General features: G+C 40.9%; 1 protein-coding gene across 3 annotated transcripts; it reads right to left on the bottom strand.

The window, feature by feature from the left end:
- Window positions 1–7,614: 7,614 nt before the first annotated feature.
- Window positions 7,615–40,934, bottom strand: galnt13 (polypeptide N-acetylgalactosaminyltransferase 13; the record flags this gene model as incomplete). Of its 3 annotated transcripts, XM_083996197.1 has the most annotated exons (12): window positions 12,343–12,528; window positions 14,901–14,930; window positions 15,273–15,407; window positions 16,297–16,395; window positions 18,171–18,310; window positions 20,007–20,187; window positions 22,516–22,633; window positions 23,292–23,462; window positions 25,827–26,034; window positions 26,463–26,629; window positions 31,093–31,261; window positions 40,793–40,934. In XM_083996197.1, the coding sequence occupies 12 exons, from the start codon at window positions 40,932–40,934 to the stop codon at window positions 12,343–12,345; spliced, it is 1,746 nt and encodes a 581-aa protein (XP_083852323.1). The 3 variants fall into 3 exon arrangements, with proteins under 3 accessions (XP_083852325.1, XP_083852323.1, XP_083852324.1); XM_083996199.1 differs by lacking the exons at window positions 12,343–12,528; window positions 14,901–14,930 and adding an exon at window positions 7,615–7,755; XM_083996198.1 differs by lacking the exon at window positions 14,901–14,930.
- Between the last annotated feature and the right edge of the window lie 19,767 nt (window positions 40,935–60,701).

The raw sequence follows: 60,701 nt of genomic DNA, 5'->3' as shown, positions 1-60,701 counted from the left end.
TCCCTGCAAATCAATAAAAATTACTCAAGAGATTGCAAGCATACATCAGAAATGTCTCAGTTAAATCCCAAGGCTGGGACGGCACATTTAAAGACTGGTACTGTACATAATTCTGTGTGTTTGTGTGGGGGTTTGCGCCTCCCATGGCAATGGATCTGACCCCAACTGAGATACTGGCCTTAAACCATGTCTAATTAAAGCTGCTTTTCAGTGCAGGCGCTCTGGAACTTGAGGTCCCCTCAACAATTAAGCGCAGGATTTCTTCTGTGGTCTCAGAGGAAAAGAAAAGGCACATCCAAAGGGTTGATTATCCCCTCCCTCTCTCCCCCACTCTGCCTGTGCCCATTATTGGATTCACTTAGTTGATGGAACCCCATATATTGAACAGGGAGAGACAGGCAGACGGGCATACAATCAAACACACGGGAGACACTTGGAGAAATAGGACATAGAAAATGTATAGCATGGTATTTGAAGTCAAGGCACGGAAGCATTGAGAGCTTCTTGTCACAATGGTCTAATGGAAACGGGTTAGAGAGACAATCACATAACCAGGAGGTAAGAGGTTCAATTCCTGCTGTGGCGTCCTTGAAGCTGCCCTGGATAAGAGCATCAGATAGATGCATGAATGAAGTGTTTTTGTTGTGATAAAAAAAGAAACTTTCACAGTTTTCACATAGCATGGGTTTACCCTTTGAATGTACACCTGCGCTCCTAAACCCTCCATAGCTTATACATACTTATGCAACACGGGTTACAACAAATGAAATTAATATACTATTGCTCGTATGATATTAACACTGAATCCCCTAAAATAACATACATCTGGGTTTTTTTTGTTTTCCATTCATTTATCATTGCCAAAAAATGCATTTTCACAGAGTGAACACAGTGCCATGTTCAATGTTTTTGTGTAGTACACATGTATCCAGTTACACATAGGTTATTTCAATTACTGCCAAATGACTATTTACAAATTACTCATCCCAAATTACAGTCAGTGTCTAACAGTCATTGTAACACAGCTGTGTGCTCTGCCCACAATTGTTCAGGAACCTTGAGCAATCACTGTTGTTCAGATGACCCAGATTTGCTTCGTAATAATCACTCAACCATAACATAAGGGTTTACTGTATGTACATTTTCAGTATCACCAAAGAGCTACTCAAATACTATTTTGGCTATATTAACTTGACTTGCTTTTTTGTTATTGTCAATCTCTTCTCTACAGTTCAAAAATAATTAATTTCTTTATCTGACAAGTGTGATTTCTAAAAGAACACATGGAAAGTTTATAATGTACAATAAAAAAGCTCTTATAAAAAGAAGTCTTCACTTGGGGCCCTTGATCAAAGACTTAATATTCAAGATTGGAAAAGTCTCATCATTTGTACTGTAAGTGCAACTTGTAGCTGTCTATGGGCCTGAGCTATTAGGGTTTCCACTAAATTAAGATTTTCTTCAGACTCTTTAAGGTGCAAAGAGTTAGAATTATGTAAATAATTCACAAGAGTAGTGCTTATGAAAATAAATATTGACATTTTTTTATTATTACAGATATTGCATTTGTGTTTTTGTTGGGTCTTGTACCAAACAGGCATAGTCCCTTATACCTGGAGAATAGCCTATGCTTTGTGGGCTGGGGCGTCTCACGAGCACCACAGTGTTTCATTAAGGTATGTTGTGATACAGGACTGTATATGTATACTACCATAGATTCCATTAATCTTAGCAGGGTGTTAAACCTTATAAACTCAGTTATATAACTTTTATATGCACTAAGTTTGGCCTAGCAATAATTATATATGAGGTCAAACAGGAAAATGTTATTACTTAGTATTCCATGCACTGTAAAAGAAGGGCCTATGAACATTTTAAGGCTAAAACACCAGAAAATTGAAAACAAATAGGTTCAAGACTAGGGGGGGCTTAACTGAAGGAAATGGGTGGATTAGACAGGATGTAATATGGTCCCAGGCCTCTAGACAGAGCCAGAGTTTTATATTTCCTCAGATTAAATGAGCCCATTCTTTATGTAGCTGAGAACTGTGCAGCATCCATGGTGAGAAGCTCTGATCTTTCTACCTTTGAGAGCCACAGCAAGCCTCAGATAGCTACAGATAAAGCTTCCATTAGGGCTATTATTTTAAAGCATCTCACCCCTTAATGGATCCCCTGGCCAGGCCACAGACCCACTATCTTATCCTCACAGGCCCAGTTAACCAGCCTGGGTTTGGTTTCCTACAGGTGTGAGGCTGTCTGAAACTGCATTAAGTCCCCATAGGGGCCCCGCTGTTAATGTGGTGAGGTACTTATGTGTTGTCTGCTCTGCAAAAGCAGCTATTAATACCTCTGCAGTGGCTACCATAGATAGGTTTACTAATATTTATTTATTTAAAAAGTGTGTGAAGGAAATTAAAAAATTGGACTTGGAGAGGGAGTTGTTAAAAAGGGATATTATAGGCTAGCTACTGTGTCCTGCTGAATGCAAACAACATTCATTAATATCTGCCATAAAACAACTTCCTCAGCAACTTTGTCAAGAATTAGAAGTCTAAATAACTTAATATTATTCAAGTGTTGAAACAATGTGGGCCGCGGCCCACGGGTTGGGAATGACTGGTCTGGAAGGATTAGAAGTCTAAATAACTTAATCATATTCAAGTGTTGAAACAATTTCATTAAAATGTAAACATTTTCTGAAAATTTGATAATTAGCCAGGAGTTAAAGAAGCTTAACCACCCTCAGAAAAGTCCACTAAGCTAGCAGTGGGCTATCTAGACTCTAGAGTAACGCGTAGCATAAAGACAACATGAGATAAAGGAAAGATACAAATCAATTGGCTCTGTCCACAGAAACATAACCACAACACCAGCATTAGCCTACTATAGCTTGCCATTAAAATTAACCATGCCAACCTTAGGTACTGTACTGTAGTATCCTGTTTCCTGCCTTCGTGCTAAAAGCTAAATGGTTCATGGTTGAGTGAGCCATGAGAGTGGTATTGAGTTCTTCATCTTACTCGTGGAAACTATTGATCAACAGTTTTGATATCCAATGGTTAGCTTAAGTAATTTTGCTAAATGCTAAATACTGTCCTTTATGGATGCTAGTCAGAGCTTTTTTCTCTCTTTTTGACAAAACAAGATAAACACGTTACATGGGGCTTTAAAAAAAGGCAATAGCATTTCTTAGACTCATAATTCATCAGTTGCCACTTCAAAACTAGATATTGATCAGTAATGGAAGTAATCATTGGAAAATAGGTGTATATTCCCAATGCTGAGTGTCAGTTCGATGTTCTCCATCTCTATTGCCCTCCATTGACCCTCTAGACTTTCTTTTTTTCTGTGGCCCATTCAGGGAGAGTAATTTTGCCTCTCAGATTTTAACAAAGCCAGAGTCACCTGAGAGGTCAAGCCCTCCTTGCTGAAATGTCCACAGAATAATGAGCTGTGGCAGAAGTACCTTCTTCAGGTGAGATGCCGTTACACGTAGGCCTACTGGGACAAAAGAGAAAGGTAAAATCCATTGCTCTTATGTTATCTTACTAGTATGTATGTTGTCTCTTAATAGTCACCATGGAAGACAGACTGCAATCTACCACCTTCTAAAAGCCCAAATATTTAATGGAGGCCAGTAATGAGATGTATTGGGATTTTAAAAGCTTCAGGAGTAACGTTGATTAAACAACTGAGTGTGATGCGTGTTCACATTTTCATTAGTTGTTATTAACTAACTAATTAATAATAATTAATGCAACTTCAGTTCAGTCAATGTGTGTGTGTTTTTTTTATTAATTTATTTTTTCTACAAAAGAAGGCAAAATGTACAAACAGGTAACACTATCATATTGCAACTAATACATTGAAACATTACATTCCTATTTTAACACCATGCACTTTAAGATAATGAAAAACAATAAACGTGTGTGCGTAATACGAAAGAGGTGATTGAATTTTAGTCTGAATGCCAAGCAGGCACTTGGCAAGGATTCAGTATTCAAGCAGCATTGATAGTATTTCACCATTAGTTGCTCCCTTGTGTATGCTCGCCTAAGGTCCTTTAGGTAGTGTGAGAATTGGTTTCATGGGGCCAATGATGATTTCCAAAACACACCGCAATTTCAAAACCCAAGGTAAGCACTGGTTTTTATTACCTTGATTCTAAATAACACACTGCAATACCTCATGATCTTTTTACCATTCAATGTCCTTTTTCTCTGAGGAGAGTTCAAGTTTTACAGCATCTTAGAAAAATAATTGGTTCTGTATATACAACAACAATGGTGATAGAAACATGTTAACATCATTACAGTATGTACAAGACCGTCTGCTGCCTGATCCCAGACAACAATGTAGTGAAAATACCTGTCACATTTGTTTGGGTGATGGGTGAATATTATCATACTGAACTTTGACCTGCTTAACTATTAATGGATAACTAAATGTTTGATCAAGCATTAACATGAATGTGATTAGCTCATGACGGATGACAATTATTAACACCAATATGCTGTATACCTTTCCTCAAATGAAAACAGACTTAACGTTCTTCTTCTTTCAATAACAAAATAATTCAATAACCTAAAAACCAATAAACCAAATAAAAAAACAACTTTCTAAAGGCACACGGAACTATTCGGCTCCTAGACATCATGATTTCTCAAGATATTAAAAAGAAGAGGGCATCGTCTTAGTACAAGAGATGGAAAGCTTGCAGAAACTGATAATGGTGATGTGTGTTTTTATTAATGATGCTCTCAGACAGCTGTGGTGACAGCGCAGTTAGAGTACTTCAGTAATACAGACGTTGTCATTTAGGGAAAACTCCTACATTCATTCAAAAATTAATCACTTGATCTACTCAGAACGGAGTCTTTATTATTACTTGCTACTTCCTTTCCCCCAGCCACTTATTTCAGCTGGTTATAAATAAACGTACAGTAGGCCTACAGTAATCTGTCCATCCAGAGATTTGTACCATAGGCTACTGTAATTTGCGCTTCACCATTATGGAACATTATGGAGCTACTCAAGTACTGTAGTTGTTCTAGAAGATGATTTTATAGCTGCACTCCTGTCTTGTCTTCATTTTCTATAGACGATGGTTAGAAACCTTCATTATTATTCATTATTTATTTTAAGAAATCCTCCTTAATAACTTGAGCTTTACCAGTAATCCAGTCAATATCAGGGTGCAGTACAGAAATGCCAACATACATTTGCTGTGATTTAGAAATAATTTCTTCATTAAGTAGTTTTCCACAGTAGTGTGGACAATTCTGTAAGCAGCAAATTTAAAGGATCTTATCCTTAGTAAATCTACATTCATATACAGTAATACTGTTTCGTTATGTTACTGAAATAATAATTCAGTTTTGTTAAGAAATCTTAATAAATCATCCATCACTGATGTTTCTTGTGGCTTTTTACCTATGTATTTAAATCACCAGAAAGAAGAAGAAATTTAAGTTTTATTGTGTGAGATCATCACTACAATTTGTCATCCGGGCAAAATGTTATTGGTGCTGTATCTGTGTGAGTCAACCAGCAGGAGGACCCACATTTGTACCCATTAATCTTCCTCACTGTGATGTGAGCACACATGACATTATTCCATAGTTTAGTCTGAGTGGTGGTTTGTGAGTTTTGACACTGTACTGTAGTCATTTTCTGTCACCATGACTGGACCCTAGAAGCAAAGACAGCTAATGCAGCTATTCCTCCTTCTTTTAAATATGGGATAGGTAGGTGATTGAGTGTGTGAGGCTGATTATAATAACTAAAGGCTAACATGAATGTATCAGTCAGGAATCTGTGCAAACATTAGCAATACAACAATGTTTCCTTCCAAATGTTGAATGGTGTCATTGTCTTAAATTGCAATCAATTGCAAGTAATTGCTACAGTAAATGGGACTATACGGGGCTATGATGTTCTCCACTCTGTAACACACCACTGAAGTTGACAGTGTGTCTCCTAGCAACACAGTCACTCCTCCGTTGCCATGGGAAACGGCCACACAGCAGATTTTTAGTTAATCCTCTTTTAATAGACCGAATCGCCTTGTTGTTTACATTCTACTTCCGGGTAGAAAACCAGCACGTAATTTGAATGAGATCAATAGTAACGAACGAGAGTTTAGCTATATATATCATATTTTTCACGCCGTATCACTGTTTAGACAAATATAAAATGATTGAAGAAACATTACTACTTCTGTGTGAGTGTTTTGTGTTGCTATGTGTTGTATTTATTCAGTTGGGGGGAATCACGGTGTCTAGAAAGCATCAGTGGCTCAGCTGACAGGGACAGCTGACGGCGGTAGCTAAGCTAACGGCGGTAGCTAAGCTAACAGCAGGACGTCAGCTGTTAAAACCCTCCCGTTGTCGGACACGACATGAAACTACTCCAGTTTGCTCAATCATGTTGTAACTAAGATATCCGCTGGAGAAAATATTTTTTCATGGACCGTTTATTGAGTCACTGAGTTATTAAAGTTAAGTTAAACAGGTAGCCTAACCGTTAGCCCGGCTAATCTATGATAACCATGACTAATTACAAAAATGTGCACACGTAAATAGTAACGTTTGTCTAATCATTGGTTTTATAGACTTTACAAACATCAGATTAGTCTAAACGGCGATATAGTGACATGAAAAAGTAGATATATATAGCGAAACTCTCGTCCGTCACTATTGTTCGAATGTTGGTTTTCTACCCGGAAGTAGTTGTAAACAACAAGGCGATTCGTCCTATACATAAATGAGAAAGAACATGCACAACAGCTCCAGCAACATTATAATTTAAAGGTTTGAAGGTTAAAGTGGAGAATTTGGACTTTAGTTCATCTTTGAAAATTAATCTAAGATATGGTTGTCAAGATTTTTTTTAATGTAAAAAAAAATAAAAAATAAAAATAAAAATCAGAATGATACCAAAGTTGTTGGATTGAATATTGGTATCAGCCTGACAAATGCAGAAATGGCCAGACTATATGAACAACATCACTTCCCCATTTCTTCAGTCTAACTCAGACACTGATATGGAAAAAGGATGAGCAGCAGTCGTGACAACAGTTTTATGATTGTACCTACAGTAGACACCGATGCACTGCATGTACACTGCACAAGGAAGGTCATTTACAGTGCACACACCATCACAGAGACGTGCCTTGCAATATTCTCTTAATTGATGCTCTTCTGTTTAATTGTTTGTCCGGCAGCCAAGCAGCAGTCTGAGCAGCCGCAGCAGATGTATTCGTAGCGACTGTCCAACACAGTGTGAGCGCGTTGATATGTTGTCCATGCACAGACCTGACCCGTCGCTCAAGGTTCCCCAAAGCTTCAGCTCGATATGTTTCCATCCTGAATGGCAGGGGGGGAGGCTTCTCTCAAGCACCGTGGTGGTGAGCGGTCAGAGAAGATGCTTCCATTAATGGAGCCACTGCAGCCTGGATATTTGGTGATTGCTGGCCAGGCTGTTACGGGAGTCGGGGGGGGGGGGCATATGATGTGCGAGGTAAGAGCCACCTGGTGAGGGTGCAGTGAGCCAGGAGTGGGCAGCATGAGGACAAGAGTGGTGGAGGGAGAGGGGGGAGAGGTGAAGGGATCAAACGCTCAGGGTCATGTTTCGCAGCAGCCACTGCTGAGAGCGGCTGCCGTTGCAGTCTCTCAAGGTGGGGACCATCTTGTCCTCCTCAGACGGCATGTCCAAACACTGGTTGCTGTTCACATGCAGCAGGGTGAGTCGCTGGGAGACAGAAAGACAGAGACAAAGGAAATTACACAGATGTAATGCAGCACAAATGGCAGAAATACAGTTTTTAATTACAATTCTTCACCAAATCAGCCAAAACATATTTATGAGGTTCATTTACTGTAGTGTTTTCAGTTGTGGAATTTCCCTCCACTTGTGTTACTGACTGACTCAGCTCTCGTCTAGACGAAGCTGGATCCACCACGGTTGCTGACTAAGATGAACCTTCACAGACACACATCAGCTACTGATTTCCCATATTTCAGCCTTTGACCCATTAAATAGCCTGAGCTTGTTACACTCACTAACTCCAGCTGGGGCAGACAAAAAAACAACAATAGGTACATCATGAGAGCAGGATGTTCCAGTGGAGCAAGAGACAAGAGTCCTGCCCCTTATATAACACAGCATACAGAGAGGCAGCCTGGGAGAAGTGGGGCTCCTGATGGTGGTGAGATTGGTTGTCATTGCCACTTTAAATGATTTCTTTGGGAATTTACTCTTGAGCATTAGAGGCATAAAAATGTAAAAACTACTACTTTCTCTGATCAGTGGAACTGAAACCAAGACCTAATGTTCAGGTGCCAGTTCCACTAAAAACCACCACCCATGTCTGCACCTCTTTGTAGCTTTCACTAACTTTCAGCTCAATGCTTTGGCCTGCAAACCCATTTTATGCTACCTGCCCTGCATGAAATGGTCAAGAGACAAAGTGAACGAGTGGTTAATGAAGCCAGAACAAATAAACAGTTTCTCAGGAGTTGGCAGGCTGAACAGGGGGTAGAAATGCCACGGAGGTACAGTCAGGTGGCGGGATGGAAGCCCACAACAGGAAAGTACCTTTTTGATTCTGTTTATGTCAAATCTCCAAGTAGGTTAATGTTTGCTTTGAGAACTTAGACCTCTGCACATATACTCAGAGTTGAACCGGGATGAAGATGACTCAGCACAAACTATGGGGGAATACTCTTGTTTTTCAAATTACATAATTATCATGCAACAAAATTAAAGTTTAAAAGAAGACAACAGTCCCAGTTTATCAACTTATGATATAAATGAATAGCTTTTTTGCTTTTCTTTTTTTTTCTTGTATCAGCATCCATAGAAACACATCATGCATCATGAGCACATCATCAACATACATGGACACATACATGGCTAAAAGCAACTGGATCTGGAGAAGGTTTTTTGTTGTATATGACGAAACTACTTTTGAGTAGAAAAGAGCAGAGACACTATAAGACAAATCGTAGGCCACACATGGTGACTACGTTGATCATAACATGACACGTGCAAGGATCTGTCTCATTCAGCGGAGGTGACCATGACTCACGAATAAGTAGGCCTTCTTATTGGGAGACATTTTGACATGTCACAGCAGGAAAAACACCAGTGTAAAGGATGAAATGAGTGATGGCAGGGACCTGATATTGTGCACAGTGGGTCAGTGTCACACTGTCTTGGAGTACAGGGACACTTGTTCCTGTTCTGCCATCATCATTATTATTGGTTATGTCGAGACTTTGACCACAACAAGTCAAAATGTCGGCTGAGAGAAAGAATCAGTTTGGACTTTTTGACTCAGGGATGATGAATAGTCTGATTCATTTTCAGTTGATTGACACATCAACTCATCCATTCATTCTTTTTGTTATATAATCAATAATTAATAGTTAGGAGCTCAGCTATGTCACATCATGGGAGTAGTTTTTAAGGTTTAAGAGCATATTTATATTTAAACAGCTCTCACATCAAACATCATGTTATTTTTGGAGTTTACTCTGCAGACACAAACCATGTCCTCACCACAACATGAGCTCAAATTTATCTCTTGCTCCTCACACTGTCCCCTCTCTCTCCCCCCTCTCAGTCCTGTCTGTGTACCGTTCTAACACATAAACCAGAGAAGCCGGAAGACCGCACAAGTGCTTTTAAAATGTCCAGCCTGGAAAAATCACACCTGTTGTGATGAGCTGGACTCAAGCACACATGAGGATGTAGCACAGAAATCTGTGGCTATCTGCCACAAGGACTTCACAGATAATACTCCCCCCCCCCCACTAACAACTCCAGAAGAGCTCTCAATGGCCTTGATTAACCGTTTATGTTCTGTCTCACACGAGTTAACATGCTTCCGCAATTTCAGCCCTCACTTTGGTTGCTTTTCTCGTCCTAATGATGACATGCAGTCGTAGAGGACTTGGAGTGGGATGAGGAGGAGGAGCGGTGCTTCAGCAGGGGAAGACAGTGAGAGGAACTGGGAGAATTACATTGGGTGTTACTGTAACAAAGGGTGTAATAATGTATGTAAATGTAGTTTCTGAAATGAGAAAGTTTTCACCCTGTTATCTGGGAGTCACTGTCAAACTAAACAACAGAGCCAACATGAAAGAAAACACAAGAGAACAACTACAAACCACAGTCAGCATGTGGCAAATGAGACGTGTGCATCGGCATGATTACTTTATCCTGTAGCTGAGGTATAATTCTTCATTAAAACAAGATTGTACCTTGACTGTTGACAGAGGATATTCAGACTAATGAGCAAACAGAGACGCTGAGGCCATGTTTGACCTTAAGCTATAAAACACAAGGGTCTGACATTCCCTGCCTGGATACAGACAAGTGCACGTGCATACATGCACACACGCACACACGTACACACACCTTCCCTGAAGTACACATTACAGACTGCCCTGCAGGCCACATTTGTTCAAACAGACCAAGAACAAAGAGAGCAGGTGGCATTCGTCCTTACACACCTGCCAAAAAGCTAAAGAAAAGAACAATAAAGTTGCTCAACTCTGGAGACATTTTTCTTTTCTTGCTTTATTTAAAAATATATTTCTAAAAGACAGCTACAACTTACACTCTGCTGGAGTTCAGCCTACACGTTTAACAGGTAAGTGAAGAAAATCAGTAATGTTCTCCTAATCCAGACTGTTCCCCTTTTGCAGATGACAAGTTGTGAAACCAACAAATGCATTACTGTACAGGCTTGTTCATACACAGAGCTTGGCCAAGCTGCGCTAATCTATAAATCATAAGAACCTGCTGGCTTCGGCAATAATGAGAATAGTATTTATTTTTTTCATTCTAAGTTCCGAACCTACTCTGCTGGCAGAGATGAAAGAAGAGGGGAGGAACATTTCTAGTATGAAAATACTAGAAATGTGGAGGTCCTGTCCTTTGCTCATAATTATTTCATGCCTCCTTTGGGGCAGAGAAAACTCCCATCTCAGCCTCCTAGCAAACCAACCAGTGTCTCCGGAGCAAGTCGCTGAGTGTGTGCACAGCTGAGACGGGCTAATTAAATGAGGATGGTTCCTAACCATAAGTTGCGGTTGAGGAACATTATCCTTTTTGTCACCAGTCAGCACATTGGACCCGCTTAAAGGCACAAGAGTTCCTGTTTGACATGATCTCGCACTGACTGTGGAGGAAAATCTCAAAGGTTGAGCTGATTCTTGTGAGGAATACAAAAACAACAAAGTCCCTTTGTCTTCAGGCAGAGTTGGGCAACAATCTCATTTACTCTAACGCTGCCGGTGCACGAGGACCTCTGAGCGTGAACAGTGAATCAGGCCATCTAACAGCAGGTCACTCTTCTGCCGCAACTCTGACACACATCAATAGCCCCAGGAGCTCCTTACGCAATTTACCCCGCTTGGACACAAAAACTGTGGCATGCTACAGTGAAATTGCACTTTTTGGTTTTTGAGAGATACAACAGTACAGGAGTCTGAGGTGCAAATTCCAGATAACACGGCAGAATGGACATGACGGCGGAGAAAACGACAGAAATGCTGGGGCCAAAAAAATATTCCTCACAAAAGTATGTAAATAAGCAGGCCGGGCAGTGAATAGCACTGATAATTGGGATTCATTGGTTTTACAATATGTACATGGCACACAGTGTACACAGCTGCATCAAGCCAATAGGAGAGTGGCCTGAGAGGCCAGGGCCATGAAAGGTGGGTTCACAATGAAGGATCACTTCAAAAGAACTTGTAAACAATGGCCAGCCCATTTCATTCAGCCCTGCATGTAGATAATCAGCTAAAAATAAACACGTCCTCCTCCATCTCCGGCATCATTCACCACTGAGCGCTAGCAGTCCAAGGGAAAGCCAGTGAATTTTCCCATCAAAATAAAATATTTATGCTGGAAAATAAATGTCAAATGAGATCTAATTTAGCATGAAGATCGGCTAAAGGTCTCACAGACAGCATCTTATACACAGAGCCATCTTGATGGGACATCTGTCATTGCTTGATGTGCCTCTGCCCTTGTCTTCATGCCTTCTCCCTGAAAGGTCACCGGTAAAAGCTACTTAGTGCTTCCTAAAACAATCTGCATGCACATTCTGACAGATCAACAGATCAACAACGAGCTCTGCATTCATCTGTTCACACACAAATCAGAAAATATACCATACTTCACCTACAGAGCACAAAGGAGTCAAACTAATCTACTTCCATTTCTAACAGCTAAACTACATCACTACAGAGCTGCTGAAATGACCACCAGCCTATAATGTACTGACCTGCTCACCTTAGCACCTACAGAGGGGACGGCAGCTTAGAGAAAAAAATCAGTAGGGCTGAAGTAGAGGCGTCTAGCAACCTCCAGACGAGTGTAGTTGTGGAGAATCCAGGCCTGAACGGGACTATTGTTACAGTACTCCACCGTGGGGCCGTAGGTGCCGTCCTCCAGACGGCTGATGGTTAGACATGATTGGGTGATGATGTGGAGGAAGGTGTGTTTCTGCGGCAAGTCGGGAGTGAGAGGGACACATGGTAGTTAAGGTAAATCTGACAGTCATAAATTAAGTCAGAGCCAACCTCTCCAGTTCTTTTTAGAGTAGATCTTTGAGTGACAGTTCACACAAAAAGTGTGTTGTTTATCTAAAGTATTCAAAACCTGCACCTAACAGCTTAGCTTCAGATACAATTGGACATCTCTGCTGTGAGATACTTCAAATGGCTTGTGAAAGAAAAATTGAATTCCTTTATTGGTTTATTAGACACAACGTTTTGATCATGGACCCTCGCTGGGTATTGAATTCACTGTGTGAAAGAACAAGCATCTTTAAAGCTAAAGCCACAGGATGTAACAAGCAAAAATCAAACGGGGTATCAGATCTCAACAGGAGACAATTACCACATCAGCTGTTGATAAAAACATCCTTCAAATGAGCCAAAACATAATCCAATATCTGTGCAGCAGAAATGAAAAACAGTAAAAGAGTATGTTTTTTTGCTTGGGTGGAAAATGCAAAGCAATTGTTATCACTTACAATTGATTATTGTCTGATCTACCTCCTTTCTGAACATTTTTCTTTTTGACATCACCACCTTATCTTTTAGAGAATCAATATTGTCATTGTTTTCTGCTTTTATATATTTGTATCATTTTGATCAAATCAGACTGATGCTGCAATTGCCTCTGGCTTTTGACATTTGGCTAAGGATTTTATTTTCCTTTTTGACTGATCGATGCATTGTTGCAATAACAAGAGTTTGTGTAATTAAGAGTTTCCGACCTTCTGCTTTTTTCGAAAGGTCCAACATGTTAGATGGTGCTCAAGCTGAAATGTCTGAAATACAGATGCTTCATATCAGCCTAAAATCATTGTTCAGTTTAATTTTAATCCTCTGGGATCAAAACTTAGAGGGGAAAAACACTTTCCTCCAATTTTTCCCATCTGTAACATCCTTCTTACAGTATGTCTCTTTGTAGGAGTGTAATTCAACCTTTTCTTTCAGATGACTCTAAATAATCTTACTGAACTACAATTTCTGCTACACTAACACAAAACTCTCCATGTAATCCCAGTGACAGGTTCAGCTGGATAACAAGAATAATGTCTGTAAGTGTGGTATATTGAAAGGGGAGGGTTGGAAACTGTTTCTTTTGGGCTGAAACAGCAGTGCAGGTGGGAAAAAAGGAGATCAGTCAGTTACAGTTGGGATTCAATACATAGGCTATTTAAATATATGGAAAAGTGCTCCTGTGAAAATGAAACTGATGACCAGATGAAATGGTGATGGTACTGTAGTAACCCCGGATGCAGCCCCCAACTGTCACACCTGAGCTAAAAATAACCTCGACCACTGACAGCGGTGAAACCCCAACGCTGTTTACAACAGAGACTGGTCCTCTTAGTTGATGAATTATTCATTTTTCCATATTAAGAATGCACCCGGAGAACAAAGTGTAATAAAAGTGTTTCTCCAAGGGTTTGTTCAGGGTTTGATGGAAAGGCCTGTGGGCTCCCTCACTGTGTCATAACCACATGTCAGTGATAGGACGTCTCAATCACTGAGGAACAACACTATACTGAGTGCAGTCTTTTCTAACCCTCTCCCTGTGGTTGAAAGAAATACATAAATTGTTAACATACAAGATGCTTTTTGAGCTGTAAAATCCATAATCTACTTTTAGTTCTGAGTCAGCACAACTTGAGGAAAGTATTTTGAGTTTCTCTTCGGGATTCAAAATGTCTCTCTGCTCTCCGTTTAGGAGCTTTATTCTCCATTTGATTAAATATTGAAATGATAGGACTAATACAGATTGCATAAGCAGGACTATTAAGTAAAATGAAACTCTGGTGTATGCAGTTTTTTGGCATTGTCGTTTATCTAATTTCAGTTTCCGTTCTTGTGCAACAACACAAGTGAATTAACTGTGGCTCACAGATTGTACATGTGTCGGTTATTAATGGACAACATGAAAATACTTTCTAAGGTATTATGTTAACCTTACTTTACCCTTGACACTAGGTTTCATTTTATAGACTAGCCATCAAGCTCAATATTTGTTCTGTTGCGTGTGTAAATATTCTGTCCACTTCTTACTTGTCTGTGAAGTGAAAGATGCTGTAGACTGAAGTATATAAGATATAAAATTAATACAAATATTTTGTTATTTAGGATCAAAAATTCCACTTGACATTCATCTTCACGTCTAGTTCACATCAGGGTCTAAATGATCTACTTTAATGACAACTGACATTCCACAGTCCACGCACACACACACACACACACACACACACTGGTACAGGATCTCATGATGTACTGGAAGCACAGGCACAAACTACAGGTCAGTATTTAGGAGCGGTGACTTGAACAGCTTACCTCAAAATCATACTCCCACTTGCCAACATACTATGTGAAAGAAGACAACATGTGAGAGACACAGCTGCTGGGTGGAAAAAAACAACTCCTCTTCTGAGGAAAACAACAACAAAAGAACTGGCATACAGCACCATCTGGTGGCTGAAAACAGGTAAAACTCTATTATAAAACTACTTATCACTTATGCACTACCCAAATCCGCAATGTGCACTACTGCAAATGCAATATCATCAGACACAGACAGACACGATCTATCAGCATTTCATCAAAATCATTTTCAGTACATCAGCCATCAGGAGGCAGAGATGGCTGCCTGCAATAACAGCCTCCCGTTACGGATTATTTGCCTACTCAAGGGAACATAGATCCTACCTCGGCATCGTACTCGAACATCTGATTGCCCTTCATGTGGTGACACTTGAGCATGACGACGGGCCCGTTGAGGCGGGAGACGTCCAGACAGAGGTCGTCTGTCCTAATTTCTTTGTCCGCCGTGTATGAGAACACCTGGAAATGAGACGTCTCACTCAGAAGATGAAAAGCACCAGCAGCAACAACATTACCCAGCACCAAAAAATAATGAGGAGTAAACACCAGATTGGATGTATTAATTCTTCATTAAAATGTGAATTAAATTAGATTTCCTCATGATTTTTGTGCTGCCAAACCTGTCTACAGATACAGTATTCAAACTCCACTTTTATGTGTTTTTGTAGAACGACACGATTGCTCCCTCCAACAGACGGAACAAGGATTTGACCAATACAATTGTTGGCACAGACTTTAGAATGCCAAAGATGTCACAGTGACCCACAACATGGAGCTAAATCAACAATAGACTTCTCGAAACCAGAGAGAAAAACTTGGCACAAGCTCAACATGAATTGTGTTGAGAGTCTGTGGATTGATTTAAGAGTTGGCAGTTCACACACACACACACACACACACACACACACACACACACACACACACACACACACACACACACACACACACACACACACACACACACACACACACACACACACACACACACACACACACACACACACACACACACACACACACACACACACACACACACTTTGCATCCAAACTGAATGAGTGTGAGTTTTCTAGCAAAGGCGAAATCCCACAGCTCATGTGTCCAAGATGAAGAAGTATCAAAGGCTCACTGGGTTGAAAGATAGTTTAAGAGATGTTTATATTCTATATTCCATTCACACCACTTCTGAAAGATGTACAAATAGGTGTTTGAACAAATACAAAAAGGATAATGATTGAGCTGGATTAAACCTGAAGGAGCTATATACAGTATATACACTCTATATATACTGCATATGGTATTTAAGAATAAATTATATAATTGTGTTATGGTTAGAAGTGCTTTCCTCACCTGGTTTCCGCCCATGCCATGACAGTTGAAAAAGCCAACTTTCTCATTCTCCTTTCGTCCCATGTTATCCACGCACTGGTTGGTCTCAACGTTTCTGATCTACCAACAGGAAGAGAGTGTTACAGGATTATCTGTGCTCAAATTTCAAATTAACTTCACACGTTTTCAGTCTGTCATTCTGCTCAATATTTCTCATAAAAAATCTATTGTCTTTTTTGCAACATTTTTCATGTCAGCTTATGTTTTTGACTGCTCTCTTCTTTAAAGCAATGGTTTCCATTAAAACAATTCATTTGGGAATGGACTAGTTTATCCACAGACATTTAGTTTGAACCTATTTAGGTAATCAGTTAATAAAGTTTTTTCCATGTGAATATTTTCTTTATCCTGTATGCAGTCAATTCACAGTCAAAGGGTTCTGGTAAATTATAATTTTCTGCCCTTTTGTAGACAACATGATTTTTTAACTACCGTAGCAACTGAGAGTTTCATCAATAATGAAAATTATCAGTAGTTGCAGTCCTTGTTTTACACATGTTTTACCTGGTCTACTGACTTCACTTTATCCAACCCAGTGACAACACCTTAAGTTCACAACATCTGTGTGTTTTCCCCTATGACTAAGTGAACTGCACTATGTGCAGTTTTGCCACCATGTCTTTCTGACTCCCTTAATTCCTTCAGAATTTAAAGGCTTTAGCTAAAACCATATATATGACAGATTTCTCCGTCACCAACTCACTACATATTAATCTTCTACAGTATTTCTCGCCTGCTTCATTTTTCATGCTGAAACAGATAAGTGATTGCCAACATAGTCAAATCAGCTGTCTCATGAGCTCACACATCCGCAGAGCTAAAGCTGACCAGACTCTATATGTTGCCTAAGCAACTAATTACTGTATGCCTCTCATGCAGAAACAGAACAGCGCTCATAATTAAGTGATCTAAAAACCTAATGGTTCCAGCTGTTAAAGAGAGGCCAACTGTGCTGTGGAGGATGAGAATCGCTCAGAGGAAGTGTGGTGGAGCTGAGGTGCTGCAATGGCCAAACAGAGAGCTCTGCTGCATCACAGCCGAGCAGCGCAGATGAAAATATCCACTCATCCTCCGCAGTATGAATGCTGAAGGATTACAAGCTCATTCACCATTAGTTCTTCAACTGACATTGCTTATAAATGGCCTCCATCTATTGTACAGACAGCGCACTGGATGTCAGCTCTGACTTTACCCCGTGCTGCACTGCTGTCAGCTCGGAGCCACAGGCGTCAAGAGGCAAAGTCAGGTCACTCCACAAAAATATTCCTCTTCCTCTGTGAGCGGGAACTCAGTAATATTAAGGAACTTAAACTTCTGGTATCTTGAAGACAATTAACTATGAATTGTCATGCCATAGCTCCAAGTTATCACACAGCTCCCACAATGCCTCTAAAGGCTCTACTTTGTAGTTCCATCTCTGCTCTAATCATCTTATGAAATATTTAAATAATATCACGGAAACTTCATTTTAGCTCAGCATAAACCGCACCATGAGACTGTGTAGAATGTATACACATGCCTAATCTCACCTCCCCACCATGCACACCTCACCTGTGTAAACATGTGATTGGGATCAATACCAACATAATGAACATCCCCTTGTTTTTCTTTATCACGTGTGTTCAATGCGAAACAGCTGCGGATGTTTGTTTTTATCTCATTTTATTCAGCCGTTTGCTGGTTTCTGAGATTTTCAGCTTTATCTCACAGCAATATTGTCTCTTCTGAAAACACGGCCCAGAAGCTACAAGGACATATCTGACTGAATGCAGATGGAGCAGCTCACAGTGTATCTGCTGCATTACGGGAGATCAGAAATACATGAAAGCTCATACTTCACCAAGTGAGTAGTATCTTCTCGGGATCTGGGAGTCTGGGTAAATGTTCTCGAGATACCAGGAAAATGGTTTGCACTTCAAGGCCTCGCGGAGGGCTTTACGGGAGGAGACGTCTCCGTAGTCCACCCGCATCACACCTGCAGACAAAACCCAGAGACTAGGATTTAGACTCTTGTATCACTGCGCACCATCTAGCAGTATTCACCTTTGTGTTTACATTACTATGTCCCAGTTTCCTGCACCACCAAAAATAAACACCAGAGGGACCCTTTCTATAGAGCTACCTTACATCCTCACCTGAAAACATGGGTTGTGTATGTGTTGAAAGACTGTCCATACAAAGTCATACAGTATGTGCTATTCATAAAAATCATATATACTGTAGGTGCAATATCAGTGGTATATATTTGTGCTACTTTACTGTAAATAAATGAAGAGTGCAAGATGCATGAGCCTTAGAGAAACTGAACACAGTGGAAGGACAAGGCGGCGACTGGGCACAGACACTTATAAACACATTAGGCAGATGGTTTCTCCCCAGAGTGCCTCTCGAGGACTCAAAGCTTGCATGTACATTGATAGAGGGGGGTAATTTATCATGAAAGAACATGATTGCAATAAGGAAACATAGTACAGGGTACAATTTTCAAAGACCAGGCAACATATGTGAGACCCGGAAGTACAGCGCTGTGTATTTATCCATCAAACACAGTGTAGTGAATGCAAACAGCACCTTCTATAAAACCAACAGCGTCTTACGCTTTAATCTGGGAAATAGAAATTTCAAGTTGGCAGATAAAAGCAAAGAGCTGAAGGCCATTCTTCCTCCCCTGGCTCTCCATTTCCCCTTTTCTCTCCCTGCAGGGTCTGAGCATCACATGTTGCAGATGATGAATAGCCTCTTTGATCTTGAAATCACCAGTGCAGAGGAGAGATGAGGAGGGAGATGCACTTTTAATAGGATCACTCGGTGCCACTCCCAAACTCCAGCGCGAGCACCATACTGTGTTCTTCTGTGCCAATAAGTGAGGTCTGGCAGCAGCGTGGCCCGGATCATTCTCCCTAATGTCCTGGAGGAACAGACAGTCTTTGCAGGGCCCCGGCAACGCGGTTCAACTCATCCATCACAAACCCGGCTCTGTCTGTACGCTCGCCCCGTGGAGAATCCCGCCTGACTGAGCGGAGGAGAAGGTCGCAATTTGTGCCATAACATCGGCAGATTACAGATGATCCCTTATAGGTTGGCTGGCATCTAAAACACTTAACCAGAGATTTCCGGAGCACTGCCGTCTGCTAAAGGGTAATCACATTACCACGTTGACAGATGGAGGGCTACTCATCCCTCTGTCTGCTTGGTCGTATTGTTCGAGTTAGTCCGTGTGTTTGAGCTCTGCTGGAGAGAGGGCCCGGTTCAGGAAAACACTAAAATGTGTCTGAAATGAGGACCTAATTAATTCCACTTTGCGAATGACAAAAGTGGCATTAAATTCCAATGTAAGACAAAGTTCTTAAATAAGCAAGAGACAGTACATGAAAGACTTGAACAGAATAAAAGAGAGCTGGCGAAGTCTTTCCTTTTCAAACTTTGCTAAATGTAATATCAGACTGCACAGAAGTAGCACAGAGGAGTTTCGTAATGAGGATTGTTCATATCTGCTTTTGAGCAGCGGTGCACAATGAATAAAACATCTATTAAATTCCCGGCTCAACTCTACTGTATATGCCCTGAAACTTTTAAAAACATGAAGAATTTATGCCATTTTAGCGCCGTCCTCACTGTGCGACTCGGCTGCTCCAATGGCAGAGACAGTGCAGCTATAGGTCGCTCTGTACCTGGTGAAATGATATAGAAGAAATCTTTGAAGTCATCCATCCACACTTCGGCCAGACGCCTGTTGTTCTTGTTGATGACTTGGCCCGTTCCTCCGGGGAAGCTGTATGGGGTGGCCTTCCGGAAAACATGGCCCACGTGGGAGCATGTTACGATTTCCAAAGAGCCGCCACACTGCCAGATCTGCAGTTACATAAAGATAAATTACCTTTATATAGTTTGTGGTAAGATAGCACGAACAAATTAAATAGTCTCTAATACATACTTACAAAACATCAGTACATTCCAGTTCATCACTTGTTGATGCTCAAGTGATTCAATCAAGGACATTTTTGCTCATATAAGTTTGAGGACAGTGCAGCTTCCAGGAGGAGCGAGGAAACAAGAGACCGCAGCAGCAGCAGCTTAGAAACAGCATCACAGTTAAACCACATAGTCTGGACAGAGTAAAAGCCAAAACTCGAACCAACCGGGTGTAATATTCAGCTTTTAGATTTCACAGTGCTTTGTCAATTATTCACCCCATTTTTGTTTGTTAGATTAGAACCTGCAATTAAAATTGATTTTTTTGAAGGTGAAGGTGCCAATTGTTTTTTTTTATTGTAACAAAAACAATAATTAAGAGAAAAAACTGAAATCCTAAGTGTGCACAAAGTCAGTACTTGGTGTACATCTCTATTAGCCTAGCACGTCTCGCTACTATGGAATTTGTCCATCCCATTCAAGGCAAAGCATCCCCAGGTCCTTCAAGTGCACTGGGATGAGTTGCACTCTACTAATTCAGGCCACAGATGGATTAATAATTGCTTGGTGTGGAGGGGCTCAGAGTGTGCCAAGAAAACACTCCCCACATCAGGCAGGTTCATGGATTCATGTCGTTGATTACAAATTCTGACTCAACCACCCGCCAACTGCAGAAATCCAGATGCAAACAACAATGGTGTCAAGGTTTTTCCAGACTTTATTTGTTCAGAGGTGGAACCTGACATCATCTTCTGCCACATCTGTAGCTCTATCACCTTAAAGGTACATTGTGTAAGAATTACTCCCATCTAGCGTTGCAGTTGTAGATTGCAAGCAACTCAGTCGTATTTTTCATGCTGCATTCACGTGAAATCGGTTAGATGGCAGATGGACGACAGCCGCTGCAGGTAACAGCTTAAACAAGCCTTTATGTAAACAAGTGGCCCGTCAGCACGAGGCAAAACAATACATGTGACAATATGTTGTCATGGCGATGTCGTATTGTTTACCTGACCCACGTTTTACCGGCTTTCTCTCCACTTCTGTGACTAAAATGACACCTGGTTTGTTACCGACGGCCGTTTTTCCGACTGCACCTGAATGCAGCATTCACGTGCAGTCCTCACAGTCCTCACTGCACCGCGGTGACTTTTCACAGACGCCACCTCCACCTGAGCCGACAGCTCCAGTGTCTCCGGTGAGTTTCCCTGGTTTCCTACTGTCACAGTGCCACTGAACGTAAAAACATGGCGACACGACATGGCAGCCACCACCGAGCTTGCCCGCTCGATGTATATATATGAATGATATGAACGGCAAATTCAGAGCTTACCGGAACACTTCAGTTTGTTGATGGGGGTAATTATTGATGAATGAAAACGTACTTTTGAATGAAATAATCGATTTTCGTGAATAGACAACAGGAGAACTTACACAATGTACCTTTAAAGCAGAAGTAAGCAGATTGTTTGTGTTAATATAAGTCTTAAATAGTTATATCTTCCGACGGCAATCACTTATATAGAGTGTTTGGTCTGAAACACAGGTCTGTCAGTCACTCTGCTCTGCTGTAAGCCGAGGAGAAAACTTTCCTTGTATCCTACAACCTTTATCCAATGAGGAGAGAGAACGGCATAAAGGGGCGGTCCTCTCTGTGTGTGCAGCCAAGGGATGCGCGTGAATGTGGTGACGTAGGGACGAGGGCGGGGACTGCTAACTCCATCGGCTGACAAGAAGTTAGCCAAAACGACCGGATCGCTTACTTCTGCTTTAAGGTAGAACCTGTTGTACAGAGTGATTACCATAGTCTTCCTGTCAGCTTCAACCAGTCTGTCCATTCTCCTTTGACCTCTTTCACGTTTCTCCCTGAGGAACTGCTGCTCACTTATGCTTTTCTCTGTTGTTCTTAGCTCAAATCTCTCATGTGTGGAAATCCAAGGAGATCAGCAGGTTCACAAACACTCATGCATGATTGTTATGCATTGCATTGTTGCCAGATGATCTGCTGATTGGATGATTACATGCATAAGCAGGTACTGTACAAGTGCTTAAGTGTTCAGTCAGTGTCTGAGCAGTGATGACAGTCAGAAGCTGTGGTTTGAGTCATCTGTATATAAACAGAGCTTTGTTGCGCTCATGTGGATACTTGTCAAGTAGCACAGAGGAAAGAGGGATGGATTCACAGATATAAATAGGGGATTGATAAGCACCGACAGACACCAAACAAGTCCTGTAAATCACCCTCCTCTTGGTCAGTCAGTCACTTACCCTGAAAGACATCTCCAGGTTCTCTCCACCCCAGATATCCATCCCTGGATCGTAGCTTCCTATTTCTTCAAAGTAGGTTTTGTCTATGGAGAACAATCCTCCTGCCATGGTGGGAGTCCTGGAAGAGACAAATTAAGACAAAAGCCATTAAAATTCTTTTTGTAATATTACCTCTCCTCCTGCTGCATTTATTAGCATCTTAGTGTAACTCTGAGGAACATTCAGAATATAATAAAAGACCAATTTGTTTTGACAATTCCACACCAAGCCTTAGAGGGGTAATTACTTTTATCTTTTAATTAATTCTATTTTGAAGTCTAAATTAAGGATAATGTTTGTTGCTGGGATTTGCATACAGGCGACAAATAGTATCCAGTTTTGTGAATCCAAAAAGTGCACATGTGAGCAGAGTTTGTCTATTTTGAGCTTGCGCACACTTACAGTGGCTATGTATATGCTACTTATGCAGTTGTTTGCATCAGCGCGATACACAAAGGAAAAAGATCTATTTCTATCTGCAGATAAAAATGGCAATTTTCATAAGAGGAAGAAATTTAAATAACCATGTTTTCTCTGTAGCCTGCTGCCACGACAGATAAATCCATTCTCAGCTCAGATGGAAAAAAAACTAGGAACTAGTATCTGTTTGAAGCTACAAAAGTTTCTATTCTCTTCGTGTGTAATCTTTTCTGTTAATTCTTAATCAAAAGCATAACTTAAGTGGAAAAGCCAGATGCCAGACGCCAGCCAGAGGGAGAGACATTCTCTTTGTGTACCTGACAGGAAGTGTTCTGTCGCCTTTGCGTCTATCCATCTCACGCTGGGGAACAGGGTACCAGCGGAAATTCAGCTTCCAGTTAAATCCGCCATAGGTCATATCCGAGCCTGCCATGTACTCGAACGTCTCATCGCTGATGACATCAATGATGGGGCAAACCACTGCTGTCCTGAAAGACACAAGTAATAGAGTGTAAGATTCGGTGTTCGGATGTGACATTCGTGAAGCCATGTTATGATTTCACAAATGAAGCACAGAATGCGGGACGGAGAGGTGGAAAATTATTATTTTCACTGCGTTTTTAATATCAAAAGCTAAATAATCAACCACATGCCTGTGAGTGTTTCTTCCTCCAGTAACAAATTAACTGCCCAGTGAAACCTCACTAGGCCTCCAACTTGCTACTCTTGTCATTATTGATCATTATGTGTATTTTTAAAATGAATCATTAAAAGTTGCAATCGGCTCTGTCTTCATTTTTTAATTAATCAGTTATGATTTAGTCTAAAAAAATAATGAAGTCAGAATCCACAGATGCCAGGTGTTGCTGCTTTCACCAACCAACTGTTCAAGATGCAAAGATATTCCGTTTGTTATGCAAGCAGTAAATCAACACATGTAAGAATCTGAATACAGCCGACATTTGGTATTTATGGTTGATTTAAATGACTCAAAGAATTCAGCATTTATCAAAATGATGGAAAGAATCAGAATTTGGGGCGGGGGGGGCATCATCATCAAGGCACTTGTTGAATACGCAGCACAGTGTCTATCATGAACAAAGGTATCGTTTGCAAGAAAAATACATCTACCTTCTCATGGGGTGACCACGGGCAAAACAGTATCTTCGTCAAAAAGAATAAGGCAGGATATTGAATTCCCAGATTCCTTAAATTAAAAATAGACTGAAGAAATTGCTCTTCATAAACTATATAATCAATGCAAGGCTCAAACGGCTGTAATAAACACTGTTTCTTGTCTTCATATTAGAGCTGGGAATTATTCAATACTATTGCTTACTGGATTTCAGTGACATTTGTGACAGCAATACAATACCATCTTGCTGTTGCATGCAGTGCTGTTGTACAAATCAATTATTTGAAGCATGTTGTAATTAAAACTAACAACATGTGGATTTGAGGCACGAAGAGAGACAGTTTCTACTGCAGTGGAACACACTTTATCACACTCAGCACTAGATTAGATACCAAATAGAAATATGAAGAACACACACATGTATCATATATACCATACAACTATAAGTATATGGGATAAAATGTTAATATCACAAATCTGATTTCAGTCATATCTGTCAGTCCTTCATTTAGTTTACCAAAGATACCTGTATCATCACTCATGTGAATTTGGAGGGAACATGTGGTGTACTCTCTGCACCATCTCATCAGTTTGTGCACAGAATTATGGACATCAATACATGTGCAGCAGCATTCAGTAAAAGTGTAATGGCTCCTTAATATAATATTCTGAGTCATATGATATCAATTTCTTCCTGAGGGAAAATAAATGTGGCTGACCTCACATAAGAGCTGCATCGCAGGAGAATGAATCATTAGAAATCCATCTATTTGCTCATGTCACTCACACACATATGCACATGCACAGCAGATAACAGCTTCATGTCCTTAATGTTCACCTGGTCCCTTTGAATCAACACATTTAGCTTAATAAACACTCCCAAGCTGAAAAAAAACACAACACATAAAAGGGTAACACTTTATTTTAAGGGGTCCTTGTTCCTGTGTATCTACCTAATTAATTACAGTGTAATTACCTATGTAACCGTATGTAATAACATGTACTTACATTGTAAATACATAGTGTATTTTGGTGTACTTACAGGTCCTTGTTACACTTGTAATAAGAAATGCCAAAGTGGCCTCTCTCTTTGCACAAGCATTTCTTATTACAAGTGTAACAAGGACCTGTAAGTACATGAAAATACACTATGTATTTACAATGTAAGTACACGTTATTACATACGGTTACATAGGTAATTACACTGTAATTAATTAGGTAGATACACAGGAACAAGGACCCCTTAAAATAAAGTGTTACCCATAAAGGAAAGATCACTGACTGAGCCATGTGATATTTGTCCCTAAACGTGTATCTGCTGGAGCAAAAACGTGTCCTTGTCCACTTTCATCTCGACTCTTCTTGCACCTGCAAGCATCATCTGTAGCAGCAGTTAACACAGAGACATCTACAGTAAGTGGAAGAAGGTTTTCCTGTGAGGCAGCAGCAGAAGCAGACGATGCAAAAATGATTATCATCTCCTATCAGCAGAGTCAGGCTCAAACTGTGCATTCATAACCCATGGTTTGCTGTTCCATCAATGTTCAGACAGAGCCTTAGTTCAAGCAGCCACTGATGCAACTTAAGTGAAATGTGATAATACCAGTGTTAATAAAGCAAGTTTCAAACCTGAATAGGCAAAAAAAAGACTGCAGCACTGTTTCCTTCAGCTGAGAATGTGTGTTAAACAAGCTCCTTAAGTATTAGCATCAACTACCTGTCCTCTTTGATGCGGGCCAGCAGGGGCTCCAGCCAGCCAATGGTACACTCACAGTGTGCGTCCAGGAAGGTGATGACCTGACCTTTGGTGGCAGCCGCCCCCCTCAACCTGGCTCTGATCAGACCCGAACGCTGCTCCATCCTCAGGATCCTCACCGGCACCTCCAGAGTCCGCACATAGTTCTCCAGCTTCTTCTTCAGGAATTCTGAAACAGAGCAGCAGATGCTGCAGTGAGTGCTGAAAACAACTGGTCAGACAAAAAACAGACATCAAAATACATTGGCTTCGGCTCCCAGGAATTCTGATTAGCATTTTTTCTATTATGATTATTTTTAGTATTTCAGATGAAACAATAAACTGATCCCGACTAACTTTGAAAGCTGTTAATGAATTAATGAGGAAATAACCTACAGATTAAAACCCAGTTACATAACACTTGTGAGTTGCAGCCATACATGCAGGTTCTGCTCAAAGGAATCAATACTGGTTTTGCTGAGGTAAAGACCTACACGAGTCAATCGGCTCTACTGCTCATCTACGCAGGGCCATGGGGGGCTGGAACCACTGAGCTGACAGCTTCTAGTATTGCGACTTATCCTTGAGAAGAAGTAGACCTGTGTGTATAATACCGACCTCGCTCACTGGCATCGTCCACCAGAACGATCTCCATGAGCAAGTGTCTGGGTGAGCGGTTGATGACGCTGTGAACGGTCCGCAGCAAGGTGCTCCATGCCTCGTTGTGGAACACAATGACGATGCTGGTGTTGGGCAGATCGTCTGAGTACACCTTGGTCTTACATCTGAAGGGCGACAGGGTGGGGGGGTAGGGGTGAGAGGGTGGGATTGAAGGAATTTAGTATTCTTCATGCTTTTTTTCATATCCTCATTACGTTGTGCTGCAGCGGTTCCAAACTAAGTGAAGCAGAAGTTTAAATGACGAGAAATTGTGGAATAGAATGAGTTACAGGTGATGAGAAGTGTTTGACACTTTGACTTTAATGACATTATAAAGGTGTGACTATATGTCACCTGAAAAATGAGTGAGATAAATGAGATGAAACCTTTTCATTTATTATCTATCATGTAATTATTTGCCTCCTACCCCTTTACAGTAAGATTAATCTCAGGATCCTTTGTTTTTTAGATTACACCACTAACATGTTGGTACAAATCAAAATGAACTAATCAATTATATTCTGGTACTTAATTCATCCTTGAATTCAGCAGAATCCCAAACATTGTACTTATTAAGCCCTTTTGTCATTTTATCAACAAAATGGGGAAATGATTCTTGGTCAAATAAATTGACAATAAAAAATAACAATTGGCAGCAGCAAAAATAAACTCATTCCCATTCAATCTGATACCTGGACCCAACAATTTATATTCTTACTTCTAAGTTACCCAGGCTGGTGTAAGAGTGTACTGTAGAGTGCTGGTTTCCAGCTGCAGTCACAGTGGTTGTCTACGCCTGCAGCTCATTATCTTGTATGAAAAGTGTCTGAGAGCAGAATCTATGCAAGTGTATCCGACTGCTATCCAATGCTGCCACCACTGCAAAAACATTGTCATAAGAGATTTACTGACAAATATCTCCAAAGAAAGTAGAAAGAGCAAAACCAGCGTTGACAGCTATGTCAGCATGCCCTTGGCTTGATGGGACGTCTGTGAGAGCCAAAGAGTGACAATGTGGCAAAATTGGGACGGCACTGTTGTGGATGATGTTGAATAAAGAATGAGCTGCAGCTACAGAGGAAGAGGATGGGAGGGGGGGTGGAGGTGGAGGAAGAGGGGGAGGAGGTGGATGGTCGGAGCAGCCAGTGTGGCGTGGGGTAGTAGTGGGAGACGACGCAGGGTGAGAGCAGCCATCGCAGTCGACGGCATCACAAGTTCAGTCCTGTGTATTCAAAGTGACAGCACTGGCTTGCACAACTAGGCCAGGAGGTTGCCTTCAAGACAAAATGTTATCACCCTTCAGAGGCAACGACTAGCAAATTCTGCACGGCTCTGGATAATTTTCACCACACGGCTGGTGAAGTTTTGCATGGCTAAGCTGTCTTCTGTAATAAAGCTGCTGTAATATTTATACTGAGAAGAGGATGGAGCCATAATGGACAAAACTGGAGGAGTTGCAATCAGCTGAATATTCACTTTTTCTTAGTAATATAGGTCTTCTTTTGCACTATGCAGGCAAAAAAAAAGATCTGTATATTTGCATCTCTACACTGCAGAACATCTTGAGTTGGCATTTTCTTGATATAGGCATCCAATGTGAATGTGGAAAAAAACATTCTTGTGGCCTATTCTGCATGTGACTGGCGGAGCCTTTGGTTTCCACTTAATGAAAGTGCTGTGGAGAACTTGGAATATTTAAGCATGAATCACTTGGATAATGTCTCCAGGAGAGGCGGATGTCGGTGCAGAACAGCAGCACAAGATGAATGCGGTCATGTTTTACACAAATAGCTCCTTGGATTTTCATTAAGTGCTCAAGTGGATCTTGAATGACAGTAAACAAAACCCTGCTTCCATTCAAATGTCAGGCCTAATGTACACACTTAAGGGATCTGATGAATTGGATGTTGAAACAGTGCCCATAATTAGAGCTGTTATTAATACCGACGATATCAAATGGACTCAGTTTAGATTTTATTTTAATCATCTGAATAACTTTGATAGTTTAGAGCATTTCATCTGCATAAGCAGCACCTTGTATCACGATCACTGTCACCCATCCCAGACTCCTTTGATAAGATGAAGACACCCTGCTGCCTTGTTCAGCCATCGAATACATTTGTCTGAGCACTAGAGCAGTTTCTACTGAACCTGGCTAACGTGTCTTCATGCATTAAAGGGGATATATTATAGAAATAACACTTTTTGAAGGCCTGTTTAACATATTTGGGTGTGTGGCTTGTCTTCTGGCTCCCAAAATGTGAGAACTGACCCAAAAAAAAGGCTCCCTAGGTTGAAATCCATGTGGTTTTACGAGCTGCATCCAATGATGTCATTAGTTTACAAATTTGCATAATACCACCCCTACCAGTGAGTACCAGTGGTAGAGGGAGTGGTAGAGGGGGCGGGGAGGGGCAGGGCGGCGCGAGAGCGGACCTGTTGTGAGATGAGCAGCAGACAGTGGCGGTGACGGTTGTGCCATCGTCATAAGGACCGAAAACCCAGAAGAAACCATGCTTAATCATAACGTGTATCAAAGATATCACTCACAGACTACAGTCACATGCACTGCAATACTCTGATAGCAACCTCAGTAAGATCATATTACATATAGGACATAATAATCATAAAAAGACATGTGGAGTAATCTGATCTTGGTCACATTATGGGACATGTATACATCTTAAAGGAATAGTTCACCAAAAATGAAATTCAGTCATTATTGACTCACCCTCATGCTGATGAATAAGTAGTTTTTTATTCCTCAAAGTGCATCTGGAGTTAGTAAGGAGTAAGGAGGAATATTACATGGTTATTGTGTAGTTTTATGGACCTTTTTGTGTCGGGCGCTATTGACTGGATTTTGTTGGACTACGAACCCCCCTCCCGGGTCTCCAGATGCACTTTGAGGAATAAAAAACTATAGTAGGCTATTCATCAGCATGAGGGTGAGTCAATAATGAATTTCATTTTTTGGTGAACTATTCCTTTTTCAAGATATATTACTGTTTCTTTTGTTTGTTTTGCTTTGCTATTTGTGCAATTGCTTTTATAGGTGAGGTTTATATATAAGCCCGTAATGGGTTTCTACCTCACCCACACATGTATTTCTTTTCAATTTACTGTTATTGTTTGCTTTTATTGTTGCTTTTATAATCGTGCATACTGCTTCAGCAGTTGCCATTGCCGTTCGTATAGACTGGCTAGTCTGAGCTAGTCTAGCAAGTGTGATCTAACAGAAACATCATCAAATAAGATGTGTAATTGCTACATGAGGGAGAATCATTAGTTATGTTTAAAGCTATGGTATATATGATCTGAAAGAGGATGAGACACACACACCCCTCCCCTCCGAGCTCGTATGGCCCTCCCCTCGGAGCTTCCTCACGACACGCCCCCCTTCAGCACAGCAGAGCAACAAGCCTGCCAGCAGAAACCAAACACGGCACCAGCTTTGAATGTGGAGTAAAATGTCGGATTCACAGTCACAACTTCCACAATAAAACCAAAGATTACCTGTTCAACATAAACTCTGCTGTATCATCACCGCCGCTACAGCCTGCACACAGCCACACCGCGGCTCCGCGCTGTGCTCCAGCCCCCATGTCTTCCTGCTCCTCTCCCCGACACACAGCACCCTGTGCTGGGCTGCGCGGCGAGCAGTCTCCCTCCAGCTCTGGAGCTTTGTTCAGCGCCGCAAATGGTGGCGGCGCCAGTACCTGCGGTGCCAGTTGCCGTCGCCACCGTAATTACCGGTAGCGTAACTGGTGGCGGCAACGGGACCGCGGCGACCGCAGAGCTGGAGGGAGACTGCTCGCCGTGCGGCCCAGCACAGGGCACTGTGTGTCGGGTAGAGGAGCAGGAAGACCAGGGTCTGTAGCTCAGCGGAGCCGCGGTGTGGCTGTGCAGTGTGCAGAGCGACCCCGCTCAGGCTGCAGCTGCGGCTGGAAGCGGCTGTGTGTCGGGGAGAGGATCAGGGAGACTTGACGCGGCACCGGTACCGGTAATAACAGCGGCAACACATTCTTCCGGGACAAATGGATAATATTGGTCAATTTCTATGCAGGCCCACGGCTGATAGACTGAATGGATTTTTTTGGTACTTTTTGCTATTCATATTGTGTAGATCGGACTACAGGACCATAATCGCCGTATAAACGATGTAAATAATAATTAGCCTACCAATCTTCCAAGTGGTAGACCATAGCTTTAATGTTTTGAGTAAAATGAGAAAGCAATATTTCATAAAAGTGTTTAGATGGGAATAAAGTACACACCTACGTCATGATACATCATGATGCTGCTACAACTGGTGGACATTGCTGGTTTAATCAGAATATGCTGATCAACTTGTAAACAAGAACATTCTCTTAACCGCTGCAGATGTAAACACGTTATTTGGAATACTGTCTGAACCAGAATAAGGACCTTACTCTATGTGTGTGTAAATATACTCAGTGTTTACAGGCAGGGTAAGGATTGAGTGTTGTGTTTAGTCTGTTGGAAAGCAGGTCTGAGTGTGTTGGATGTTAAGGGGTCAATAGAGTGAATCACAGCATGCATCTGGAAAACACCCAAGCTTACGCACCCATCCAACCTCACATCTGGCAGACTCCTGTTGAGTGCAATCATGTCACTAGCCATCAGATTGAACTGGTTGATTTTAAAGAGCTCCTTCATCTTCTCCTGGTCGTCCTTGGGGATGTTCACTGCCTTGCCCATCTCCCCTGGACCCTCGTGACTCCGAGATATCACCGCTGCAACAGAAGGGAGGCAAAACACAAGGACATCTGATAAGACAAAGCCATTTTTTTCTTCTTATTCCTCACTAATCGTTGAACTGTATTGTAGAATAAATCACTTACAGACCATTTCTTGCGGGAAAACAATGTGAGAGGAGTGCTGCGTTATAAAAGCGAAATAAATTACAAATTAAATCTCGTCTCTAAATGGAAGTGTGAGTAATGAGGACTTACTGACCCTGCTGACCTCAGTCTGTTGGCTGTTCGCCCTGTTCTTACCAGTGGAGAAGAAAAACGAGTTGTAGTGGTTTTTCAAGAACTCAAAGGCAGAAAAGTGCACAAGTCTAATCAATATATTATAAACATCGTGCTGGATTGACTATAAATAAGTCTTCAGCACAGGAGTGTGAGATGCATAATATAAATGTGAGAAATTTATGTCTTTGATAATTTATAGCAGTATACAATCTTCTCCTCTGAGTGGGAAAGGCAGTCTTTTCTAATTTAAATTAGTCCATGACAAAGGAAACAGCTAGTGATCCCTTTTGTGCTAAAACCATTGAGTCTTGGTTACATGCACAAATACATAGATGTAGGGATTATTAACTTTCTCTTCAGGCTGCAGAGAGTGCAGCAAAGCATGCTAGTTCTATTTCTGCAAAGTGTAATTCTCTCTAATTGTGAAAAGCACACGGCGCAAAACATAATTTTCCAGATCAGTGTGCATGTGCCAAACAGGCATTATAGGGTTTTCCTGGCATTTTATGTGCTAGTGGCTTCTATATGGGATGTGGACATATGAAGAGCATGGTATAATTTCCTTCATAACATTTAATAATATAAAATATATATGGTATTATCACATTTCACTTAAGTTGCATATATAAAAAATATGGAAAATATCATGGCTATCTTAGTTGCAAAATAGAAAGGCAACTTCACACATCAGAGAATGTGAAAAATAGCACAAGACATTGAATACAGACAGTGCAGGGGCTCTACTTAAGCTCTCTCCTGGTTGCTGTGGCTTGAGCTGACTGCGTATTAAGCGCTGTACAGTGTGGCAGCTATATTTAATTTTAATTTAATCTATTAGGGGCTTTTGAATTCAGAGATTTAGGAGAATGTATTAATAGATGAAAAGGTGTATGAAAGCCAAAAATCCTTGCTGCGGTTGCTACGGCCTCTGTTGCTACATGTTCCTACAGTCAAATGCCTGCAAAACATTGGTGCTGTTGCTGCTGCTGCTGCTGCTGCTGTTGTTGTTGTTGTTGTTGCTGCACAGAGCCAGCTCCTTTCACCAAAGGTAAATAATGTCCAATGGATTTATGACTGTGCTCTCTCTCTCTAATAATCTCTCAGAGCAGAGGCAGTGATTTTCATGAAAAGGGGGGCGCACAGTCCCTATCTGCTGCACAGCCCCGAGTTAAGAGGATTCCCTGCGACCCCTCTCAGACTGGTGCCGGCTGGACTGGGAACCTCCTGCTTTTTTCTTTTTTTTTTTGTTCTCTAATGCTTACTGCTGACACTCTCTATTTGGACGCTGGCCTAAAATCTGATGGACACAGTTCGAGAGCTGAGTTGCATGATTGAACAAAGTATCAAACACATGCTCAGCCGGTCCAACCAATCACTCACTCTGTACAGAAAAACCAAGGTCATGAATTTACAGGAAACATCTTGTCTCAGTCACCTTCAATTTAAAAATTCTAGATTATATCTATTCTAATCTGACAGTAAAACAAAGGATTACTACTGAATAAGATGTGGAACAGCGCTGTCAGATGAGAACAATCACAGAGAGCAAAACACTTTGTGAACGTTGTAGGAGACAGTCCTCAGGCATTGAAATAACAAGGCGAACCACAGCACAATATTTCTGGTCTCTTTGTTACGACTTGAAATTTCTTAACTATCTGACAAATTCATACTTTTCAGGCATGGATGAACCCCATGTGATGGACTACACGCAACAGCCGAATGTAGCTGTCAGTGCTGGGTTGGAATAATACGTCTCACATAACATAGTAGCTATAAATGTTGTTTGAAATTAACATGATGTCTTCCACTTCTGCTCAAGTGAATCTCAGACTACCCTCCTGACTGAAACACATGGACTGCCATTCATTGTTAAACACTCCTGGTGCCCAGATGACAAATCCCAATGACTGTGGTTATTCTAACTTTTACTTTAGTGTCACCATGAGGTTTAAATTAGTAGGCCTACTTTTAAAGGGATCTTTAGGATCTTTTGACATGAAGCTGTATGACATTCCTATTAGCAGTGTTGTGCATCAACAGTGACTTTCCCTCTACTGCATCCTGTTAGCAGAGTTCTGGCCTGGCTTTGGTGTTGACGAATGTAGTTCGGCTAGTTGGCTGGGGTCACAAAAGTAAGGGTTTTTTAAATAAAAGAGAGTTAACGTGAAAGCTAACACGGTAAATATCCTATTATTAACCAAGAAAATATAAAACATGGACATTGCTATTAGGCAACTGGCTTCTTGCCATAGGCTTTAATGAAACAATTAAAATGCTCTATTAAACGTCTGTAACAGATGTGCCGATCCGTCTATCAGCGATTGAGAGGGCAATTTTTTTTCTTGCCGTTATAAAACACATAGGCTACACACTAGCCACATACTGTGCTCTGGCTCCGCTGATTGGTGCTCAGATGGCGGTTAGATCTTCACATGTTGAACTCTTTTTATTCAAACAAAGTGCAGCCAAACATCAGGCTGAAGAGAGAGGCTCCTCTGACAGCTGCAGGTGAGCCGCAGGTGAACCGGCTGGAGAGCGCAGCGCCTTCCTTTCTTTTCCTTTTTCTTCTTCTTTTTTTTGAGCAGCATCGTCCTTGCAGGTGAGGCATGCACAGATGTCTGTGTACGTTTGTCGGTCTGATCTTCCATCACCCTGATCACTCAGTCACCCTGTCTCTTACAGCTACAGCTGTGGGTCCAACTTCAGCTTGGACCACTTCTCTGTCCCTCCGCTGTCTCTCTGCCCGTTCTAACTCAATCTCTGAAGTTCGGCGTCTGTAGCTTTTCAGGTTCATAAAGGTATCCCTTCGGCTCTGTGCTGAAAGGGATGTCTTCATCACTTGTGTCATAGTCAGACATGTTTACATTAATTATCCGAGCATGTAAACACCGTGAAACAGGTGATGGAAACGTTCACAGCTGTCAAGTCAAGTCAAGCTTTATTTATATAGCACCTTTAGCCAAGGTGCTTTACAGTTACAACAAGAAAATAGCACCTAGCAATTGTGAGGTCTGACTTTTTCGTGGACAACGGTTTTGTAATGCAAATGTATTACTCTTTTGAATGCATATTGTTTTGAGAAGCGAAACGCTTTATTTTTGTGACCTCAGCCAACTAGCCGAACTACATTCATCAACACCAAAACCAGGCCAGAACTCTGCTCACAGGACGCAGTAGGTGGAAAGTCACTGTTTATGCATGACACTGCTAATAAGGATGTCATACAGCTTCATGTCAAAAGATCCTAAATATCCCTATAAGTGGAAGTAGTTTTGAATAACGACTCTTGGAATGAGTATGGTGGTATGGTATGGTATGGTATGACATTTGTTATGACTGTTCATGCCCCAAGATGATTTATGATCCGACTTTTTCTCTTAGCACAGGTCAAAAATAGCATTTCTTTTCTCCAATACCATGTTTTTTGACTAAATATCCATACAACACTCAGAAACTAAACGATGATGCAGAATATAAAAACTACAGCTGCTAAACCTCAACATTTTAGCAAACTGACAGAGCCATGAGAACCATGAAGCTATGTTTCAGATGTTTGGCAAGTATTTTATGTCACAGTTTTCCAACACGTTGACCATTTGCATTGCAAATGTCACCATATTGTGCTGCTCTGGCCAGATGGATTAGCACAGTGCAGATTAGCAACTGCTTCTTCATAATGGAAGATTAAACATAAAGGCTGGAGACAAAAATCTGATTTTGTCTGGCAACACAGAGATCAGAGAAGCTATAAGACACAAATTCTCTATGGTGTTTTCCAGTCTACTATACAATCTCCTTCTGACACAGACGATTCATTATAAAAGATGACTGCAATCATCTGGGAAGAAAACAGCGACTCTCTCCGTCCTCAGGTCAAATCAATTGAATTCAGTGTCTCTGCCTGCAGCTACAAGCTGTGCAATTACAGTGAAAAGTCCTAACAATTGAATAATAAGCCTTTAGAGACACAATCACCCAGATTTCATGTCTCTTTGTCCAATACGTAACATGTAAGATCATGACTCTGAAAACGCTATAAAAACACATGGTAAACTCAGGCCTAAGCTCTATGTTATGTCACTACTGAAACTTATTTTGGTTTGATTCATGTTTGCATGATTCAAGCCTCCTCTTGTCAATTTGTGTACAAACTGCTCTTTGAGTTCTTCATCTCTTGGCTACAAACATCCTTCACCTGTTTTCATCTGACATTACACAAAAAGCTTTGCTATGACACCTTAAATACACACAATTGATTTTTTGTAAAGGAATTTTTACTTTAGGTTGCCTTTACAGTAAGTGTTGAGGAAGTATTAAGCAGTGTTTCCACAGGTCACTTCAAAGTAATAAAACGACTGCTTAAAAGAAAAACTCCATTGTCCGTCTCAAAGATAGCTGTGAAGACACTGATAGAATCAAGCTGCTCACGTCCCTGATGGCAGCTGTCATAACAACCAAGGTCGTAAAGATATGATGGGCCGAGCCTGCGGCCGACGGAGCAGTCCTAAAACTGGGGCCCTTCTGGGTGATGTGACACACCGGTCTTCCCTAGAGGAGGACAGAGGTATTACAAGAAATGTGCAACTTGACTTGGGTTATTATTAGTTTAGTTTTTTTTTTTTTTTCCCCATTCCTTTTCAAGGATTTGTTGCCCAGTAGTATTAGTATAATACGTTTTGTATGGGGTTAAATCAATTGATAAACTGGATGTTTTGTTACATTTATATTTCAAAATGCAAAGACAACTCTAAACATACTGAGCACACACATCTTTCACCAAACATCACACGTGGCCTTGATAAACTTGAAGAATTGAGTTTAACAGCAGAGAGTTCTTTGTGATCTTTTTCTCCCTACAGCTGACATAACAGTAGATTAACAGTAGCTGTAGCTGTCTGATAATAAATCTCCACAAATCAAAATGTAACAAGAATATTTCTAACAAAAGGATGAGTTGTAATTCCTTCCACAGGCTGGAAATCGATACCTACAGACTTTAAGAAGCATTAATCAGAAAATCTAGCAAGTGGTTTTTCTCAAGGTGTGTTTATATTAAAATGATGTCACAGAATGGTCAGGTCACTCATCATGAGTGCTACTCAGTGTGTCGTATTTCATCTTAAGTGGCTCTTAAGAGAGCCAGATGATGTCATCTGGGTTATATCAGGTTGAGATTGAGAAGAAACTGAACAGAGAGCTTTTTATATAAACTGTCTGTCTGTGGAGCTTGAAACCCATTTAATGAAAACACACTACTGAGCAATGGGAAGTGCAGTGTTTTGAGGACTTGGCCTATACTGTGGATTAAAGTAAGGATATCTCGGACTGCAGTCTCCTGTTTTTTTTGTTTGTTTGTTTTTTTGAAGTACATTTTTGGGGAATTTTTGCCTTTAAAGCAGAAGTAAGCGATCCGGTCGTTTTGGCTAACTTCTTGTCAGCCGATGGAGTTAGCAGTCCCCGCCCTCGTCATGGATCTATTGGTCCTCGTCCCTACGTCACCACATTCACGCGCATCCCTTGGCTGCACACACAGAGAGAACCGCCCCTTTATGCAGTTCTCTCTCCTCATCGGATAAAGGTTGTAGGATACAAGGAAAGTTTTCTCCTCGGCTTACAGCAGAGCAGAGTGACTGACAGACCCGTGTTTCAGACCAAACACTCTATGTAAGTGATTGCTGTCGGAAGATGTAACTATTTAAGACTTATATTAACACAAAAATTCCGCTTACTTCTGCTTTAATTGATAGGTGAGTGGAGAGAGACAGGAAATGGGGAGGCAGAGAGAGGGGGATTGACATGCCACAAAGGGCCGCCTGAGTTGGGATTCGATATGGGGCCGGCTGTGGCGAGGACTATTAGCCTCTGTATATGGGGCGCCTGCTCTACCAACTGAGCTATTAAGCGACCCCCCTTTCTTTAACCCCATTCCCAAATCTACCAGTTTTACAGGGGTGCAATACTAATCTTATGGAGTAGCACTCTAATACAAAACTTCTCTTACAGCTCTGTCCAAAATGAATCAGATTGTGATGCAAGAAAGAGAAACAGAGGAATAGACATGTCTCTGCCTACATAACACAACGGACAGCAGTGACTGGCCATAAAGTTGAGTGAAAGCCTCTGACATCAGTCAAGTACCTGCTCTTATCAGGAATTTATGACAAACATTCTTTAAAGGGTCATTATCGACCTGGTAATGACCAACATGGGATCAGTGACCTCTTGTACAACACACACAAAACACTGAAGAAACTGACCGAAAACTATCAAATCTAATGCAAATTTGGGCTACTAAGCCAAAGTGATTTTGAATTGATTCAAAACGCATCAATCAAAATTATTAACATTAACATTTAATCCAGTTTCAGTTAGACAGCTTCATTTAATCTAATTGCAGAGTTTAACCAACGTTACCATTATACAGCTTTTTAGCTTCTTTAGCTGGTTAATATAAACAGCCCCATATTAGCTCAGTAAGAGTATCCCTAAAAATACCAGTATATGCAGCCATTTCCATTAAAAAAAAGCTCTCCTGAATGATCTAAATGCTTACAGACCCAGCACCAAACAGCAAAGCAGACAAAGGCTCCATGTGGAGTTTTAGCATCTTTCCACTTGCTGTTTTACAGTAATTCAGTCTCACCACTCTCATCAGCAATGGTTCAAAGGACACACAGGCAGCTGTTGTCATCTTTTTTTTTTTTTTTTTTTTAAAGCTCCATTAACACATTATGAACTCTCTTCGCCAGCACCAAACAACATATTGATAGAGTTATGAACTTGCCTGGGAACACAGTGGAGCATTTTGTAGCTAAAGTGTCAGATATTTCTCTCATGAGGCCCAAATACAGAGCTCAATGTAAAGTGAAAATCAAAATTACATCAAGTGAACAGAAATGCAACTCCAAAAGAATGCTAATGAATCTGTTGGATGTGTAAATTGGCAATTATTTACTTTACCCTCTTAATTAACTTAATAAGGCAATGCTATGACAATGTTGTGTTTGTTATGTTTACCACTGGTTTCTGCAGCCTGCAAGGGGCCACAGTCAGATGGCTAGTAACATGACTGCAAATCAATGCTCATGCTAATATGTAAATAGTAAAAGTTTTATTGGGTTTTTGTGTGTGTGTGTGTGTGTGTGTGTGTGTGTGTGTGTGTGTGTGTGTGTGTGTGTGTGTGTGTGTGTGTGTGTGTGTGTGTGTGTGTGTGTGTGTGTGTGTGTTTCCTTACAAAATGCTTCAGAATAATCAAACTGAGTCAATCGATTCCAATCAAAGAATTTGCCTTTTAGCTAACTCGTGTACATTTACATTTGTTTTACAATGTTTTATTAATGTACACTGTCCCTTTTCAAATAAACCAATAAATAAGAGGATTGTGTATAGTTTGTTTTGCTGTTGATGTGGTGAAGGGATTAGAGCGTCAAGTTAATGGCTTCATTAATTAGGAACATACAAATAAGATTACACCTGACAAGGTAGAAACACCTGCAGTGTCCTGTGGCAAACCCAGGAAAATAAAGAGAGAATTCCCAACACTCAGATCATACATTGAGCAAATCATCTACTTTGTAAGCAGTGTAACGTTAGACTTTTGCATGGTAATCAGTCTCAGTAGCTGGCAGCTCTGCCTCATTCTAACCTTAAAAGCAGCTTAGCAAGCCTCTTAGAAACCAGCTTACTTGAGGGCATGTGAGGAAATGAACTCTGCTAAAGCAGTATTGTGGTTCAGGTTGATCTCAGCTACACACACACACACGCACACATAGAGACATCATTTGTTTAAACTTATAGAGTTTCAGAGGTAAATGAATCACTCTTAATGAAATCAAATTAGAGACAGGGGTTCATTACACCAAGAAATTTCATGACTCATAAAAGTGCTTTGCAATTTTTTTAGATTAATAACTACAAATGAAGATTTTCTTTTGCATTAGTCATCATCATTGCATTAACAGTAATGGAGACACATGATGAACTTTATAAGACTACAGCTTATATTCACATGCATGTGAGTGAACATTAATAACAAGGGTCGAGCCTACAAGATCAAAACTAGAGATCAAAACTAACTACAAATGGTAACTGTAGGGTTATCACATTCAGTAATCCTGCAATGTGGGAAATCACAAAGGTCTTCTCTCTTTAATCTACAAAATAGGTTGGTACATGCAGTTTGCTGTCAGAAGAAAAAACACTACTGCACGTTCTCGGATTTGATAAAATGGCAAAACTCTGTTCTTTTGTAAATTCAAGGGCACAAAAGGCTAAATCAAGACTTCAATGCCTCTTAGATCTAATACTGTATACAGTCTGTAAAGTTGTATGAGGAGATACATCTTACGTCACCCACTGCAAAACCCACACCACACTGATTCCTTGGCAATTACACAATGATCCTGTATATACTTAGATAAGGTTGTCGTTATGTCATGAGAGTAATTAGAACTTAAAAGCTAAACATGCCCAGCCCACTTACAGTATGCCCACGAGCAATGGCCACTGTGCCTCCTCACTTCCAGGACAATATTACAATCTCTTCGCCTAGTCTGTATTTGTTTTTGTCAGAATTACTTTTTCATCATGTGCTTCAAATCACAATGCTCTTACAGCTGCATACCACAATGTAATATTGTTACCTTGGCAGGAAAATATATAGACATGTCGCAAAAACAGTACTATAGCAGGAGTTTAAGAGGATGTGCAGGGATTCTCTGGGCAGCATTCGCAGAAACATTGAGTGGTTTATATTGCCATTACCAGAAACATGCAAAACCTTGTAATGGTCCTTGAGCATAATTTCAGGTCCTCAATGTCTCTCTGTAGTGCACACATGCAAAATGTGTTTAATTAAGATGTTATTTTAATTTGAGAAATTTAATTTAAAAAGTTTTTATGGTTTCAACTAAAATATCTCAAGGTGCTTTTGGACTAACTCCCTTTAATATATCAGAAATGGGGAAAAAAAATCAAATCATCATCAACCAAATCATTTCCTTTGATTCACTGCTAACTCCCTTGAAATCCAAATATGAACATTTAAACTCCCTCAGAGGAAATCTTAAAATCCTCTCACTCTAAATGTCTGCAACACAGTCTCAGTTTCTAAGAGAAGATCAAGTGGAAAATGTCACAGTGACCATTAGAGCTTAAAGATACGGGGAACGGAGAAGGTGGAGGAGATGAAACAGCCCAGTCTGACACTTAGTTCATGGGCTCCTGAAGCTTTTACTCACATCTGCTCTGTGAATGAAAGGTGTCGCAGCGCTGATCAGGACTCACCTCTGAGGGCAGGGAGCAGCGAGCGGTCTTTCCTATCATCACATTTGTTACACTCGCTGAAGTAGAGCAGCAGGAACACGTCCACCAGCACCCACACTAAAGAGGTGGTCAACACCACCTTGCAGTACACGAACCGTCGCATCACCTCCCCAGGAAGTTGGCCAGGCAGCCAAACAGGGAGGGTCACAGTGAGTGCTCTGCCGTCTGCTGACAAGGTGTGCGAACTGTGGAGATGGGGTGAGAAACCGAGCAGGTTTGACTAAGAGGCGTCATCCTACAGGGGAGAGAGAGAGACAGAGAGAGAGAGAGAGAAAAGAACAAACATAAATCTAACAACAACAGAAAGTATGATTTATATATTTGACCACCATTGTGAAGCTATGATGAGAAACAATCAATTTGTAAAGAAGCGTCATCTCAGCAAAATGTGTGATGAACCTTTAGATTTCCCTTCATGCATTTCACAAATCAGATCAACCAGAGATTACTTTGTATATTTCCATCTATTTATTTTACTTTTCATTTCTGCAATGTGACATCACACAAAATCTATAATATCCTAAACAGCCACAGATTTGGCAGACAAACAACACATCCAAACAGATCCTGTGATACAGAATAAATCACAGGATATGAGCTGGATTTGGCACAGATGCACAGTTGCATATGTTAACGGGGACAATTGTGTAGTCAGTGTATTTGTATACATATGAGGAGTGGGAAGAAAAAAGGGAAACAGAAAGAGGCTGAGATGCATAAGACAAACATTGTAGCCTAATATATTGGCTCTTTGAGGTAGATAACAATATGTATATTTCAGATCTATGACTCATGGGTTAAGGCACCAACCGTGAACCACAACATCCCCTCTTTGAGTCTGGCCAGAACCCTCTGTTGCATTTCTTCCTTCCTCATTTCATCATTCTCTCTACTGTCTATAATAAAGGCATCAAAGTTTTTCCCAGAGATGTGATCAGGGATGCACTGATCATATCACTATCTGGGCTGGTAGTGACCATATTTAGCAGATCTGATGTCAGCCAGATGCGACAGAGCTACATTATAAACAGTTTGGCCTTGTCAGTGTCATCATCATAACATTTTTCCAGCCTCCGCTATCAATTACAGTCATTAAGTTCTGGCGGGTAACAAACTCAGTTTGTAGTGCCACAGCAATCCCTGGCATCATGTTCATTCTCATAAAAATGACCTCAGTGAGCTCCGGCACAGATTAGCAAACAGCTCTCAGATCTGGTATCTGATCAAAAATCTATATCGGCAGATACCCTGAGTCCACATATCACTATCATATCAGGAGGAGAAACAGATGGATTGATGTGTGTCGTGACAATATCTACTAAGTGCAACAGATTAAAAATAAACTTGTTACTGTTTTCTCCTCATCACACACACATAACATTATGATGGTGTATTGAGGGTCACACCCAGCTTCCCACTCTGGCCTGACCCCAGACCATTTTCCGTTTGAAAAGATGAGTGACTGCTCATTTCCCCCCTCTCTAGACTTCTCCCACTTCATCAGCAGTGCTGTTAAAACCATCTGGGAAGCTTTCATACCAGAGGCAATTTGTGGAGGTTAGATATATCATTGGGGTGAGATGTATGGCTCACAATATTTCAGATTTTTTTTTTTAAACGCACACACGCAACATGATTTTCTGTCTAACAGTATTTCTACTTGACTGAAATTATAGGTTTTTTGTTGACTGGAAGGCTTATGAAAGTATAATGAGACTAGAATGGGAATGATGAGTGTGTGTGTGTGTGTGTGTGTGTGTGTGTGTGTGTGTGTGTGTGTGTGTGTGTGTGTGTGTGTGTGTGTGTGTGTGTGTGTGTGTGTGTGTGTGTGTGTGTGTGTGTGTGTGTGTGTGTGTGTGTGTGTGTGTGTGTGTTGCATTGAGGCAAGGAGAATCAAATACACAAATAGCCAGTAGCCTTTTAGACACCCATAACATAAAAGAAAAAACAGTCTAAACTCAGTCTAAATTCACAGCTTGGCACGTGACATGAGTGAAAGTCAGTGCTCACACACATGCTATGAATGTTACATACAGTAGATTATATAAAAAAAAACTGGAAATGCATATGTGAATAATAACCAACCTCATTGCATTTACAGCTAATGGAGAAAGCCTGCAGCATTTCCTGTTGGGAATCTCACAGATTTCCTTATCTTTCCCACACAGCATGGTAATGGTTTTGCTCTCTACACTCTCTCTCTCTCTCTCTCTCTCACACACACACACGTACGTACACTGTCCTCTCAGTTCGCTGTCTCAATGTCCATCACAGGCTATGACACTGCTGCCCTGGGCTAACTCTTATCTCATTCACTAGCGAGGCAGCCTTTGTCCAGCTGCATCCACATGCTTCAGAGTCACATCACAGTGCCAGAGATGATTTCAGTGGATCCACACTCCATTCACAGTCCGAGCCAAGTCTATGGATGCAGTGCAGGCCCCCAGATAATGAGTGCGATCAACAAAAATGGTCTCTGTAAAATAGGCTGAAATCAAAGTCCGTGTGCAGCATATCACCTCCACTCACATCGCAGACAGATCAATGGTGAGTCTGTCTTATGATGTCTGTTTGCATCTCTTACCATCTGCTTTTTGTGTGTCAGTAGCTGAGAAATGTTTGGGTTTAGTGCCACCGGCAGCTTGCTAGGAGTCTCGGCCCCAAGAAGTCTGAGTCAATTAGTCCAACCATCTGCACAGATGAATATTTCCTATCTGCTGTGCACTACTCCATAAACAGGTCTCTCCATCCCTCACAATGAAATGTTTTAGCAGCACTTTAGAGATAAGTATAAACCACCAGGTGTTATTAACTGCTTATTGAAGTGACAATTAGTTGTGTTGTTAACAACACAACTGTTTGTCGTGAAATGTCTGGTGCAGGGCGCTGAGCTGAACAACACATTTCTCAGCCATTTAACAGCAGTGTTTCTACTTTATGCGTTTTGCAGACAGTTAAGTAATTGTTTTTGCAGTAGCCCAACTGGACATGACTTGGATTTACACTTGACACTAAGAGTATGGCAGTAATAGGAAGAAAACATGAAGCAAAGCCGAAAGAAAAGTGACCAGAAGATGTGCACACTCATAAACTTTCTCTGAGGCTGCCCAGGTAAAGCTGTCATCTTCTGCTGCTCAACACTGATGGACTGACTACCATACAAGTGACCTGCATGTGGGTGCATCAAGGCCTCACCCTCAGACCAGTCCAGCTAGGGATTCATACCAGCGGCCTTTCAGTCACAAACAACCTGAGTCTCCACTGTAACAAGCCCCAAGCAGAGCCCTGCATCAAACATCAATACTTTCTGACCGTCAAAGCAGATTGTGTCTGAGGCACCAGGTGATGAAACCTGACAAGAATTAAAAAATAGTATTCAGCGACTAATGTGAGCACGTATTGCACGACTACAGACTGTGAGGTCTGGCATATTTTATGATATGAAAACCTCACAGAGGAAAATATGATCTAAAAATACTGAAAACACTATGACTTTGGTAGCGGTGTAAAAATTTTAGATAACAAATTAGCAAAAGTATTGAAAAATGCCAATGTATACCCAACCCTACCAGGAACAGCAGGTGATTATAGAGCTTATCCCAATAAGCCCATTAGGCCAATGACTGAGGCTTCTTTTATAAACAAAAACAACACAAAATATGGAGGTGTGCTGTGTAAGGGCTTGTGAAACACTGACATTCACAAATCTCACTGTGGTGAATTAAACGTGTAATATACACACAAACACACGCACACGCAGAGACTCTATCCATATCTCATTCACGTGCAAATATATTATATGATGATTCATATATTATCGGCTTTGGCTGGAATAAACACTGCAGTTGACCAGTGAACACTCATTCTTACCTCTATGCAAATACAACACTTGGTAACCTTGATTAAACGTGATGTCAAATAAAAACACCAGCCCACCATCACTATGGTCACCATTACATTGATGTGTACAGCATTTAAAAAAAGGAAAAAGAAAAAAACAGACCATGGTATGATTTCTCTAATGGAAGGTGTGGTGCGCGTCGGGAAAAAGAGGATACTCTTAGCTTACCTAAATTATGGATGGAGTGAACCAGTGACCTGATCCAGCCTCGCTCTCGGGCAACGTGTTGAACGCAGACAACATGACTCGATATGTGCAGTACAGTGCAGTAGCCTACAATTAGCGGCTGGTTCCAACTGGGTAGATTTTCTCCTGCAACACGCTCAACGCCTCAAAACGACACTTAAATGACAGTGCATGTCAGTATGGAGTAGTCCACAGTCCGGTGTGATACTGTCCGTCCAGCGGTACCTGTGTGGACTCACTGATATGATTCGTCCTCAGTGGAGCCGCAGAAAACCGGCGGACACGGACGCTCTCCATGAATTGTCCTCCTTTTTTCTCTCCTTTAAACGCAGATGCGGTCACCGTAGCCCACTTCTTAGCGCGCACCTGTTCTCCGGTTGAATATTATAACGATGAGAGGACAGGCGAGATAATATTCAGCACAATCTAACCTCAGCTGAGACCGACCTGGAAATGTCTCAATCCGTGTCTCTGATTGGTTGACAGCGACGTCAGTCTAGAGACGCTTTTTGAAGTGGAGCGTCACCGGCGTCTGGTAAATGTAGGCGCGTGAGTACTGTAGCTATCTGCACAGCCGCAGGTAAAACACTGTATTGTGTGTCCACTTTGGTCATTTTACATTAAAATAAAAAATAAAAAATATTATATATTATCGGTAATACATAGGCTAAGATTTTTAACTTGATATTTACACAAACTCCGAGACAGAGGCTTAAATGTAAATTTTGATTGGATAGACAAGTGTAATCAGTGTAATTGTATGGGAGAGGTTTTGTTGTCATGGTTGCTGCAAGCATTCGCCTCTGAAATTGAATTTGTAGCTTTCATAAATGTTTCCTTTTGTTTTCGTTTTCATTTTTTATTTGTTCTGGATGAAATTAACTCATTAAATTAAATTGATCTTAATAGTCGAATTGGAATTTGTACATTTTTACTTTAATTGAGCTCAAGCCAATTAGACTATAGAGTTAAGCCCCTGTGCTTGTTCTCTCTATGTTGACTAATATAAATCATAATATTATATTATGAATAGACTGTGTATCTGCAGATTTGTGAATGAAACTATCCTACTATTTTAGGCTTTATGATTATCTATAAAGAAAGGCTTCACACTGATAAATTCACATTATGAACATGACAGATGAAGTCGATTGAGTTAAGTAATTAACACCCAGTCAGTGTTTAATTAATCACCAAGATAAATGTGAATTACCTTAGTGTACATGCATATATGTATACAGCCCAATTACTGTAACTCGAATACACAGATGGACAGTGTTACTGTAAGAGTATGTAGCAGGCAGCGCAGGCTTTAGGTGAATCATGTTGAACAATGCTGCCATCTGCTGTCCCATAATGAGAGTCCTCCAGTGATGCACCAGTCTCTGGGCAATGTAGTAGATCCAATCTGATCCCAGCATTTAATTAACATTCAGCAGATCATGAAGCCAGAGTGTTCTTTCAATCAGTCAGAGCCCCCTTTTTTAGCTTTTATTGCTGTTTCACTGAATCCAACCGTGATGCCAGCTGCACTGTGAGGTGAATTATTGCATTATTACATATCCTGTCCACTCAGCAGCTCACAAACAAACAAACAAACAAACAAACAAACAAACAAACAAACAGATGTCTTCATCAGATTCAAATAGTCCTTTGTTCTAAAAACTTTTTAAACCTTTTCATGTCATGGCTATAAAATAAAGTGAACTTCCACAGTTTTTGTGTATGTTATTATGAAATAATGATTTGATTGGATTGAACACATGGCTGCATAGTGTAATTTTATTATCATGGGGATAGATAGATAGATAGATAGATAGATAGATAGATAGATAGATAGATAGATAGATAGATAGATAGATAGATAGATAGATTGATTGATTGATTGATTGATTGATTGATTGATTGATTGATTGATTGATTGATTGATTGATTGATTGATTGATTGATTGATTGATTGCAGTGTTGTTTCTGTTGCATCAGAGGACATACACAAACACAAATTACTTCACACATACAGTACTTCATGGTACATGATGTACTGAGTATGCAGGGTGCAGTCTGGTCGTATGGTGGCGCTCTTGCCGTATTGTCCTGTCAGAGCGGTGTAACGCAGGCAGGTACACTCTGGCTATTTAACCGCGGGTTGGTGGATTCATTCTGCTTTGAAACTGGCTACAGAGCACATGAAGTCCCCAGTAATGCGATACCAAATCGGCCTGTTCGAGTCCACAAGAGCGCTGCTTGATTTGACGGAACTTCTCCAACTCGCCGCCCCCTCATCTTTACTTTCCACTTGATGATAGATTTGTCCGGGATTGTGCCAGGCGCGTCTTTTTCCTCCCTCTGCCTTCCGCACCGCTCGCACTGAAAGTTTCATTGAAAGAAAAAGAGAGCAGAAACTGGAGATGAATAACACCGGGTTCAACCAAACGGAGGGCGGACTGTTGAACAAGACCGAGGAGTTTTTGTGCTGCAACTTTTCGTCCGTGGTGACTGACAATGGCTTTGTGGCCCTCCGCTCCGGATGAGAGGAGCCTCTTCATCATGAGGGTGGTCCAGATAGCCGTCATGTGCGTCCTGTCCCTCACGGTGGTCTTTGGCATATTTTTCTTGGGTTGCAACCTTCTCATAAAGTCAGAAGGAATGATAAACTTCTTGGTAACGGACAGGAGACCGTCCAAAGAAACGGAAGCAGTGATTGTTGGAGCCTACTAACTGACGAGGACCCTTTTTACAGTATGGCACCTCTGATCCTGATAGAGACAGATGGGAGACAATGCGATGTCCAACTGCCTAAACCAGCCCCTCTTTTTCATATTGGTATTTAGATAAAACCTCTGAGGAGCAGTCACCATGTAAAGAGGTAACTGAACCCTGCTGGACTGGAGCTCACAGGTGTTCACCTTATTTCATAACAAAGACTTTTCATTCATCTCCAGGGGGTATAGTGCGTTTTCAGCCTCTTCAGTCAAGCACTGTTGTTATTTCAGTAGATGGAGCACCAATTGTCAAGCAGCATCCTTTTGTCATGTTAATGGCAAAATTCTCGTATTTGCTGCTCAATTTTACCCTCTCATATTGCTAATGCAATGGAGAAATATTCTTTAGGATGTTCTGTATGTTGTATGTGTTTTTGCATACAATATGCAATATGTTAATCAGTGTCATTCTCTGGATTTCTTGGTGATAACTGTGTGAGTGTCTGCGTGGGTGCTGGAGAAAAGCCCTACATGCCATGTATCTTGTTAATTGGAATAAATTCATTATGTAATTAAAGTTTTCCTCATAATTAAGGTCTATTTTTCTACCATGGTATTCCACTCACCACCCCCCTCTGCCAGTCCTTTAGTGACTAAAATTACACCCTTTCAAATGGCTATTTTAACCACTAATTTCTATAGTTTATTGTGGTAATTATAGAAAATCATTTTAATGAGGAATTCATCCTATATTCAGATGGAAAATAGACATATGATGAGCATTTATTTACACTGATATGAAGATCCGTGTTTTCTCCGGCTGAGATGAGATGACACCACACAGAGGTTTTCTTCCCATTTCCCTCATTCTGCCTTTAAAGAGTCATAATCTATCAATGTTGATTCAATTAAATGAAGTAATATGTTTCTTTAACTTACTCAAAAAGATTCTCCATGAATATTACATGCAGATTTTCAAATTAAAAAGTGATATATTTTTCATTATCTGAAAGTATTTCCAGTCGGTCACATCTTCATCCGTGCATCCTTTTACATCTCTCCTCCTTCTTCCGTCATTGCATCTGTTGTGCTCTGCTCTTTGGCCAGCCTGGATGTCAGCTCCCCAGGGTGAAGCCCACAGCTTCAGAAATGACTTGCCTTGTCAACCCGGGGAGGATGAAGCCACCGGGCAATATGCTGCTGTCTGATTGCCCACCTGTGCTCCACATACACAGCTGAATAGTTTGAATCGACTTACTTGTCTCTAAAACGTCCTTCAACTCAGTTTGCTTGACATGGCCTTATTCTGTCTGGGGATGCACGGCTGCAGACACAGTGGCCGCTGTCTTAGGCCTCACACCTGCCCTGCTCATGTTGGGTTTAAAGAAATTGCATGCATTGATAAAATGCTTTGTAAATGCCAACATAATGATTATGTTTCCCTAAATTGTGTTTATGTGTCCCTAATCTAGCGATTAATAAAGTAATTATTATCTCATTTTATCTTAATTTGCTGTGATGTACTAGCAGCTGGTAAAATTGAATGTGGCATCGATCACTAGCAAATAATTAAAAACTAAAAGTAAAATATTTCTTATGGGTGAGCAAGATCAGTTAAATAACTACTGGACAATTTGATCCAATAAAGGGACAAAGGAATTAAATCACTGTTGTGGAGCTTTGCATTTCTTAGTTTCTTGTATGTTGTGGTTACTGGATTGCATTACATTAATAAAGATGTTTCACCCTTTATTTTTATAGGGGGAAATGTGAAGTAGGTTGCATATTGCTTCACAGATTAGGCCAACAAAAAGTGGCAGTTTCAGAAACTGCTGCATCCATCCTCAACCAAAACTCAGTGTTACAGTGTACAACTACAGCAAACACATCACTGTCTTTTCTTGTACTTCTAAAAGTCTGCAATGCTGAACAAAATGTTTCATTATGCAGGTGTTGTTAGGGCAGATTAAAAATGGTAAGTGGCATTCATTCTTTATAATTAAAAAAAAATCTTACTCTATACGCTTGCACTCACACAAGATTTTGCCCCCACGTAATGATAAGGATGCAGTTAGTTACAGTCTCATTTTCACCTCAGGCTCAGGCTATCTAAAACTAAGACTTCAATTCAAATCTAATGCTCAAAAATGTTAATGTAACAAGACATGGTGCAGTGAGTACTGAAAAAACGAACAATTTTAAGATGTTGCACTAGGTACAATTACTTTGTATATGATACATTGAGTGTTTCTCTCTGTCTTGTGGGTTTCCTTTCATTAGGGAGCGCTGGGAATAGCTCCCAGGAAACTGTTGTGCTAGTTTAATATCCAGCAGTGAACAATCTCCTGGCTGCAGCTGAACCATTATTAGTTCATCCCACAGTTCATCCCACAGTGTCTTCTTCTTCTACGCAACACATTCTGACTCTGATGCTGATCGATTTTGTAGAAATTGAGGACTGAGGCTGAGGCTTTGTAAAAAGCATTTCTGCAAGACTTTGCTGCGTGGACTGTTTTGTGAAGATAGTTTCTCTTGATTGACACCACAACCTCAACGATTTCCACACCTGTCACACAGACAATGCTCAGTGAGACTTTGGAGATAGCAAGAGCAAGAGCATCTACCCCCAGCACCACTGCTGTCAACAAACTGATAGCCTTCTGTGGGGCTTATGGGCAAGTCCTCTCCAGATATTTGGGGATGTGCTGGGGTATCACAGCTGCAACTGTACAACTCAGACGTTGAGATTGGGGGTAGGGATTTTAATACAAGGGGGGAGGTCAGTGCTCAGAGGTGAGTCAGGTCAGGGGAACAAATTCAACGGGTGAGTTGAAACTGGTCATACACGCCCCTGAATGCTGGATGGCTTGCTTCAGGGAACAAATATGAACTGTCACAGAAGACAGGGAGCATGCAGACAAGAACAAGAGGAATGGTTACAGACAACAAAATAAAACAGAAACAAATAAGCAAAAGTGAAGACAATAAAACAAAACCTAAGTTTTCTAGACAGTACAAGACGCTGGCAGTAATATGTCAAAGGCACTGATCCAGCGCATCAAAAAACATACTGGTTTTACAGTATCTCGCATTTCTTGCCAAAGGCTCAGGCTGTTATCTGTCAGACAAAAAAAAAGCAAAAAAAAAGGAGGCTTCACATTTTTATCATGTACCTGCAGGCTGGTTATAGAAATCTATATCACCAGAAGTTATAGCGCAGGTAAAAATAGCATCTGCTCATTTTATCCGATGTCTACAGTATGTGAGCCGTGTCCCACAGTCACAGCATCTGCAGGGTGTTGATTGCAAGCTAAAAGAGGCTTCAGGTCCTGACTGGCTCTCCTGTGATTGGCTGGCGAGCCGAGGACCAGTCGATGAACTGGATAGTGACTAAAAGCTCCAAATAGCAGAAAGGCAGTCACAGTCATCTCCCCTATTTACTCCTATTGCCCCACAGCTCCTCCATTCATCCCTCCCCCTGTTCTTATGCCACATCTGCTTCATTCATACACACATGCTGTATTTACCAATGTGGTTTATTGCCTATACAGTATCCTGAAAAATGTGGTTGATCAATATCAACCTTTCCTCCACTATGTCTCTGTAGATGAAAAAAGTTAGGTCTTTGCAGAAACTACACTGTTGAAGGAGAATCGTGTATCTCTCAAAACTTGAAAGCCAATCTGTGAAATGCAAACATTTCCAACGGCAGCATCGCCTGCTCAGGCTGAACCAAGCTGTTGCCAACGTCACGCGGCGTCTGGATTCTACGACAACAGCAGTAATTGTGGAAGTCAAGCTGTGATAAATCCATGCAGACGGATTCTGAACAATGATTCCATTACTCGGCATCTCTGATTCCACTTACAGGATGAGTCATGGCTGTGTTGTACTGCTGATTGTTTCACACCCAAACATCACAGGGATTTAACATCTGAACAATCCTGCCACTTACACTTTACTTAATCCATCGTACATGTGTGAGTGTGAGTGTGTGTGTATGTCTCCACAATGTAAACCATTACATTCCAAAGTTAAGGCTTGGGTTTTGTTGTAGATTAGAGTTGTGATGTTTCTTTTAATACTTTGTGGTCAGAAAGAAGTAGTGCTTAGTTAGGGGTGTAAATCACATCAAGTTTCATCACATATGATATTATATCAATTCAATGGACAACGATTTGATGTTTGCCGATATCACAAAGTCTGTCACGATACAATTTTGAATCAATTCAATGGGTCCAGTGATCGATATGAGACAATATAATCTGCTGATGTAACACAATCACTTAAATTCATATCAGAATGCAACTCAAAATGCAACTCAAATAAGATTTGACATTTTTATTTCTGAGATCAACTTGATATTTAATTGGTGAAAATAGGTCTCCTGTTAAAGCAGAAGTAAGTGATATATTTGTGTTAATATAAGTCTTAAATAGTTATATCTTCCGACAGCAATCACTTACATAGAGTGTTTGGACTGAAACACGGGTCTGTCAGTCACTCTGCTCTGCTCTGAGCCGAGGAGAAAACATTTATCGTATCCTACAGTTTTTATCCAATGAGGAGAGAGAACGGCATGCAGGGCTGTGTGTGCAGCCAAGGGACGCCGTGAATGTGGTGACGTAGGGACGAGGACTGTTATGGTGCGTTCAAGGAAACTCGTAACTCGTGTTTTTCCGACCTGTGAAGTCGTACCAGTTCGATCTGGTACGAGTTCACGGGTCGGAAGTTACGAGTGGCCGTTATAGTGACTTTCACAGGTGAAACAGGTCGGAAAAACACGAGTGGGTTGCCTGGAACGCTACAAAGTCGTAAGTTGTGACTTGAAGCTGTAATTTACGGTTTCAAAAGCCTGCCTGGAACGCAGCATTAGCCAAAACGACCGGATCGCTTACTTCTGCTTTAACTATAAAGTGCCACATTCTGAGTTATTCAGCTTTACAATTTTTACATTCTGTGATGACATGTATTGATGTTTTCATTTTGGATGCTATTGTTGATGATTGAATTGATCGATCAACCAATCAAACTTTATTTCTAGAGCACTTTTTATACAAAAAAGCAGCCCAAAGTGCTTTACATGATAAAATAAAAAATAGAACAAGGAAATTTACTTTTCAAGTAAGATAAAACATTGAGGAATCAAAAAACATTGAGGATTGCAATTTGCAGTGGGGAAAACAGTGATGTATCAATGTAGCTCAATATATCGTTACATCCCTTGTGAGGAAACCACTGTGAGTCATTGCCTAACTTTGCTTTAAGGTGTTTAGCATCTTTCAGGTGATAGTATTTTTGTTTCCTGAGAGATTTCTGATCCTGGACCTACTCTACCACCTGCCCTGCAAACTTTTAAGATGAATTCAGACCAGCTGAACTATGCAGCCTTTTTATTCATTTAAACAGAAAAAGTCCATCAGCCTCGGGCAAGCTGAACTTGCTTCAGCTTTTTCATCATCATCACATCACCATATCATCATCTGGCAAGGCCTAGCAGTGGCCTATCACACCTTCCTGGTAGGTAGGTTTGTGATCATCACAATGAAAGATAAATTATTCACCACAGTTAAGGGTCATAAACAATAAAATCCTGTTTTTGAAAGTCTGTTTTTGGCATAAGCCTTACAGTCGACATGGACTTACTGGATAAGATTCAATTGTCTCACTGGTGCCTTAGAAAACCCACCTCATCAGTCCAGCCCCCTGTAACGCACGCCTGGTTTTGGGCTGAGTCCCTGCTTAGAGATGAGCTGGTGAACAAACTGAAGCATTTTGCAACTTTAAGATTTCCAATCCAGTTCAACCTAACCGTGCTGTTATAACATGAGCATTAGAGGATTAAAGATGATTTGGTCACTAGTTCCTGTGTAGGTATTAGTGCCGACTACATATTTACACCCACTGATCCATTCAGAGTGAAAAGTAAGAGAGTAATATGGATTTATCATCTGTATGTCTGAGCATGGTGGCACAGTGGTGCAGTCAGTGGTTAGTGCTGTCGCCTCACAGTTTGAAACTAGTAGTATAATAGTGTAGGACAGTATTTTCTAAGAACCTGGGGAAGGACTGTACCTATGACTTGCTGTCAAATCCAGATGTATCCCTCAGGAGCTGGTGGAGGCAAGAACAGTGTTAAAAAGAAATTAGAATATTAGACTCATGTTTGTAAAAATGATTACTGGTGCCCCACATTGTGGTTTCTTTCTAAAATTACCAAATATACAGTTTCAGGTTTAGCTAGATATGCAATGTTACCTGGGCATCTGTTTGTGTCTGAGTTCAAAATCAACTCTCCGTTGTCAGAGGCGGTGTCCCTGTGTGTCAGACAAAGAGACTAATTTCCTCTTGTGATCAGGTGGCATAGCAGGTTTTTCCACACCAAATCTATTTCTGTTTATAATATTCCTTTACACAAGTGACACAAGGCAGGATCGTTATGGATGACCAGCAGGAACTCATTATTCACCGGAGTCATGCAAATGTGTAATGAGTGTTCATTGCTTTAAAAAATAATAGCTATGATGATGCGTTATTGACCCTGAAATCCATTTTCATTCTTGCGTGAGTGTGTTTCAGACTTTATTGACCTTCTAATCATGTAGCTCTCTGGCGGCTACACCAGCTCCAGCGCAGACTTGTCTCTGAAAGTGAACTATTACTCTGCTTTCAGAGGAAGGTTTCTCTTTCCACAAAGGTAATATTCTTTTCAAGACAGCGCTCTAAGCACAGATGGAGTTTCAAGTGTTTGTTTCCACAATAGCATAAACTTTAAAGAGAGTTTGCAAAGTCACTGCTGATGAAAGGGAGGGTTGCTGTCTCTTGTTGGTGGTATGAATACCACTGGACTGAGAAAGGAGACACACTGTTTCACATGGAGTCAGTATCTCGGTAAAATCATAATCATCCTAAGTATTCCTCAGGCGCCATGTTTTAAAGAGCTTAATCTGACCTGCAGTACATTCTGTACAGTACACTCTACAAGTATACTCACTGACACTTTCCAGCTTAACTCCCCTGAGCCTGAGTAAAGACACCATTAGCAGTCATTTTCCAAAGCCTCTTCTACTTTGTAAATCACATATTTTTTTCCCAATGCATAGCAGTCTGTCAGCTTTGGAAATAGCCATCAATAATGCAGGTGTGTGTAGGCAGGTGTGAGTAATCAAACAGCACGGTGTTTAATAGAAATATGCATTATTTAGCCAACTGTTTGTCTTGGCACAGATAAGCTGTGTCTGTCTGCTGTTTATACCCTGGCTCATGCATGTTTGATTACAGATGTTCCAACTTTTCTAGCATTTATACAACAAAGTTCAGCTCATCCAAGTCTCTTACTGTGGTTATAGGCCTACACAAGATCCTATAGAAGGGCTGAACTGCACAAATACTCATGTACTGAACCGTCACAACACGATTATATAAACCCTCACATCACCTGATTTCTACGTGTATAGAATAACCTTTGGACATTTTCTCCTGCTATAGTATTTTTATCATAATGATGACTTCAAGAAAACACCACAGACCCACCGGCAGTCTTCTTTTCTGCACCACATTTCCCCCCCGACCTGTCACTGTCACTCAGTTGCATTTGAACATGTATTTTTCATCAAACTGTTGAAAAGGTCTTTCATTTTGAGACGATTGTGCTCAGAGCGCTTTGTGCTCAGCTCTTGACAGGCAGTTTCATTGGCCACGAAGAGACCTCAAGACCCCAGCCCTGCACCCCAGCATCACAGATATCTGGACTCAACCTCAGGCCTTATGCTATCATCATCCTCACCACCACCATTACTTGCTCCTATGAGACCTGATTGACACAGAGAAGCTGTTAATGACTCACGTGTTTCACTGCACATAGAGAAAGATGGCACTGTGTCTAAAGCAGAACAGGCAAGAGAAGAGAATATGATGAGCTTCAGTGGTGATGATGCAAAGAAATCTTTACAATCTTTTACACCACAAAACAAATAAAAAATATATCGTGAGGCCATGTATAATGATGTTTACTACATTTCAAAAGCACACAGTCTCTTTGAGTGTTTATGCAAAGAGCGGATGTCTTGGCTGAGCAAAGATACACTGATAAGAAGCGTTCTCTTCAGACCTGACTCTAGAAATCAGCTGTGACAGTTTGGACCTGCCTGCCAAGTAGCAGTGTCCTGTCTGCCTATGTGGCGCACTCCCGTGCCCTAGCTGTCAGCTACACTCAGTCACTGTACCAGTAATGAACCACCTTTGGCTACTGCATCCTTTACAACTACATACGTACATGTATGTCCTCCCCTGTTTCGCCCCTAATGTATGCTACATTGATGCTGCTGGATTTATGTATAAGGGACAGTTTTATCCCACAATACAGCAAGATTTTATGGTGGAAATCATCAGTTATAGTTTCTCATCAAACCTGAATGCAGGAACACAGAGTTCACAATCTATACTCTCTACATACTGTACAGTACGGGTGGTAGATATAATCTGATTTGCCAGCTGAGCAAAGTGTCCCATGTTTCAGATCTGATGCTATACCTTGGGAATTCATGCCTAATGGTGCACCTCCTGGTTCTGTCACAGCACATGAGAGTAACCCCGAGTGCTGTACGATAAAAGCTCTGCAGGGTCATGACTTATTGAGCTTCCTGAAATTGTTTCTCACGGTGCTGCAAGCTCTTCCTCCCTGAGGCCTGGCTCCATTATCACCTGGCTCTGTCTGCAGGTGCTTTACAGTCCCATCAGTGACTTCCTCTGTTTAGGCTGTGTTGCAGCTTAGCTCCAGAGAAAACAATACCGCATTGGTCCTCATCTCTTATCGGGAAAATCATAAAATCCATAGAATTAGAGACAATGATAACTGATAACACTTCTAAATGTACATTACAAACTATAGTTACACTTTCTTATAGATAGTTCTGCCTTTGAAAAAGAGGATAGTTTCTTATGTTTGACTTTTTGAACAAAAGTATCATATTTTACAAATGACACATTCCTTAAAGGCGAGACTTGGTGAGCAAAGATAAGCTGCTGCACTGACAGAACAGATCTATCATAAAGCAGAAGAGATACAGAGAGACAGGAAGTAAAGATAATAGATTATGGAGAATGAAGTTAAAGCAAATGAGTCAGAAAAGGAGATTACTTATAAAATGTTATTTCAGTGCAAATGATGCTATCTGGGTGCAGAAAAAGAGCATCAATCACCCAGTATCAAAATCACCCACTTCACTTCACAAGCCGTGTCTGACTTCACAGCCGCTGAACAGGATGACATTCAAAAATGTCACTAATGCAACACGGCTGGTCCCACGTAGAGTAGAGTACTGGCAGCAGCTGAGGAACCAAACTTCACATTTACAGTTATTTACAGTAGTATATTCTAAATCTGTCGCTCTGTTATCACAGCTCTATGTGCCAAAAATAAAAGTGAAGAATTTGTGAAATGAGATTGGTTAACAACTTCAGTCACCTGATAATATCTTTCCTTTAGGCTTCTTTTGTTCAATTTGAGCTGCAATTCGATTCTAGTAGCTCTCCCTCTCTTTTTCACAATGTTATCTCTACCCTGTGTGGTGTGTGTCTGTGTGTGTGACACTTTTCTCTCCTGTGCTAATACACAATAAGGGTCAGCATCATAGGTGCAGCTGTGACCACCGAGCGGTGTGTGTGTTTGTGTGTTAGTTAGTGTGTGTGAAAATGACAACCCAGCCTAGCAGAGCCACACCTTACAACACAACAGCTGTCACAAAGGATCAGCATCCAGGTCACCACACTCCAGGAGCTGCTTTCTAAAGGACCTCTGCTGTTCTGTTTTCCTCACTGCTTACTTTTACAAATGAAAGGTCAGCTGCATCACGTGACCGATAAACTGTCTGCATCAGCTCAGGATGGCCCATCAAGTTCATTTTTAAAGGGTTATTTAAGGTTTAATTTTCAGTAAAAATGGTTCTCAACGCCCTTAGTTTCACACCTGAAAGTATAACTACCTCTTGAACATCTGAAATCTAACATAACATTTTAACCAGTAATCACAAAGCAGACAATTAAACCTTAAAGCAGCTCTTATTCAATGTCATAAATAAGCTACAAACCAGAGCACCAGTCAGCCAATCGAACATGTCAGTTATGAGTAGTCTATTCCTGAATATCCTATGTAGCTTCTGTCCATTTACTCCAAAACTGAGCTGTGGAGCCACCCATTTGAAAAACAAAAGCCTGCCTATAATGTTGTGAATTACGCAGCTGCTCGAGTCGCCACATAAAAGGTTTCATCTCAGAGCTTTGCACCTGGCTAGTGTCAGAGAGGCTTTGATCTGTTTCTCTACTTTGTAACCATTAAACAGCTCTCTGGTCCCTTTGAGAGGAAATTTATTAGTGATAAAAAAAAAAAAAGGAAAGAGCGAGGGAGAAGCATCTTTGTGTCAGACTCCTAGTTGTGTGGGTGGCTGTTAGCAGTGCAGGGAGTAGCTGGTGGATGTAACATGTGGTGGTCGATGTTAACATCTGAAAATGCTTGTGAAGGTTGTTTTTCAGGTTGTCTCAATATGATCTGAAATGCTTGAACTGATCTCTTCATCTCCTATTTCAGTTCACTTTTTTCAGGACAGTCCTCGTACAGCAGATGCTACACTTTCACCAGGTGATTACTAGTCCCTGTGTTGCAGGGACGTCAATCAAATCTCTAGTTCAGGCTAATCACATAAATGGACTGTTATTTTCTCTGTTGTAGTCAATTGCACTAGAAGCAGTTTCACAGTCAGGAGGAACAATATCTCAACTCATATAGGCTACCTCAACATGTGTTCAGTCAGACTGTGAGGCAACCACAGAGGCAACGCAGATTTTCCCCTGAGCCACACACACACATACATGGTCAATGTGTGCATGGTTATCTAGTTTACGGTACAGCTGTTTTGAACAAATAAACACAAACTGCACAAACAGCCCAGCTTGTCAAACTTGTGCAAATACAGAAAGTTAAACATTTGCTTCCCTTAATGTCTAAGCACACCTTTATTCATACCACAGAAATAGAAAGCTACATAATATACATAGCCTACAATACATTTCCAGAATGTGAACAGAAAGTTCTAAGTTATAACCTGACAGCAACATTACATGGCCCCTGGCTGTGTCTGGGCAAGCATATGTCTTTTTTTCTATCTTTTTTCCCCCCCAAAAGCTTTGTTTTCCAGTTAAATCCAAGGCAGATGTGAACAGTTTTTTGAAAAGCTCTGGCTGTGCAGCTTGGGTGAGAAAAGAGGCAGCACAATGTGGATGGAGGACCAAAATGTTTTTTTTTCCCCAAATGTAAATGTTTTAGTTCTGGCCTGACTGTGCATGAAATCTGCAGTGGAAGTTACAATGAAGTGTTGAAATAAAGGTGTTTAGAGTGCTAACAGCCTGCTACGCCAATGCTGCTGAGAGAGGTGTGACAGCGTCAGAGCTGTCATTAATCTCAGCCCCGCTGTCACAGCTGATCACAGTAGCTGCAGCTGGTGTGCACCATTTTAGTCTGACTCCGTGACTCCAACTCTGACCTGCTCCCCTCCTCTACTTGCAGAACTGATCACATCACCTCAGGGCTTCACCTGACTGATGGTGCCTTTCACTCCACCTCTCATCACCCATTCACCTGTCAATGGGACTTAATCTGGTGTCGACACAAAACATCTGTCCTGTCTGTGTCCTTTTCAAACTTGTCAAAGTCATAGTGTTAAAGTTGAATTAGCATGTTCAACATCTTAAATCATGAAAAAATGACATTAAAAATATTCCATAATTGTTATTGTTCCATGTTGTTTAATCAAATTCCTGCTTGAGTCTGAGACGCAAGTGAAAAGAGGGATGATTACCTGTAGCTACCAAGCCTATGGTAATTAATGAATCTATGATCAAGATACAGTTGGCTAATAATAGTCAAGGTGAAACAATTCACCCACTCAGCACCTTTAATGGAAGGTACAGAATAAAGGGCAGCTGACTGAATTGGCAAAGCCTATAAAAAATATACCTATTCACTAAATGAAATAGTGTTTGTTTAGCCTACTACAACTATTGACTGTGTGCAGTCAGTGATAGCAATAACAGCTTTTTATTCACCAGATTTGGCAGGAATTTTACAGTCCATGAGGTTATAATTTGGTCTTCAAGCCGGCTGCATTTCTTTGTTTAAATCAGGCTGTGTATGCAGCTCAGTATAAACTGCTAACTTTATAGTGCTAAAGCATGCTAATTTGAGTAGCACAGAGGTGATACAGACAGAAAACAAAAAATCACATTGATGCTGTTTCCAAAGGAGACAGATCTTGCTGAGTAAAAGAATGAAGTTTGATGCTAAACTTAAAACAAATAATTTGCCTGTTGAGTAAACTGTCATAGCAATATAGCTACATGTAGCAATAGCAATAGCTTTAAATCCTAAAACACAACAGATATGAGCAGGGCTGCATGCTACAGACCAAATCCTACACTATTTAAATTTTCATTTCTCTTTTACAAAATTGCGCACTGGATTGAAATTGTATTTAATGCATCCAACAAATCACAAAGTTTAAAACTGCCTGTTGTGACTGCTGGTCTCTGGATTCAACCTTCACTTCACACACATCCATGTCCCCTTGCCACAGCCATCCCTCACGTTCATTTATGAGACAGAACTAAAATCAATGTGTATGAATCCATGGGATTTTCCACTGCTGTGAATAGCAACCTACGTCCACCCACCCCCAGCCAGTCACGTGTTGTCTCCACAGAGAGCAGAGTGAGACACCACTGCTTCAGGAGCATAGCACAACACAACAACACAAAAGAGTCCTCCTTTTACACTGGCAAAATATATGTATTTATATCAGTACCTGGTACAATAAGCTTTCCAGGTTAGACCAGTTCAACATAGAGTCCCTTTACTGACAGCCAGTAAAGGCTGCAGGTCCCTGTTGGAGTGACCCCAGGGCAGAGATGCGCTCTGCCGCCCCTCGCTTTCATCACGCAATGCACATCAGAGCGTCCCGAGCCAGGCAGCCTCAGAAGGGGGCCCTCTTTGTAATATGTCAGACAGGGGCATTATTTTGTCTGGGTATTT

Source organism: Trachurus trachurus (assembly GCF_905171665.1).
Source record: "Trachurus trachurus genome assembly, chromosome: 21".
NCBI lineage: Eukaryota > Metazoa > Chordata > Actinopteri > Carangiformes > Carangidae > Trachurus > Trachurus trachurus.
Note: the sequence above shows the minus strand (reverse complement) of the source record. Positions and strands in the feature narration are given on the sequence as shown.